Source organism: Melospiza melodia, chromosome 6 (assembly GCF_035770615.1).
Source record: "Melospiza melodia melodia isolate bMelMel2 chromosome 6, bMelMel2.pri, whole genome shotgun sequence".
NCBI lineage: Eukaryota > Metazoa > Chordata > Aves > Passeriformes > Passerellidae > Melospiza > Melospiza melodia.
Window position 1 is genome coordinate 36,828,148 of NC_086199.1, and position 71,673 is coordinate 36,899,820.

Genomic DNA, 71,673 nt, shown 5'->3' on the forward strand with positions numbered 1-71,673 from the left:
TGCCACCTCAGGTCTGGGAACCATCCTGCGTAACGTGGATTCTAAGGAGCCAGCCGGCCACTCCCAGCCACAGGCGCCCAAACACAAACAACGGCGCTTTTCCCTGGAAAACAAAACTCGCCTGCCAAATTTTGACGGCAGATTGCAGGAGCCACTTGGTACTATCAAATCAGCCCAACTTGGGACTGGTGCCACCATGGGTCTGGTCACCATCCTGCCTATCGTAGCGTTTCAGGAGCCAGCCGGTCACTCCCAGCCATAGGCCCCCAGACAAAAACCTCGGCCCGTTTCCCTGGCATACAAAAGTAAGCTGCCCTGCTTCTGGATGGCAGATTGCAGGAACCACTTGGTACTATCAAACCAGCAAAACTTGGCACTGGTGCCACCTTGGGTCTGGATACCATGCTGCGTATCGTGGATTCTAAGGAGCCAGCCGGCCACTCCCAGCCACAGGCCCCCAAACACAAACAACGGCGCTTTTCCCTGGAAAACAAAACTCTCCTGCCAACTTTTTGATGGGAGATTGCAGGAGCCACTTGGTTTTATCAAATCAGACCAACTTGGCACTGGTGCCACCATGGGTCTGGTCACCATCCTGCCTATCGTAGCTTTTCAGGAGCCAGCCGGTCACTCCTAGCCATAGGCCCCCAGACACAAACCTCGGCCCGTTTCCCTGACAAACAAAAGTAAGTTATCCCGCTTCTGGATGGCAGATTGCCGGAGCCGCTTGGTACTATCAAACCAGCCCGACTTGGCACTGGTGCCACCATGGGTCTGGTCACCATCCTGCCTATCGTGGATTCTAATTAGCCATCTGTCCACTCCCAGCCACAGGCCCCCAAACAAAAACAACGGCGCTTTTCCCTGGAAAACAAAACTCGTCTGCCAACTTTTTGATGGCAGATTGCCAGAGCCACTTGGTACTATCAAACCAGCCCAACTTGGCACTGGTGCCACCTTGGGTCTGGGAACCATGCTGCGTATCGTGGATTCTAAGGAGCCAGCCGGCCACTCCCAGCCACAGGCCCCCAAACACAAACCATAGCGCTTTTCCCTGGAAAACAAAATTCGCCGGCCAAATTATTGATGGCAGATTGCAGGAGCCACTTGGTACTATCAAATCAGCCCAACTTGGAACTGGTGCCACCATGGGTCTGGTCACCATCCTGCTTATCGTAGCTTTTCAGGAGCCAGCCGGTCACTCCCAGCCATAGGCGCCCAGACACAATGCTCTGCCCTTTTCCCTGGCAAACCAAAGTAAGCTGCCCCGCTTCTGGATGGCAGATTGCAGGAACCACTTGGTACTATAAAACCAGCCCGACTTGGCACTGGTGCCACCTCTGGTCTGGGAACCATGCTGCGTATCGTGGATTCTAAGCAGCCAGCCGGCCACTCCCAGCCACAGGCCCCCAAACAAAAACAACGGCGCTTTTCCCTGGAAAACAAAACTCGTCTGCCAACTTTTTGATGGCAGATTGCAGGAGCCACTTGGTACTATCAAACCAGCCCAACTTGGCACTGGTGCCACCATGGGTCTGGTCACCATCCTGCCTATCGTAGCTTTTCAGGACCTAGACGGTCACTCGCAGCCATAGGCCCCCAGACACAAAGCTCGGCCCGTTTCCCTGGCAAACAAAAGTAAGCTGTCCCGCTTCTGGATGGCAGATTGCAGGATCCACTAGGTATTATCAAACCAGCCCGACTTGGCACTGGTGCCACCTTGGGTCTGGGAACCATCCTGCGTATCGTGGATTCTAAGGAGCCAGCCGGTCACTCCCAGCCACAGGCCCCCAAACACAAACCACAGCGCTTTTCCCTGGAAAACAAAACCCGCCTGCCGACATTTTGATGGCAGATTGCAGGAGCCACTTGCTACTATCAAATCAGCCCAACTTGGCACTGGTGCCACCATGGGTCTGGTCACCATCCTGCCTATCGTAGCTTTTCAGGAGCCAGCCGGTCACTCCCAGCCAGAGGCCCCCAGACACAAAGCTCGGCCCGTTTCCCTGGCAAACAAAAGTAAGCTGCCCCGCTTCTGCATGGCAGATTGCAGGAGCTATTTAGTACTATCAAACCAGCCCGACTTGGCACTGGTGCCACCTCAGGTCTGGGAACCATCCTGCGTAACGTGGATTCTAAGGAGCCAGCCGGCCACTCCCAGCCACAGGCGCCCAAACACAAACAACGGCGCTTTTCCCTGGAAAACAAAACTCGCCTGCCAAATTTTGACGGCAGATTGCAGGAGCCACTTGGTACTATCAAATCAGCCCAACTTGGGACTGGTGCCACCATGGGTCTGGTCACCATCCTGCCTATCGTAGCTTTTCAGGACCTAGCAGGTCACTCCCAGCCATAGGCCCCCAGACACAAACCTCGGCCCGTTTCCCTGGCATACAAAAGTAAGCTGCCATGCTTCTGGATGGCAGATTGCAGGAACCACTTGGTACTATCAAACCAGCAAAACTTGGCACTGGTGCCACCTTGGGTCTGGATACCATGCTGCGTATCGTGGATTCTAAGGAGCCAGCCGGCCACTCCCAGCCACAGGCCCCCAAACACAAACAACGGCGCTTTTCCCTGGAAAACAAAACTCTCCTGCCAACTTTTTGATGGGAGATTGCAGGAGCCACTTGGTTTTATCAAATCAGACCAACTTGGCACTGGTGCCACCATGGGTCTGGTCACCATCCTGCCTATCGTAGCTTTTCAGGAGCCAGCCGGTCACTCCCAGCCATAGGCCCCCAGACACAAACCTCGGCCCGTTTCCCTGGCAAACAAAAGTAAGCTGCCCCGCTTCTGGATGGCAGATTGCAGGAGCCACTTGGTACTATCAAACCAGCCCAACTTGGCACTGGTGCCACCTTGGGTCTGGGAACCATCCTGCGTATCGTGGATTCTAAGGAGCCAGCCGGTCACTCCCAGCCACAGGCCCCCAAACACAAACCACAGCGCTTTTCCCTGGAAAACAAAACCCGCCTGCCGACATTTTGATGGCAGATTGCAGGAGCCACTTGCTACTATCAAATCAGCCCAACTTGGCACTGGTGCCACCATGGGTCTGGTCACCATCCTGCCTATCGTAGCTTTTCAGGAGCCAGCCGGTCACTCCCAGCCAGAGGCCCCCAGACACAAAGCTCGGCCCGTTTCCCTGGCAAACAAAAGTAAGCTGCCCCGCTTCTGCATGGCAGATTGCAGGAGCTATTTAGTACTATCAAACCAGCCCGACTTGGCACTGGTGCCACCGCAGGTCTGGGAACCATCCTGCGTAACGTGGATTCTAAGGAGCCAGCCGGCCACTCCCAGCCACAGGCGCCCAAACACAAACAACGGCGCTTTTCCCTGGAAAACAAAACTCGCCTGCCAAATTTTGACGGCAGATTGCAGGAGCCACTTGGTACTATCAAATCAGCCCAACTTGGGACTGGTGCCACCATGGGTCTGGTCACCATCCTGCCTATCGTAGCTTTTCAGGAGCCAGCCGGTCACTCCCAGCCATAGGCCCCCAGACAAAAACCTCGGCCCGTTTCCCTGGCATACAAAAGTAAGCTGCCATGCTTCTGGATGGCAGATTGCAGGAACCACTTGGTACTATCAAACCAGCAAAACTTGGCACTGGTGCCACCTTGGGTCTGGATACCATGCTGCGTATCGTGGATTCTAAGGAGCCAGCCGGCCACTCCCAGCCACAGGCCCCCAAACACAAACAACGGCGCTTTTCCCTGGAAAACAAAACTCTCCTGCCAACTTTTTGATGGGAGATTGCAGGAGCCACTTGGTTTTATCAAATCAGACCAACTTGGCACTGGTGCCACCATGGGTCTGGTCACCATCCTGCCTATCGTAGCTTTTCAGGAGCCAGCCGGTCACTCCCAGCCATAGGCCCCCAGACACAAACCTCGGCCCGTTTCCCTGACAAACAAAAGTAAGTTATCCCGCTTCTGGATGGCAGATTGCCGGAGCCACTTGGTACTATCAAACCAGCCCGACTTGGCACTGGTGCCACCATGGGTCTGGTCACCATCCTGCCTATCGTGGATTCTAATTAGCCATCTGTCCACTCCCAGCCACAGGCCCCCAAACAAAAACAACGGCGCTTTTCCCTGGAAAACAAAACTCGTCTGCCAACTTTTTGATGGCAGATTGCCAGAGCCACTTGGTACTATCAAACCAGCCCAACTTGGCACTGGTGCCACCTTGGGTCTGGGAACCATGCTGCGTATCGTGGATTATAAGGAGCCAGCCGGCCACTCCCAGCCACAGGCCCCCAAACACAAACCATAGCGCTTTTCCCTGGAAAACAAAATTCGCCGGCCAAATTATTGATGGCAGATTGCAGGAGCCACTTGGTACTATCAAATCAGCCCAACTTGGCACTGGTGCCACCATGGGTCTGGTCACCATCCTGCTTATCGTAGCTTTTCAGGAGCCAGCCGGTTACTCCCAGCCATAGGCGCCCAGACACAATGCTCTGCCCTTTTCCCTGGCAAACCAAAGTAAGCTGCCCCGCTTCTGGATGGCAGATTGCAGGAACCACTTGGTACTATAAAACCAGCCCGACTTGGCACTGGTGCCACCTCTGGTCTGGGAACCATGCTGCGTATCGTGGATTCTAAGGAGCCAGCCGGCCACTCCCAGCCACAGGCCCCCAAACAAAAACAACGGCGCTTTTCCCTGGAAAACAAAACTCGCCTGCCAAATTTTTGATGGCAGATTGCAGGAGCCACTTGGTACTATCAAACCAGCCCAACTTGACACTGGTGCCACCATGGGTCTGGTCACCATCATGCCTATCTTAGCTTTTCAGGAGCCAGCCGGTCACTCCCAGCCATAGGCCCCCAGACACAAACCTCGGCCCGTTTCCCTGGCAAACAAAAGTAAGCTGCCCCGCTTCTGGATGGCAGATTGCAGGAGCCACTTGGTACTATCAAACCAGCCCAACTTGGCACTGGTGCCACCTTGGGTCTGGGAACCATCCTGCGTATCGTGGATTCTAAGGAGCCAGCCGGTCACTCCCAGCCACAGGCCCCCAAACACAAACCACAGCGCTTTTCCCTGGAAAACAAACCCGCCTGCTGACATTTTGATGGCAGATTGCAGGAGCCACTTGCTGCTATCAAATCAGCCCAACTTGGCACTGGTGCCACCATGGGTCTGGTCACCATCCTGCCTATCGTAGCTTTTCAGGAGCCAGCCGGTCACTCCCAGTCATAGGCCCCCAGACACAAAGCTCGGCCCGTTTCCCTGGCAAACAAAAGTAAGCTGCCCCGCTTCTGGATGGCAGATTGTAGGACGCACTTGGTACTATCAAACCAGCCCGACTTGGCACTGGTGCCACCTCTGGTCTGGGAACTATGGTGCGTATCGTGGATTCTAAGGAGCCAGCCGGCCACTCCCAGCCATAGGCACCCAAACACAAACAACGGCGCTTTTCCCTGGAAAACAAAACTCGCCTGCCAACTTTTTGATGGCAGATTGCAGGAGCCACTTGGTACTATCAAACCAGCTCAACTTGGCACTGGTGCCACCATGGGTCTGGTCACCATCCTGCCTATCGTAGCTTTTCAGGAGCCAGCCGGTCACTCCCAGTCATAGGCCCCCAGACACAAAGCTCGGCCCGTTTCCCTGGCAAACAAAAGTAAGCTGCCCCGCTTCTGCATGGCAGATTGCAGGAGCTATTTAGTACTATCAAACCAGCCCGACTTGGCACTGGTGCCACCTCAGGTCTGGGAACCATCCTGCGTAACGTGGATTCTAAGGAGCCAGCCGGCCACTCCCAGCCACAGGCGCCCAAACACAAACAACGGCGCTTTTCCCTGGAAAACAAAACTCGCCTGCCAAATTTTGACGGCAGATTGCAGGAGCCACTTGGTACTATCAAATCAGCCCAACTTGGGACTGGTGCCACCATGGGTCTGGTCACCATCCTGCCTATCGTAGCTTTTCAGGAGCCAGCCGGTCACTCCCAGCCATAGGCCCCCAGACACAAACCTCGGCCCGTTTCCCTGGCATACAAAAGTAAGCTGCCATGCTTCTGGATGGCAGATTGCAGGAACCACTTGGTACTATCAAACCAGCAAAACTTGGCACTGGTGCCACCTTGGGTCTGGATACCATGCTGCGTATCGTGGATTCTAAGGAGCCAGCCGGCCACTCCCAGCCACAGGCCCCCAAACACAAACAACGGCGCTTTTCCCTGGAAAACAAAACTCTCCTGCCAACTTTTTGATGGGAGATTGCAGGAGCCACTTGGTTTTATCAAATCAGACCAACTTGGCACTGGTGCCACCATGGGTCTGGTCACCATCCTGCCTATCGTAGCTTTTCAGGAGCCAGCCGGTCACTCCCAGCCATAGGCCCCCAGACACAAACCTCGGCCCGTTTCCCTGGCAAACAAAAGTAAGCTGCCCCGCTTCTGGATGGCAGATTGCAGGAGCCACTTGGTACTATCAAACCAGCCCAACTTGGCACTGGTGCCACCTTGGGTCTGGGAACCATCCTGCGTATCGTGGATTCTAAGGAGCCAGCCGGTCACTCCCAGCCACAGGCCCCCAAACACAAACCACAGCGCTTTTCCCTGGAAAACAAAACCCGCCTGCCGACATTTTGATGGCAGATTGCAGGAGCCACTTGCTACTATCAAATCAGCCCAACTTGGCACTGGTGCCACCATGGGTCTGGTCACCATCCTGCCTATCGTAGCTTTTCAGGAGCCAGCCGGTCACTCCCAGCCAGAGGCCCCCAGACACAAACCTCGGCCCGTTTCCCTGGCAAACAAAAGTAAGCTGCCCCGCTTCTGCATGGCAGATTGCAGGAGCTATTTAGTACTATCAAACCAGCCCGACTTGGCACTGGTGCCACCGCAGGTCTGGGAACCATCCTGCGTAACGTGGATTCTAAGGAGCCAGCCGGCCACTCCCAGCCACAGGCGCCCAAACACAAACAACGGCGCTTTTCCCTGGAAAACAAAACTCGCCTGCCAAATTTTGACGGCAGATTGCAGGAGCCACTTGGTACTATCAAATCAGCCCAACTTGGGACTGGTGCCACCATGGGTCTGGTCACCATCCTGCCTATCGTAGCTTTTCAGGAGCCAGCCGGTCACTCCCAGCCATAGGCCCCCAGACAAAAACCTCGGCCCGTTTCCCTGGCATACAAAAGTAAGCTGCCATGCTTCTGGATGGCAGATTGCAGGAACCACTTGGTACTATCAAACCAGCAAAACTTGGCACTGGTGCCACCTTGGGTCTGGATACCATGCTGCGTATCGTGGATTCTAAGGAGCCAGCCGGCCACTCCCAGCCACAGGCCCCCAAACACAAACAACGGCGCTTTTCCCTGGAAAACAAAACTCTCCTGCCAACTTTTTGATGGGAGATTGCAGGAGCCACTTGGTTTTATCAAATCAGACCAACTTGGCACTGGTGCCACCATGGGTCTGGTCACCATCCTGCCTATCGTAGCTTTTCAGGAGCCAGCCGGTCACTCCCAGCCATAGGCCCCCAGACACAAACCTCGGCCCGTTTCCCTGACAAACAAAAGTAAGTTATCCCGCTTCTGGATGGCAGATTGCCGGAGCCACTTGGTACTATCAAACCAGCCCGACTTGGCACTGGTGCCACCATGGGTCTGGTCACCATCCTGCCTATCGTGGATTCTAATTAGCCATCTGTCCACTCCCAGCCACAGGCCCCCAAACAAAAACAACGGCGCTTTTCCCTGGAAAACAAAACTCGTCTGCCAACTTTTTGATGGCAGATTGCCAGAGCCACTTGGTACTATCAAACCAGCCCAACTTGGCACTGGTGCCACCTTGGGTCTGGGAACCATGCTGCGTATCGTGGATTATAAGGAGCCAGCCGGCCACTCCCAGCCACAGGCCCCCAAACACAAACCATAGCGCTTTTCCCTGGAAAACAAAATTCGCCGGCCAAATTATTGATGGCAGATTGCAGGAGCCACTTGGTACTATCAAATCAGCCCAACTTGGCACTGGTGCCACCATGGGTCTGGTCACCATCCTGCTTATCGTAGCTTTTCAGGAGCCAGCCGGTTACTCCCAGCCATAGGCGCCCAGACACAATGCTCTGCCCTTTTCCCTGGCAAACCAAAGTAAGCTGCCCCGCTTCTGGATGGCAGATTGCAGGAACCACTTGGTACTATAAAACCAGCCCGACTTGGCACTGGTGCCACCTCTGGTCTGGGAACCATGCTGCGTATCGTGGATTCTAAGGAGCCAGCCGGCCACTCCCAGCCACAGGCCCCCAAACAAAAACAACGGCGCTTTTCCCTGGAAAACAAAACTCGCCTGCCAAATTTTTGATGGCAGATTGCAGGAGCCACTTGGTACTATCAAACCAGCCCAACTTGACACTGGTGCCACCATGGGTCTGGTCACCATCATGCCTATCTTAGCTTTTCAGGAGCCAGCCGGTCACTCCCAGCCATAGGCCCCCAGACACAAACCTCGGCCCGTTTCCCTGGCAAACAAAAGTAAGCTGCCCCGCTTCTGGATGGCAGATTGCAGGAGCCACTTGGTACTATCAAACCAGCCCAACTTGGCACTGGTGCCACCTTGGGTCTGGGAACCATCCTGCGTATCGTGGATTCTAAGGAGCCAGCCGGTCACTCCCAGCCACAGGCCCCCAAACACAAACCACAGCGCTTTTCCCTGGAAAACAAACCCGCCTGCCGACATTTTGATGGCAGATTGCAGGAGCCACTTGCTGCTATCAAATCAGCCCAACTTGGCACTGGTGCCACCATGGGTCTGGTCACCATCCTGCCTATCGTAGCTTTTCAGGAGCCAGCCGGTCACTCCCAGTCATAGGCCCCCAGACACAAAGCTCGGCCCGTTTCCCTGGCAAACAAAAGTAAGCTGCCCCGCTTCTGGATGGCAGATTGTAGGACGCACTTGGTACTATCAAACCAGCCCGACTTGGCACTGGTGCCACCTCTGGTCTGGGAACTATGGTGCGTATCGTGGATTCTAAGGAGCCAGCCGGCCACTCCCAGCCATAGGCACCCAAACACAAACAACGGCGCTTTTCCCTGGAAAACAAAACTCGCCTGCCAACTTTTTGATGGCAGATTGCAGGAGCCACTTGGTACTATCAAACCAGCTCAACTTGGCACTGGTGCCACCATGGGTCTGGTCACCATCCTGCCTATCGTAGCTTTTCAGGAGCCAGCCGGTCACTCCCAGTCATAGGCCCCCAGACACAAAGCTCGGCCCGTTTCCCTGGCAAACAAAAGTAAGCTGCCCCGCTTCTGCATGGCAGATTGCAGGAGCTATTTAGTACTATCAAACCAGCCCGACTTGGCACTGGTGCCACCATGGGTCTGGTCACCATCCTGCCTATCGTAGCTTTTCAGGAGCCAGCCGGTCACTCCCAGCCATAGGCCCCCAGACACAAACCTCGGCCCGTTTCCCTGGCAAACAAAAGTAAGTTATCCCGCTTCTGGATGGCAGATTGCAGGAGCCACTTTTCACCATCAAACCAGCCCAACTTGGCACTGGTGCCACCTCTGGTCTGGGAACCATCCTGCGTATCGTGGATTCTAAGGAGCCAGCCGGCCACTCCCTGCCACAGGCCCCCAAACACAAACAAAGGCGCTTTTCCCTGGATAACAAAACTCGCCTGCCAACTTTTTGATGGCAGATTGCAGGAGCCACTTGGTACTATCAAACCAGCCCAACTTGGCACTGGTGCCACCATGGGTCTGGTCACCATCCTGCCTATCGTAGCTTTTCAGGAGCCAGCCGGTCACTCCCAGCCATAGGCCCTGAGACACAAACCTCGGCCCGTATCCCTGGCAAACAAAAGTAAGCTGCCCCGCTTCTGGATGGCAGATTGCAGGAGCCACTTGGTACTATCAAACCAGCCCAACTTGGCACTGGTGCCACCTCTGGTCTGGGAACCATGCCGCGTATCGTGGATTCTAAGGAGCCAGCCGGCCACTCCCAGCCACAGGCCCCCAAACAGAAACAACGGCGCTTTTCCCTGGAAAACAAAACTCGCCTGCCAACTTTTTCATGGCAGATTGCAGGAGCCACTTGGTACTATCAAACCAGCCCGACTTGGCACTGGTGCCACCATGGGTCTGGTCACCATCCTGCCTATCGTGGATTCTAATTAGCCATCTGTCCACTCCCAGCCACAGGCCCCCAAACAAAATCAACGGCGCTTTTCCCTGGAAAACAAAACTCGTCTGCCAACTTTTTGATGGCAGATTGCCAGAGCCACTTGGTACTATCAAACCAGCCCAACTTGGCACTGGTGCCACCTTGGGTCTGGGAACCATGCTGCGTATCGTGGATTATAAGGAGCCAGCCGGCCACTCCCAGCCACAGGCCCCCAAACACAAACCACAGCGCTTTTCCCTGGAAAACAAAACCCGCCTGCCGACATTTTGATGGCAGATTGCAGGAGCCACTTGCTACTATCAAATCAGCCCAACTTGGCACTGGTGCCACCATGGGTCTGGTCACCATCCTGCTTATCGTAGCTTTTCAGGAGCCAGCCGGTCACTCCCAGCCATAGGCGCCCAGACACAATGCTCTGCCCTTTTCCCTGGCAAACCAAAGTAAGCTGCCCCGCTTCTGGATGGCAGATTGCAGGAACCACTTGGTACTATAAAACCAGCCCGACTTGGCACTGGTGCCACCTCTGGTCTGGGAACCATGCTGCGTATCGTGGATTCTAAGGAGCCAGCCGGCCACTCCCAGCCACAGGCCCCCAAACAAAAACAACGGCGCTTTTCCCTGGAAAACAAAACTCGCCTGCCAAATTTTTGATGGCAGATTGCAGGAGCCACTTGGTACTATCAAACCAGCCCAACTTGACACTGGTGCCACCATGGGTCTGGTCACCATCCTGCCTATCTTAGCTTTTCAGGAGCCAGCCGGTCACTCCCAGCCATAGGCCCCCAGACACAAAGCTCGGCCCGTTTCCCTGGCAAACAAAAGTAAGCTGCCCCGCTTCTGGATGGCAGATTGCAGGAGCCACTTGGTACTATCAAACCAGCCCAACTTGGCACTGGTGCCACCTTGGGTCTGGGAACCATCCTGCGTATCGTGGATTCTAAGGAGCCAGCCGGTCACTCCCAGCCACAGGCCCCCAAACACAAACCACAGCGCTTTTCCCTGGAAAACAAACCCGCCTGCCGACATTTTGATGGCAGATTGCAGGAGCCACTTGCTGCTATCAAATCAGCCCAACTTGGCACTGGTGCCACCATGGGTCTGGTCACCATCCTGCCTATCGTAGCTTTTCAGGAGCCAGCCGGTCACTCCCAGTCATAGGCCCCCAGACACAAAGCTCGGCCCGTTTCCCTGGCAAACAAAAGTAAGCTGCCCCGCTTCTGGATGGCAGATTGTAGGACGCACTTGGTACTATCAAACCAGCCCGACTTGGCACTGGTGCCACCTCTGGTCTGGGAACTATGGTGCGTATCGTGGATTCTAAGGAGCCAGCCGGCCACTCCCAGCCATAGGCACCCAAACACAAACAACGGCGCTTTTCCCTGGAAAACAAAACTCGCCTGCCAACCTTTTGATGGCAGATTGCAGGAGCCACTTGGTACTATCAAACCAGCTCAACTTGGCACTGGTGCCACCATGGGTCTGCTCACCATCCTGCCTATCGTAGATTTTCAGGAGCCAGACGGTCACTCGCAGCCATAGGCCCCCAGACAAAAACCTCGGCCCGTTTCCCTGGCAAACAAAAGTAAGCTGCCCCGCTTCTGCATGGCAGATTGCAGGAGCTATTTAGTACTATCTAACCAGCCCGACTTGGCACTGGTGCCACCATGGGTCTGGTCACCATCCTGCCTATCGTAGCTTTTCAGGAGCCAGCCGGTCACTCCCAGCCATAGGCCCCCAGACAAAAACCTCGGCCCGTTTCCCTGCAAACAAAAGTAAGTTATCCCGCTTCTGGATGGCAGATTGCAGGAGCCACTTTTCACCATCAAACCAGCCCGACTTGGCACTGGTGCCACCTCTGGTCTGGGAACCATCCTGCGTATCGTGGATTCTAAGGAGCCAGCCGGCCACTCCCTGCCACAGGCCCCCAAACACAAACAACGGCGCTTTTCCCTGGATAACAAACTCGCCTGCCAACTTTTTGATGGCAGATTGCAGGAGCCACTTGGTACTATCAAACCAGCCACACTTGGCACTGGTGCCACCATGGGTCTGGTCACCATCCTGCCTATCGTAGCTTTTCAGGAGCCAGGCGGTCACTCCCAGCCATAGGCCCTGAGACACAAACCTCGGCCCGTATCCCTGGCAAACAAAAGTAAGCTGCCCCGCTTCTGGATGGCAGATTGCAGGAACCACTTGGTACTATCAAACCAGCCCAACTTGGCACTGGTGCCACCTCTGGTCTGGGAACCATGCCGCGTATCGTGGATTCTAAGGAGCCAGCCGGCCACTCCCAGCCACAGGCCCCCAAACAGAAACAACGGCGCTTTTCCCTGGAAAACAAAACTCGCCTGCCAACTTTTTCATGGCAGATTGCAGGAGCCACTTGGTACTATCAAATCAGCCCAACTTGGCACTGGTGCCACCATGGGTCTGGTCACCATCCTGCCTATCGTAGCTTTTCAGGAGCCAGCCGGTCACTCCCAGCCATAGGCCCCCAGACACAAACCTCGGCCCGTTTCCCTGGCAAACAAAAGTAAGCTGCCCCGCTTCTGGATGGCAGATTGTAGGACGCACTTGGTACTATCAAACCAGCCCGACTTGGCACTGGTGCCACCTCTGGTCTGGGAACTATGGTGCGTATCGTGGATTCTAAGGAGCCAGCCGGCCACTCCCAGCCATAGGCACCCAAACACAAACAACGGCGCTTTTCCCTGGAAAACAAAACTCGCCTGCCAACCTTTTGATGGCAGATTGCAGGAGCCACTTGGTACTATCAAACCAGCTCAACTTGGCACTGGTGCCACCATGGGTCTGCTCACCATCCTGCCTATCGTAGATTTTCAGGAGCCAGACGGTCACTCGCAGCCATAGGCCCCCAGACAAAAACCTCGGCCCGTTTCCCTGGCAAACAAAAGTAAGCTGCCCCGCTTCTGCATGGCAGATTGCAGGAGCTATTTAGTACTATCTAACCAGCCCGACTTGGCACTGGTGCCACCATGGGTCTGGTCACCATCCTGCCTATCGTAGCTTTTCAGGAGCCAGCCGGTCACTCCCAGCCATAGGCCCCCAGACAAAAACCTCGGCCCGTTTCCCTGCAAACAAAAGTAAGTTATCCCGCTTCTGGATGGCAGATTGCAGGAGCCACTTTTCACCATCAAACCAGCCCGACTTGGCACTGGTGCCACCTCTGGTCTGGGAACCATCCTGCGTATCGTGGATTCTAAGGAGCCAGCCGGCCACTCCCTGCCACAGGCCCCCAAACACAAACAACGGCGCTTTTCCCTGGATAACAAACTCGCCTGCCAACTTTTTGATGGCAGATTGCAGGAGCCACTTGGTACTATCAAACCAGCCACACTTGGCACTGGTGCCACCATGGGTCTGGTCACCATCCTGCCTATCGTAGCTTTTCAGGAGCCAGGCGGTCACTCCCAGCCATAGGCCCTGAGACACAAACCTCGGCCCGTATCCCTGGCAAACAAAAGTAAGCTGCCCCGCTTCTGGATGGCAGATTGCAGGAACCACTTGGTACTATCAAACCAGCCCAACTTGGCACTGGTGCCACCTCTGGTCTGGGAACCATGCCGCGTATCGTGGATTCTAAGGAGCCAGCCGGCCACTCCCAGCCACAGGCCCCCAAACAGAAACAACGGCGCTTTTCCCTGGAAAACAAAACTCGCCTGCCAACTTTTTCATGGCAGATTGCAGGAGCCACTTGGTACTATCAAATCAGCCCAACTTGGCACTGGTGCCACCATGGGTCTGGTCACCATCCTGCCTATCGTAGCTTTTCAGGAGCCAGCCGGTCACTCCCAGCCATAGGCCCCCAGACACAAACCTCGGCCCGTTTCCCTGGCAAACAAAAGTAAGCTACCCCGCTTCTGGATGGCAGATTGCAGGAGCCACTTTGCACCATCAAACTAGCCCAACTTGGCACTGGTGCCACCTCTGGTCTGGGAACCATGCTGCGTATCGTGGATTCTAAGGAGCCATCCGTCCACTCCCAGACACAGGCCCCCAAACACAAACAACGGCGCTTTTCCCTGGAAAACAAAACTCGCCTGCCAACTTTTTGATGGCAGATTGCAGGAGCCACTTGGTACTATCAAACCAGCCCAACTTGGCACTGGTGCCACCATGGGTCTGGTCACCATCCTGCCTATCGTAGCTTTTCAGGAGCCAGCCGGTCACTCGCAGCCATAAACCCCCAGACACAAACCTCGGCCCGTTTCCCTGGCAAACAAAAGTAAGCTGCCCCGCTTCTGGATGGCAGATTGCAGGACGCACTTAGTAGTATCAAACCAGCCCGAGTTGGCACTGGTGCCACCTCTGGTCTGGGAACCATCCTGCGTATCGTGGATTCCTAGCAGCCAGCCGGCCACTCCCAGCCACAGGCCCCCAAACACAAACAACGGCGCTTTTCCCTGGAAAACAAAACTCGCCTGCCAACATTTTGATGGCAGATTGCAGGAGCCACTTGCTACTATCAAATCAGCCCAACTTGGCACTAGTGCCACCATGCGTTTGGTCACCATCCTGCCTATCGTAGCTTTTCAGGAGCCAGACGGTCACTCCCAGCTATAGGCCCCCAGACAAAAACCTCGGCCCGTTTCCCTGGCATACAAAAGTAAGCTGCCCCGCTTCTGGATGGCAGATTGTAGGACGCACTTGGTACTATCAAACCAGCCCGACTTGGCACTGGTGCCACCTCAGGTCTGGGAACCATCCTGCGTATCGTTCATTCTAAGGAGCCAGCCGGCCACTCCAGCCACAGGCCCCCAGACACAAACAACGGCGCTTTTCCCTGGAAAACAAAACTCGCCTGCCAACTTTTAGATGGCACATTGCAGGAGCCACTTGGTACTGTCAAATCAGCCCAACTTGGCACTGGTGCCACCATGGGTCTGGTCACCATCCTGCCTATCGTAGCTTTTCAGGACCTAGCAGGTCACTCCCAGCCATAGGCGCCCAGACACAAAGCTCGGCCCGTTTCCCTGGCAAACAAAAGTAAGCTGCCCCGCTTCTGGATGGCAGATTTCCGGAGCCACTTGGTACTATCAAACCAGCCCGACTTGGCACTGGTGCCACCTCTGGTCTGGGAACCATGCTGCGTATCGTGGATTCTAAGGAGCCATCCGTCCACTCCCAGCCACAGGCCCCCAAACACAAACAACGGCGCTTTTCCCTGGAAAACAAAACTCGCCTGCCAACATTTTCATGGCAGATTGCAGGAGCCACTTGCTACTATCAAATCAGCCCATCTTGGCACTGGTGCCACCATGGGTCTGGTCACCATCCTGCCTATCGTAGGTGTTCAGGCGCCTGCCGGTCACTCCCAGCCATAGGCCCCCAGAGAAAAACCTCGGCCCGTTTCCCTGGCAAACAAAAGTAAGCTGCCCCGCTTCTGGATGGCAGATTGCAGGAGCCACTTTGCACCATCAAACCAGCCCAACTTGGCACTGGTGCCACCTCTGGTCTGGGAACCATGCTGTGTATCGTGGATTCCAATTAGCAAGCCGGCCACTCCCAGCCACAGGCCTCCAAACACAAACAACGGCGCTTTTCCCTGGAAAACAAAACTCGCCTGCCTACTTTTTGATGGCAGATTGCAGGAGCCACTTGGTACTATCAAACCAGCCCAACTTGGCACTGGTGCCACCATGGGTCTGGTCACCATCCTGCCTATCGTAGCTTTTCAGGACCTAGACGGTCACTCCCAGCCATAGGCCCCGTGACACAAAGCTCGGCCCGTTTCCCTGGCAAACAAAAGTAAGCTGTCCCGCTTCTGGATGGCAGATTGCAGGATCCACTAGGTATTATCAAACCAGCCCGACTTGGCACTGGTGCCACCTCTGGTCTGGGAACCATCCTGCGTATCGTGGATTCTAAGCAGCCAGCCGGCCACTCCCAGCCACAGGCCCCCAAACACAAACAACGGCGCTTTTCCCTGGAAAACAAAACTCGCCTGCCAACATTTTGATGGCAGATTGCAGGAGCCACTTGGTACTATCAAACCAGCCCAACTTGGCACTGGTGCCACCATGGGTCTGGTCACCATCCTGCCTATCGTAGCTTTTCAGGAGCCAGCCGGTCACTCCAAGCCATAGGCCCCCAGACAAAAACCTCGGCCCGTTTCCCTGGCAAACAAAAGTAAGCTACCCCGCTTCTGGATGGCACATTGCAGGAGCCACTTTGCACCATCAAAGCAGCCCGACTTGGCACTGGTGCCACCTCTGGTCTGGGAACCATCCTGCGTATCGTGGATTCTAATTAGCCATCCGTCCACTCCCAGCCACAGGCCCCCAAACAAAAACAACGGCGCTTTTCCCTGGAAAACAAAACTCGCCTGCCAAATTTTGATGGCAGATTGCCGGAGCCACTGGGTACTATCAAACCAGCCCAACTTGACACTGGTGCCACCATGGGTCTGGTCACCATCCTGCCTATCGTAGCTTTTCAGGAGCCAGCCGGTCACTCCCAGCCATAGGCTCCCAGACAAAAAGCTCGGACCGTTTCCCTGGCAAACAAAAGTAAGTTATTCCGCTACTGGATGGCAGATTGCAGGAGCCACTTTTCACCATCAAACCAGCCCGACTTGGCACTGGTGCCACCTCTGGTCTGGGAACCATGCTGCGTATCGTGGATTCTAAGGAGCCAGCCGGCCACTCCCAGCCACAGGCCCCCAAACACAAACAACGGCGCATTTCCCTGGATAACAAACTCGCCTGCCGACTTTTTGATGGCAGATTGCAGGAGCCACTTGGTACTATCAAACCAGCCGAACTTGGCACTGGTGCCACCATGGGTCTGGTCAACATCCTGCCTATCGTAGCTTTTCAGGAGCCAGCCGGTCACTCCCAGCCATAGGCCCCGAGACACAAACCTCGGCCCGTTTCCCTGGCAAACAAAAGTAAGCTACCCCGCTTCTGGATGGCAGATTGCAGGAGCCACTTGGTACTATCAAACCAGCCCAACTTGGCACTGGTGCCACCTTGGGTCTGGGAACCATCCTGCGTATCGTGGATTCTAAGGAGCCAGCCGGTCACTCCCAGCCACAGGCCCCCAAACACAAACCACAGCGCTTTTCCCTGGAAAACAAAACCCGCCTGCCGACATTTTGATGGCAGATTGCAGGAGCCACTTGCTACTATCAAATCAGCCCAACTTGGCACTGGTGCCACCATGGGTCTGGTCACCATCCTGCCTATCGTAGCTTTTCAGGAGCCAGCCGGTCACTCCCAGCCATAGGCCCCCAGACACAAAGCTCGGCCCGTTTCCCTGGCAAACAAAAGTAAGCTGCCCCGCTTCTGGATGGCAGATTGTAGGACGCACTTGGTACTATCAAACCAGCCCGACTTGGCACTGGTGCCACCTCTGGTCTGGGAACCATGGTGCGTATCGTGAATTCTAAGGAGCCAGCCGGCCACTCCCAGCCATAGGCACCCAAACACAAACAACGGCGCTTTTCCCTGGAAAACAAAACTCGCCTGCCAACTTTTTGATGGCAGATTGCAGGAGCCACTTGGTACTATCAAACCAGCTCAACTTGGCACTGGTGCCACCATGGGTCTGCTCACCATCCTGCCTATCGTAGCTTTTCAGGAGCCAGACGGTCACTCGCAGCCATAGGCCCCCAGACACAAACCTCGGCCCGTTTCCCTGGCAAACAAAAGTAAGCTGCCCCGCTTCTGCATGGCAGATTATAGGAGCTATTTAGTACTATCCAACGAGCCCGACTTGGCACTGGTGCCACCTCAGGTCTGGGAACCATGGTGCGTATCGTGGATTCTAAGGAGCCAGCTGGCCACTCCCAGCCACAGGCCCCCAAACACAAACAACGGCGCTTTTCCCTGGAAAACAAAACTCTCCTGCCAACTTTTTGATGGGAGATTGCAGGAGCCACTTGGTTTTATCAAACCAGCCCAACTTGGCACTGGTGCCACCATGGGTCTGGTCACCATCCTGCCTATCGTAGCTTTTCAGGAGCCAGCCGGTCACTCCCAGCCATAGGCCCCCAGACACAAACCTCGGCCCGTTTCCCTGACAAACAAAAGTAAGTTATCCCGCTTCTGGATGGCAGATTGCCGGAGCCACTTGGTACTATCAAACCAGCCCGACTTGGCACTGGTGCCACCATGGGTCTGGTCACCATCCTGCCTCTCGTGGATTCTAATTAGCCATCCGTCCACTCCCAGCCACAGGCCCCCAAACAAAAACAACGGCGCTTTTCCCTGGAAAACAAAACTCGTCTGCCAACTTTTTGATGGCAGATTGCCAGAGCCACTTGGTACTATCAAACCAGCCCAACTTGGCACTGGTGCCACCTTGGGTCTGGGAACCATGCTGCGTATCGTGGATTATAAGGAGCCAGCCGGCCACTCCCAGCCACAGGCCCCCAAACAAAAACCACAGCGCTTTTCCCTGGAAAACAAAATTCGCCGGCCAACTTTTTGATGGCAGATTGCAGGAGCCACTTGGTACTATCAAACCAGCCCAACTTGGCACTGGTGCCACCATGGGTCTGGTCACCATCCTGCTTATCGTAGCTTTTCAGGAGCCAGCCGGTCACTCCCAGCCATAGGCGCCCAGACACAATGCTCTGCCCTTTTCCCTGGCAAACCAAAGTAAGCTGCCCCGCTTCTGGATGGCAGATTGCAGGAACCACTTGGTACTATAAAACCAGCCCGACTTGGCACTGGTGCCACCTCTGGTCTGGGAACCATTCTGCGTATCGTGGATTCTAAGGAGCCAGCCGGCCACTCCCAGCCACAGGCCCCCAAACAAAAACAACGGCGCTTTTCCCTGGAAAACAAAACTCGCCTGCCAAATTTTTGATGGCAGATTGCAGGAGCCACTTGGTACTATCAAACCAGCCCAACTTGACACTGGTGCCACCATGGGTCTGGTCACCATCCTGCCTATCTTAGCTTTTCAGGAGCCAGCCGGTCACTCCCAGCCATAGGCCCCCAGACACAAAGCTCGGCCCGTTTCCCTGGCAAACAAAAGTAAGCTGCCCCGCTTCTGGATGGCAGATTGCAGGAGCCACTTTGTACTATCAAACCAGCCCAACTTGGCACTGGTGCCACCTTGGGTCTGGGAACCATGCTGCGTATCGTGGATTCTAAGGAGCCAGCCGGTCACTCCCAGCCACAGGCCCCCAAACACAAACCACAGCGCTTTTCCCTGGAAAACAAACCCGCCTGCCGACATTTTGATGGCAGATTGCAGGAGCCACTTGCTGCTATCAAATCAGCCCAACTTGGCACTGGTGCCACCATGGGTCTGGTCACCATCCTGCCTATCGTAGCTTTTCAGGAGCCAGCCGGTCACTCCCAGTCATAGGCCCCCAGACACAAAGCTCGGCCCGTTTCCCTGGCAAACAAAAGTAAGCTGCCCCGCTTCTGGATGGCAGATTGTAGGACGCACTTGGTACTATCAAACCAGCCCGACTTGGCACTGGTGCCACCTCTGGTCTGGGAACTATGGTGCGTATCGTGGATTCTAAGGAGCCAGCCGGCCACTCCCAGCCATAGGCACCCAAACACAAACAACGGCGCTTTTCCCTGGAAAACAAAACTCGCCTGCCAACTTTTTGATGGCAGATTGCAGGAGCCACTTGGTACTATCAAACCAGCTCAACTTGGCACTGGTGCCACCATGGGTCTGCTCACCATCCTGCCTATCGTAGCTTTTCAGGAGCCAGCCGGTCACTCCCAGCCATAGGCGCCCAGACACAATGCTCTGCCCTTTTCCCTGGCAAACCAAAGTAAGCTGCCCCGCTTCTGGATGGCAGATTGCAGGAACCACTTGGTACTATAAAACCAGCCCAACTTGGCACTGGTGCCACCTCTGGTCTGGGAACCATGCTGCGTATCGTGGATTCTAAGGAGCCAGCCGGCCACTCCCAGCCACAGGCCCCCAAACAAAAACAACGGCGCTTTTCCCTGGAAAACAAAACTCGCCTGCCAAATTTTTGATGGCAGATTGCAGGAGCCACTTGGTACTATCAAACCAGCCCAACTTGACACTGGTGCCACCATGGGTCTGGTCACCATCCTGCCTATCTTAGCTTTTCAGGAGCCAGCCGGTCACTCCCAGCCATAGGCCCCCAGACACAAAGCTCGGCCCGTTTCCCTGGCAAACAAAAGTAAGCTGCCCCGCTTCTGGATGGCAGATTGCAGGAGCCACTTGGTACTATCAAACCAGCCCAACTTGGCACTGGTGCCACCTTGGGTCTGGGAACCATCCTGCGTATCGTGGATTCTAAGGAGCCAGCCGGTCACTCCCAGCCACAGGCCCCCAAACACAAACCACAGCGCTTTTCCCTGGAAAACAAACCCGCCTGCCGACATTTTGATGGCAGATTGCAGGAGCCACTTGCTGCTATCAAATCAGCCCAACTTGGCACTGGTGCCACCATGGGTCTGGTCACCATCCTGCCTATCGTAGCTTTTCAGGAGCCAGCCGGTCACTCCCAGCCATAGGCCCCCAGACACAAAGCTCGGCCCGTTTCCCTGGCAAACAAAAGTAAGCTGCCCCGCTTCTGGATGGCAGATTGTAGGACGCACTTGGTACTATCAAACCAGCCCGACTTGGCACTGGTGCCACCTCTGGTCTGGGAACTATGGTGCGTATCGTGGATTCTAAGGAGCCAGCCGGCCACTCCCAGCCATAGGCACCCAAACACAAACAACGGCGCTTTTCCCTGGAAAACAAAACTCGCCTGCCAACATTTTGATGGCAGATTGCAGGAGCCACTTGGTACTATCAAACCAGCTCAACTTGGCACTGGTGCCACCATGGGTCTGCTCACCATCCTGCCTATCGTAGCTTTTCAGGAGCCAGACGGTCACTCGCAGCCATAGGCCCCCAGACAAAAACCTCGGCCCGTTTCCCTGGCAAACAAAAGTAAGCTGCCCCGCTTCTGCATGGCAGATTGCAGGAGCTATTTAGTACTATCAAACCAGCCCGACTTGGCACTGGTGCCACCTCAGGTCTGGGAACCATCCTGCGTATCGTGGATTCTAAGGAGCCAGCCGGCCACTCCCAGCCACAGGCCCCCAAACACAAACAACGGCGCTTTTCCCTGGAAAACAAAACTCGCCTGCCAAATTTTGACGGCAGATTGCAGGAGCCACTTGGTACTATCAAATCAGCCCAACTTGGGACTGGTGCCACCATGGGTCTGGTCACCATCCTGCCTATCGTAGCTTTTCAGGAGCCAGCCGGTCACTCCCAGCCATAGGCCCCCAGACAAAAACCTCGGCCCGTTTCCCTGGCAAACAAAAGTAAGCTGCCCTGCTTCTGGATGGCAGATTGCAGGAACCACTTGGTACTATCAAACCAGCAAAACTTGGCACTGGTGCCACCTTGGGTCTGGATACCATGCTGCGTATCGTGGATTCTAAGGAGCCAGCCGGCCACTCCCAGCCACAGGCCCCCAAACACAAACAACGGCGCTTTTCCCTGGAAAACAAAACTCTCCTGCCAATTTTTGATGGGAGATTGCAGGAGCCACTTGGTTTTATCAAATCAGACCAACTTGGCACTGGTGCCACCATGGGTCTGGTCACCATCCTGCCTATCGTAGCTTTTCAGGAGCCAGCCGGTCACTCCCAGCCATAGGCCCCCAGACACAAACCTCGGCCCGTTTCCCTGACAAACAAAAGTAAGTTATCCCGCTTCTGGATGGCAGATTCCAGGAGCCACTTGGTACTATCAAACCAGCCCGACTTGGCACTGGTGCCACCATGGGTCTGGTCACCATCCTGCGTATCGTGGATTCTAATTAGCCATCCGTCCACTCCCAGCCACAGGCCCCCAAACAAAAACAACGGCGCTTTTCCCTGGAAAACAAAACTCGTCTGCCAACTTTTTGATGGCAGATTGCCAGAGCCACTTGGTACTATCAAACCAGCCCAACTTGGCACTGGTGCCACCTTGGGTCTGGGAACCATGCTGCGTATCGTGGATTATAAGGATCCAGCCGGCCACTCCCAGCCACAGGCCCCCAAACACAAACCACAGCGCTTTTCCCTGGAAAACAAAATTCGCCTGCCAACTTTTTGATAGCAGATTGCAGGAGCCACTTGGTACTATCAAATCAGCCCAACTTGGCACTGGTGCCACCATGGGTCTGGTCACCATCCTGCTTATCGTAGCTTTTCAGGAGCCAGCCGGTCACTCCCAGCCATAGGCGCCCAGACACAATGCTCTGCCCTTTTCCCTGGCAAACCAAAGTAAGCTGCCCCGCTTCTGGATGGCAGATTGCAGGAACCACTTTTCACCATCAAATAGCCCGACTTGGAACTGGAGCCACCTCTGGTCTGGGAACCATTCTGCGTATCGTGGATTCTAAGGAGCCAGCCGGCCACTCCCAGCCACAGGCCCCCAAACACAAGCAACGGCTCTTTTCCCTGGAAAACAAAACTCGCCTGACAACTTTTTGATGGCAGATTGCAGGAGCCACTTGCTACTATCAAATCAGCCCAACTTGGCACTGGTGCCACCATGGGTCTGGTCACCATCCTGCCTATCGTAGCTTTTCAGGAGCCAGCCGGTCACTCCCAGCCATAGGCTCCCAGACAAAAACCTCGGCCCGTTTCCCTGGCAAACAAAAGTAAGCTGCCCCGCTTCTGGATGGCAGATTGCAGGAACCACTTGGTACTATAAAACCAGCCCGACTTGGCACTGGTGCCACCTCTGGTCTGGGAACCATGCAGCGTATCGTGGATTCTAAGGAGCCAGCCGGCCACTCCCAGCCAAAGGCCCCCAAACACAAACAACGGCGCTTTTCCCTGGAAAACAAAACTCGCCTGCCAACTTTTTGATGGCAGATTGCAGGAGCCACTTGGTACTATCAAACCAGCCCAACTTGGCACTGGTGCCACCATGGGTCTGGTCACCATCCTGCCTATCGTAGCTTTTCAGGAGCCAGCCGGTCACTCCCAGCCATAGGCCCCCAGACACAAAGCTCGGCCCGTTTCCCTGGCAAACAAAAGTAAGCTGCCCCGCTTCTGGATGGCAGATTGTAGGACGCACTTGGTACTATCAAACCAGCCCGACTTGGCACTGGTGCCACCTCTGGTCTGGGAACTATGGTGCGTATCGTGGATTCTAAGGAGCCAGCCGGCCACTCCCAGCCATAGGCACCCAAACACAAACAACGGCGCTTTTCCCTGGAAAACAAAACTCGCCTGCCAACATTTTGATGGCAGATTGCAGGAGCCACTTGGTACTATCAAACCAGCTCAACTTGGCACTGGTGCCACCATGGGTCTGCTCACCATCCTGCCTATCGTAGCTTTTCAGGAGCCAGACGGTCACTCGCAGCCATAGGCCCCCAGACAAAAACCTCGGCCCGTTTCCCTGGCAAACAAAAGTAAGCTGCCCCGCTTCTGCATGGCAGATTGCAGGAGCTATTTAGTACTATCAAACCAGCCCGACTTGGCACTGGTGCCACCTCAGGTCTGGGAACCATCCTGCGTATCGTGGATTCTAAGGAGCCAGCCGGCCACTCCCAGCCACAGGCCCCCAAACACAAACAACGGCGCTTTTCCCTGGAAAACAAAACTCGCCTGCCAAATTTTGACGGCAGATTGCAGGAGCCACTTGGTACTATCAAATCAGCCCAACTTGGGACTGGTGCCACCATGGGTCTGGTCACCATCCTGCCTATCGTAGCTTTTCAGGAGCCAGCCGGTCACTCCCAGCCATAGGCCCCCAGACAAAAACCTCGGCCCGTTTCCCTGGCAAACAAAAGTAAGCTGCCCTGCTTCTGGATGGCAGATTGCAGGAACCACTTGGTACTATCAAACCAGCAAAACTTGGCACTGGTGCCACCTTGGGTCTGGATACCATGCTGCGTATCGTGGATTCTAAGGAGCCAGCCGGCCACTCCCAGCCACAGGCCCCCAAACACAAACAACGGCGCTTTTCCCTGGAAAACAAAACTCTCCTGCCAATTTTTGATGGGAGATTGCAGGAGCCACTTGGTTTTATCAAATCAGACCAACTTGGCACTGGTGCCACCATGGGTCTGGTCACCATCCTGCCTATCGTAGCTTTTCAGGAGCCAGCCGGTCACTCCCAGCCATAGGCCCCCAGACACAAACCTCGGCCCGTTTCCCTGACAAACAAAAGTAAGTTATCCCGCTTCTGGATGGCAGATTCCAGGAGCCACTTGGTACTATCAAACCAGCCCGACTTGGCACTGGTGCCACCATGGGTCTGGTCACCATCCTGCGTATCGTGGATTCTAATTAGCCATCCGTCCACTCCCAGCCACAGGCCCCCAAACAAAAACAACGGCGCTTTTCCCTGGAAAACAAAACTCGTCTGCCAACTTTTTGATGGCAGATTGCCAGAGCCACTTGGTACTATCAAACCAGCCCAACTTGGCACTGGTGCCACCTTGGGTCTGGGAACCATGCTGCGTATCGTGGATTATAAGGATCCAGCCGGCCACTCCCAGCCACAGGCCCCCAAACACAAACCACAGCGCTTTTCCCTGGAAAACAAAATTCGCCGGCCAACTTTTTGATAGCAGATTGCAGGAGCCACTTGGTACTATCAAATCAGCCCAACTTGGCACTGGTGCCACCATGGGTCTGGTCACCATCCTGCTTATCGTAGCTTTTCAGGAGCCAGCCGGTCACTCCCAGCCATAGGCGCCCAGACACAATGCTCTGCCCTTTTCCCTGGCAAACCAAAGTAAGCTGCCCCGCTTCTGGATGGCAGATTGCAGGAACCACTTTTCACCATCAAATAGCCCGACTTGGAACTGGAGCCACCTCTGGTCTGGGAACCATTCTGCGTATCGTGGATTCTAAGGAGCCAGCCGGCCACTCCCAGCCACAGGCCCCCAAACACAAGCAACGGCTCTTTTCCCTGGAAAACAAAACTCGCCTGACAACTTTTTGATGGCAGATTGCAGGAGCCACTTGCTACTATCAAATCAGCCCAACTTGGCACTGGTGCCACCATGGGTCTGGTCACCATCCTGCCTATCGTAGCTTTTCAGGAGCCAGCCGGTCACTCCCAGCCATAGGCTCCCAGACAAAAACCTCGGCCCGTTTCCCTGGCAAACAAAAGTAAGCTGCCCCGCTTCTGGATGGCAGATTGCAGGAACCACTTGGTACTATAAAACCAGCCCGACTTGGCACTGGTGCCACCTCTGGTCTGGGAACCATGCAGCGTATCGTGGATTCTAAGGAGCCAGCCGGCCACTCCCAGCCAAAGGCCCCCAAACACAAACAACGGCGCTTTTCCCTGGAAAACAAAACTCGCCTGCCAACTTTTTGATGGCAGATTGCAGGAGCCACTTGGTACTATCAAACCAGCCCAACTTGGCACTGGTGCCACCATGGGTCTGGTCACCATCCTGCCTACCTTAGCTTTTCAGGACCTAGCCGGTCACTCCCAGCCATAGGCCCCCAGACACAAATCTCGACCCGTTCCCCTGGCAAACAAAAGCAAGCTGTCCCGCTTCTGGATGGCAGATTGTAGGACGCACTCGGTACTATCAAACCAGCCCGACTTGGCACTGGTGCCACCTCTGGTCTGGGAACCATCCTGCGTATCGTGGATTCTAAGGAGCCAGCCGGCCACTCCCAGACATAGGCACCCAAACACAAACAACGGCGCTTTTCCCTGGAAAACAAAACTCGCCTGCCAACATTTTGATGGCAGATTGCAGGAGCCACTTGGTGCTATCAAACCAGCCCAACTTGGCACTTGTGCCACCATGGGTCTGCTCACCATTCTGCCTATCGTAGCTTTTCAGGAGCCAGCCGCTCACTCCCAGCCATAGGCCCCCAGACAAAAAGCTCGGCCCGTTTCCCTGGCAAACAAAAGTAAGCTGCCCCGCTTCTGGATGGCAGATTGCAGGACGCATTTGGTACTATCAAACCAGCCCGACTTGGCACTGGTGCCACCTCAGGTCTGGGAACCATCCTGCGTATCGTGGATTCTAAGGAGCCAGCCGGCCACTCCCAGCCACAGGCCCCCAAACACAAACAACGGCGCTTTTCCCTGGAAAACAAAACTCGCCTGCCGACATTTTGATGGCAGATTGCAGGAGCCACTTGGTATTATCAAACCAGCCCAACTTGGCACTGGTGCCACCATGGGTCTGGTCACCATCCTGCCTATCGTAGCTTTTCAGGAGCCAGCCGGTCACTCCCAGCCATAGGCCCCGAGACACAAAGCTCGGCCCTTTTCCCTGGCAAACAAAAGTAAGCTGCCCCGCTTCTGGATGGCAGATTGCAGGAGCCACTTTGCACCATCATACTAGCCCGACTTGGCACTGGTGCCACCTTGGGTCTGGGAACCATCCTGCGTATCGTGGATTCTAAGGAGCCAGCCGGCCACTCCCAGCCACAGGCCCCCAAACACAAACAACGGCGCTTTTCCCTGGAAAACAAAACTCGCCTGCCAAATTTTGACGGCAGATTGCAGGAGCCACTTGGTACTATCAAATCAGCCCAACTTGGGACTGGTGCCAGCATGGGTCTGGTCACCATCCTGCCTATCGTAGCTTTTCAGGAGCCAGCCGGTCACTCCCAGCCATAGGCCCCCAGACAAAAACCTCGGACCGTTTCCCTGGCAAACAAAAGTAAGCTGCCCTGCTTCTGGATGGCAGATTGCAGGAACCACTTTGTAATATCAAACCAGCAAAACTTGGCACTGGTGCCACCTTGGGTCTGGATACCATGCTGCGTATCGTGGATTCTAAGGAGCCAGCCGGCCACTCCCAGCCACAGGCCCCCAAACACAAACAACGGCGCTTTTCCCTGGAAAACAAAACTCTCCTGCCAACTTTCTGATGGCAGATTGCAGGAGCCACTTGGTTTTATCAAATCACCCCAACTTGGCACTGGTGCCACCATGGGTCTGGTCACCATCCTGCCTATCGTAGCTTTTCAGGAGCCAGCCGGTCACTCCAAGCCATAGGCCCCCAGACAAAAATCTCGGCCCGTTTCCCTGGCAAACAAAAGTAAGCTACCCCGCTTCTGGATGGCAGATTGCAGGAGCCACTTTGCACCATCAAACTAGCCCGTCTTGGCACTGGTGCCCCTCTGGTCTGGGAACCATCCTGCGTATCGTGGATTTTAAGGAGCCAGTCGGCCACTCCCAGCCATACGCCTCCAAACACAAACAACGGTCCGTTTCCCTGGCAAAGAAAAGTAAGCTGCCCCGCTTCTGGATGTCAGATTGCAGGAACCACTTGTTGCCAAGTTGGGGTGGTTTGATAGTACCAAGTGGCTCCTGCAATCTTCCATCAAAAAGTTGGCAAGCGAGTTTTGTTTTCCAGGGAAATGCGCCGTTGTTTGTGTTTGGGGGCCTGTGGCTGGGAGTGGCCAGCTGTCTCCTTAGAATCCACGATACGCAGGATGGTTCCCAGACCAGAGGTGGCACCAGTGCCAAGTCGGGCTGGTTTGATGGTGCAAAGTGACTCCTGCAATCTGCCATCCAGAAGCGGGGTAGCTTACTTTTGTTTGCCAGGGAAACGGGCAGAGCTTTGTGTCTGGGGGCCTATGGCTGGGAGTGACCGGCTGCCTCCTGAAAAGCTACGATAGGCAGGATGGTGACCAGACCCATGGTGGCACCAGTGCCAAGTTGGGCTGGTTTGATAGTACCAAGTGGCTCCTGCAATCTGCCATCAAAAAGTTGGCAGGTGAGTTTTGTTTTCCAGGGAAAAGCGCCGTTGTTTGTGTTTGGGGGCCTGTGGCTGGGAGTGGCCAGCTGGCTCCTTAGAATCCACGATACGCAGGATGGTTCCCAGACCAGAGGTGGCACCAGTGCCAAGTCGGGCTGGTTTGATGGTGAAAAGTGGCTCCTGCAATCTGCCATCCAGAAGCGGGGTAGCTTACTTTTGTTTGCCAGGGAAACGGGCCGAAATATTTGTCTAGGGGCCTCTGGCTGGGGGTGACTGGGTGGCACCTGAAAAGCTACGATAGGCAGGATGGTGACCAGACCCATGGTGGCACCAGTGCCAAGTTGGGCTGATTTGATAAAACCAAGTGGCTCCTGCAATCTGCCATCAAATGTTTGGCAGGCGAGTTTTGTTTTCCAGGGAAAAGCACCGTTGTGTGTGTTTTGGGGCCTGTGGCTGGGAGTGGCCAGCTGGCTCCTTAGAATCCACGATACGCAGGATGGTTCCCAGACCCAAGGTGGCACCAGTGCCAAGTCGGGCTGGTTTGATAGTACCAAGTGGTTCCTGCAATCTGCCATCCAGAAGCGGGGCAGCTGAATTTTGTTTGCCAGAGAAAAAGGCTGTTGTTTGTGTTTCGGGGCCTGTGGCTGGCAGTGGCCGGCTGGCTCCTGAAAATCCATGATACGCAGCATGGTTCCCAGACCCAAGGTGGCACCAGTGCCAAGTAGGGCTGGTTTCATAGTACCCAGTGGCTCCTGCAATCTCCCATCAGGAAGAGGGGCAGTTGAGTTTTGTTTTCCAGAGAAAAGGGCCGTGGTTTGTGTTTGGGGCCTATGGCTGAGAGTGACCGGCTGGCCCCTGAAAATCCACGACAGGAAGGATGGTTCCCAGATCCAAGGTGGCAGCAGTGCCATGTTGTGCTGGTGTGATAGTCCCAAGTGGCTCCTGCAATCTGCCATCCAGAAGCGGGGCAGCTGAATTTTGTTTGCCAGAGAAAAATGCTGTGGTTTGTGTTTGGGGGCCTGTGGCTGGGAGTGGCCGGCTGGCTCCTGAAAATCCATGATACGCAGCATGGTTCCCAGACCCAAGGTGGCACCAGTGCCAAGTGGGGCTGGTTTCACAGTGTCAAGTGCCTCCTGCAATCTCCCATCCAGAAGCGGGGCAGCTGAGTTTTGTTTGCCTGTGAAACGGGCCGTTGTTTTTGATTGGGGTCTGTGGCCGAGAGTGTTCGGCTGGCTCCTGACAACCTACAATATGCAGGATTTTTCCCAGACCCAAGGTGGCACCAGTGCCAAGTCGGGCTGGTTTGATAGTACCAAGTGGCTCCTGCAATCTGCCATCCAGAAGCGGTGCAGTTGAGTGTTGTTTGCCAGAGAAAAGGGCCGTGGGTTGTGTTTGGGGGCATATGGCTGGGAGTGGCCGGCTGTCTCATTAAAAAGATCGATACGCAGGATGGTTCCCAGACCCAAGGTGGCACCAGTGCCAAGTAGGGCTGTTTTTATAGTACCAAGTGCGTCCTGCAATTTGCCATCCAGAAGAGGGGCAGTTGAGTTTTGTTTGCCAGAGAATAGCGCCGTTGTTTGTGTTTGGGGGCTTGTGGCTGGGAGTGGCCGACTGGCGCCTTAGAATCTGTGTTACGCAGCATGGTTCCCAGACCAGAGGTGGCACCAGTGCCAAGTTGGGCTGGTTTGATAGTACCAAGTGGCTCCTGCAATCTGCCATCCAGAAGCGGGGCAGCTTACTTTTGTTTGCCAGTTAAACGGGCCGAGGTTTGTGACTTGGGACCTATGGCTGGGAGTGGCCGGCTGGCTCCTTTGAACCCACGATACGCAGGATGGTTCCCAGACCAGAGGTGGCACCAGTGCCAAGTCGGGCTGGTTTGATACTACCAAGTGCGTCCTGCAATCTGCCATCCAGAAGCGGGGCAGCTGATTTTTGTTTGCCAGAGAAAAATTCCGTGGATTGTTTTTGGGGGCATATTGCTGGGAGTGGCCGGCTGGCTCCTTAAAATGCTCGATACGCATGATGGTTCCCAGGCCCAAGGTGTCACCACTACCAAGTCGGCCTGCGGTTTTAGTATCAAGTTCATCCTGCAATTTGCCATCCAGAAGAGGGGCAGTTGAGTTTTGTTTGCCAGAGAAACGGGCCGAGGTTTCTGTTTGGGGACATATGGCTGAGAGTGGCCGGCTGGCCCCTGAATATCCACGATACACAGCATGGTTCCCAGATCCAAGGTGGCACCAGTGCCAAGTTGGGCTGGTTTGATAGTACCAAGTGTCTCCTGCAATCTGCCATCCAGAAGCGGGGCAGCTTACTTTTGTTTGCCAGAGAAATAGGCCTAGGTTTTTGTCTGGGGGCCTGTGGCTAGGAGTGGCCGGCTGGCTCCTAAGAATCCACGATACGCAGGATGTTTCCCAGACCCAAGGTGGCACCAGTGCCAAGTCGGGCTGGTTTGATAGTACCAAGTGGCTCCTGCAAACTCCATCAAAATGTTGGCAGACGTGTTTTGTTTTCCAGGGAACAGCGCCGTTGATTTTGTTTGGGGGCCTGTGGCTGGGAGTGGCCGGCTGGCTCCTTAGAATCCACGATACGCAGGATGGTTCCCAGACCCAAGGTGGCACCAGTGCCAAGTCGGGCTGGTTTGATTACACCAAGTGGCTCCTGCAATCTGCCATCCAGAAGTGAGGCAGCTAAGTTTTGTTTGCCAGAAAAAAGGGCCGTGGTTTTTGTTGGGGGCCTGTGGCTGGGAGTAGCCGGCTGGCTCCTTAAAATCCACGATAGGCTGGATGGTTCCCAGACCCAAGGTGGCACCAGTGCCAAGTCGGGCTGGTTTGATAGTACCAAGTGGCTCCTGCAATCTGCCATCCAGAAGCGGTGCAGTTGAGTTTTGTTTGCCAGAGAAAAGGGCCGTGGGTTGTGTTTGGGGGCATATGGCTGGGAGTGGCCGGCTGTCTCATTAAAAAGATCGATACGCAGGATGGTTCCCAGACCCAAGGTGGCACCAGTGCCAAGTAGGGCTGTTTTTATAGTACCAAGTGCGACCTGCAATTTGCCATCCAGAAGAGGGGCAGTGGAGTTTTGTTTGCCAGAGAATAGCGCCGTTGTTTGTGTTTGGGGGCTTGTGACTGGGAGTGGCCGACTGGCGCCTTAGAATCTGTCTTACGCAGCATGGTTCCCAGACCAGAGGTGGCACCAGTGCCAAGTTGGGCTGGTTTGATAGTACCAAGTGGCTCCTGCAATCTGCCATCCAGAAGCGGGGCAGCTTACTTTTGTTTGCCAGGTAAACGGGCCGAGGTTTGTGACTGGGGACGTATGGCTGGGAGTGACCGGCTGGCTCCTGGAAAGCTACAATAGGCAGGATGGTGACCAGACCCATGGTGGCACCAGTGCCAAGTTGGGCTGGTTTGATAGTACCAAGTGGCTCCTGCAATCTGCCATCAAAAAGTTGGCAGGCGAGTTTTGTTTTCCAGGGAAAAGCGCCGTTGTTTGTATTTGGGGGCCTGTGGCTGGGAGTGGCCGGCTGGCTCCTTTGAACCCACAATACGCAGGATGGTTCCCAGACCCAAGGTGGCACCAGTGCCAAGTCGTTCTGGTTTGATACTACCAAGTGCGTCCTGCAATCTGCCATCCAGAAGCGGGGCAGCTTAATTTTGTTTGCCAGGGAAACGGGCCGTGGGTTTTGTTTGGGGGCCTATGGCTGAGAGTGGCCGGCTGGCTCCTGAAAATCCACGCTAGGCAGCATGGTTCCCAGATTCAAGGTGGCACCAATGCCAAGTCGGGCTGGTTTGATGGTGCAAAGTGGCTCCTGCAATCTGCCATCCAGAAGCGGGGCAGCTGATTTTTGTTTGCCAGAGAAAAATTCCGTGGATTGTTTTTGGGGGCATATTGCTGGGAGTGGCCGGCTGGCTCCTTAAAATGCTCGATACGCATGATGGTTCCCAGGTCCAAGGTGTCACCACTACCAAGTCGGCCTGCGGTTTTAGTATCAAGTTCATCCTGCAATTTGCCATCCAGAAGAGGGGCAGTTGAGTTTTGTTTGCCAGAGAACAGGGCCGAGGTTTCTGTTTGGGGACATATGGCTGAGAGTGGCCGGCTGGCCCCTGAATATCCACGATACACAGCATGGTTCCCAGATCCAAGGTGGCACCAGTGCCAAGTTGGGCTGGTTTGATAGTACCAAGTGTCTCCTGCAATCTGCCATCCAGAAGCGGGGCAGCTTACTTTTGTTTGCCAGAGAAATAGGCCTAGGTTTTTGTCTGGGGGCCTGTGGCTAGGAGTGGCCGGCTGGCTCCTAAGAATCCACGATACGCAGGATGTTTCCCAGACCCAAGGTGGCACCAGTGCCAAGTCGGGCTGGTTTGATAGTACCAAGTGGCTCCTGCAAACTCCATCAAAAAGTTGGCAGGCGTGTTTTGTTTTCCAGGGAACAGCGCCGTTGATTTTGTTTGGGGGCCTGTGGCTGGGAGTGGCCGGCTGGCTCCTTAGAATCCACGATACGCAGGATGGTTCCCAGACCCAAGGTGGCACCAGTGCCAAGTCGGGCTGGTTTGATTACACCAAGTGGCTCCTGCAATCTGCCATCCAGAAGTGAGGCAGCTAAGTTTTGTTTGCCAGAAAAAAGGGCCGTGGTTTTTGTTGGGGGCCTGTGGCTGGGACTGGCCGGCTGGCTCCTTAGAATCCACCATACGCAGGATGGTTCCCAGACCCAAGGTGGCACCAGTGCCAAGTCGGGCTGGTTTGATAGTACCAAGTGGCTCCTGCAAACTGCCATCCAGAAGCGGGGCAGCTGAGTTTTGTTTGCCAGGGAAATGGGCCGTTGTTTGTGTTTGGGGGCCTGTGGCTGGGAGTGTTCGGCTGGTTCCTGAATATGTACGATACGCAGGATTGTTCCCAGACCCAAGGTGGCACCAGTGCCAAGTCGGGCTGGTTTGATGGTGCAAAGTGGCTCCTGCAATCTGCCATCCAGACGCGGGGCAGCGGATTTTTGTTTCCATGAGAAATGGTCCGTGGTTTGTTTTTGGGGGTATATGGCTGGGCCTGGCCGGCTGGCTCCTTAAAAAGCTCGATATGCAGGATGGTTCCCTGACACAAGGTGGCACCACTGCCACGTCGGGCGGTTTTCGTAGTACAAAGTGCGTCCTAAAATTTGCCATCCAGAAGAGGGGCAGTTGAGTTTTGTTTGCCAGAGAAAAGGTCCGTGGTTTGTTTTTGGGGGCATATGGCTGAGAGTGGCTGGCTGGCCCCTGAAAATCCACGATACACAGGATGGTTCCCAGATCCAAGGTGGCACCTGTGCCAAGTCGGGCTGATTTGATAGTACTAAGTAGCTCCTGCAATCTGCCATCCAGAAGCGGGGCAGCTTACTTTTGTTTGCCAGGGAAACGGGCCGAGGTTTGTGTTTGGGGGCCTATGGCTGAGAGTGACCGGCTGGCTCCTGAAAAGCTACAATAGGCAGGATGGTGACCAGACCCATGGTGGCACCAGTGCCAAGTTGGGCTGGTTTGATAGTACCAAGTGGTTCCTGCAATCTGCCATCCAGAAGCAGGGCAGCTGAGTTTTGTTTGCCAGAGAAAAGGGCCTTGGTTTGTGTTTGGGGGCATATGGCTGGGTGTGGCCAGCTGGCTCCTTAAAATGCACGATATGCAACATGGCTCCCAGACCCAAGGTGGCACCAGTGCCAAGTTGGGCTGGTTTGATAGTACCAAGTGGCTCCTGCAATCTTCCATGATCACGTGGAGAAATACTTTCTGGTTTCAGCCTCATGCTCTTTCTTCTCTCCCTCAACTTCTCTATCACCTCTCATCTGGTTCACATGCGCTGTCTTCAAGGTCCACAGGCTACTTTTCACAGAATCTTCTGGCCTGATGAAGTAAGAATGATGAATAGAACAGAGCTGGGATCTATTTTCCAGTTTGGATAAAATGCATTCTGCACACAAATCCAAGGAGAACGGGCTGCCCCGATGCCCAGAAAATCTTTCACTCCTGCTAGTGTTCTACGTCAACCGCAACTTAGTCTGAAAGAAAAGCTTTTTCTCTGAGAGCATCTGAGAGGTTTGCATGAAGCACTGATATCTGACATATGCAATTTTGAATAGGAGAGGAAAAAGAAAATGGCAAGGAGTTTTTAATTTTAGTGGTTTCAATTTTAATTTCCGTGCACTTTTCAAAACTTGTCAGCTCAAATGCCCATCAACATCTTTTAGTCATCTGTAAGTCAGTATTCATATAAAATGTGCTTCAAATCCAAAGAATTTCAAATTTGCACTCCAAGCTTCTATGCCTAGATTTATGATTTCCTACACATATTAGATGAAAGGAAGGCCTTTTTTACTGTGGGAGTGCTGGAACACTGGAACAGGTTGCCCAGAGAAGTTGTGGGTGTCCCATCCCTGAAAGTATTCAAGGTCACCTTGGACGGGGCTTGGAGCAGCAACAAAGGAGAAGCTTGATGGTAGAGAAACAAAGTCGGACTATAGAAGAAACTCGGATTGAAGTATAGGATCAAGTTTTCTCTCAGCTCTTGGGGTAAATTCAAAGTTGTACAAAATGACATTTATCTGTGCTATTCACTACTGTAACAGAAAGTTTCATGAAAACTGTACAGAAGATAGTAAATTTTAAAAGAGATAAGAATTACAGCATAAAATCCATGGGATAGGTTACAACATGAGACACTCTCTAAGAGAAAATCTCTTTGTTTCAGCACTTCATCGGGGTAAGATTTCATGAAGTGCCAAAGAAGGCGGCAAAATATCATTCGGGACATTATTTACTGGAATTCAGCCTGGCCATTAGTAGGAACTGCCTTTGAACATATCATGTAGATATACCACACACACTTTCCCTTCACTGAAAAATTACTGTTTACAACAAATAAGCAATTGACGATCAAAATTGATTGAAAGCATCTTAAACATGTCAAGTATTTCATTGTAGATGATCTGTGATCCAAATGCTTCTTCCACCTTCGAGAGGGACAGAAGAATTCTTCCATATCATGATGGTTTAAAATTGTATCAACCAATGTTTTCTGCTGAAAAGATATCATCTATTTTTTTCTATTTTTGGAAGAAAATATTCCTAGACATACAACAGGTGAGAACTAAGTAATTTTAAAGAAACAAATGAAATGAAAATATTCTGTAAATAGAATGAAATGAAAAGCTGTGTTTTAAATAGGAGCTAAATATTAAACAGAATTTTTGTACCAGGCATTTGAATTACTGCACCAGCTCTTTTGCCCATCAAGAGAGGCATTTAGCATTTCAGTCTTTTCCAAGGTGTTCATGATCTGCTATGCTGATCTCTGTGTGTGCCTAGGTGTGTGTGGAGGGGGGGGCATATGAAGGGGAGTGTGTATGTTTGCTTTACAATTGTTGTGGCAGATTCATGCCTCAGCTCCACATTTTGTTTTAAAAAGGTCACACCGAGTGGATATGAAGTTTACTATCAACAAGAGATCGATTCCCAAATCATCCATTTGACTCTCCCTTATAAATCATGTGCTTTGTTGCATATTTTATCAAATATACTTTCAAGCCAGATGGAGGAAGGAGGATGTGGGAATCCCTCCACCATCTTGCAACTTTTATGTAAGTAGGTTTTCAAGAAAATCATCATTTCTCTTTTAAATATGTCTGGAACAGGCATGATGGTAGTGTCAACCTGTTGGAGTTTTTGTTGCTGGAAGAAGTTGTACAAAAGGATTGGTTTTTACATTGACCAGTTACTGAATCAAGCGCAGGAATACATTGGAAATTTAGCTGGGGGTTCCTTTTCCCAGCAGACTACTTCTAGAACGAGCTTGTACACTGAAGCTGACTCTTTTGCTCTCTTTTTGTTTCTTTCCTATTTTCTTGGCTTCTTTGCCACTATCTAGACAATTTTGGAACTTTGTTCCCAACTAAAATGGTTTCAATAGTCTGATTGTGATCATACATTTTTACAAGGAATTTTTAAAATCTTTCCTCGAGTCCAGAAAGTCAAGGACTTAGATCTTTTTCTTCCCTTATCAATATTGCCATGAAATTGATAAATAAAGACCAACTCTTTATTTTTGTTTTTAACCCACGTAGATAATTCCCATCCATTAATCCATTTTGTGGACCAATAGCTGCCATTCTGATGGAAGCTGTCACTTCTTAACAATAGGCATTCTGTGACTATGTTGACTGCACTTTGGGTGAAGATCCTAACTGGTCTTAGATATACATAGGGAGAAATTTGCTCAGCCAGTGTCAGTCTTAAGCATGCGTATCAGAAGATCTTTCTAGAGCTGGGAATTTTCCCATGAAAGGGATTCAGTTAGGGAAGAGACACTTGTGCCAGAGTTTTACATTCTTCTTGAACACTGCTTAAGGAACTTAGATGCCATGTCCATTTGGATCTCTGTCTGCACAGAACTTTGTCATGCCAGTGCTTTGAAATGCATCTTGAAGAGAATTCACTAGCACAGAATGAAAGAGAGTGGAAGGGGTTGGTGGGGCTAACCAGGCCCAACCCCCCTGCCTAAACCAGGATACCTAGAGCCTCTTGCCCAGGATTCTATCTGGGTGTACTTTTAATGTCTTCAAAGATCCAGGCTCCACAATCTTTCTGGGCAGTCTGTGCCGTGGTTCAGTCACCCTGACAGTAAAGAAACATTTACTGATGTTCAAAGGCAATCTCCTGTATTTCAGTGTGTGCCCACTGCCTCTTGTCTTTTCCCTCAGCATCACTGAAAAGACACTGATTCCCTCCCCTTTGCACTATTGCTTCCATATGTATGTGTGATGCCATGTAGAGGTATGTCAAAAACCTCCCTGAAGCCCAGGCAGATAATATTCCCTTCATCTACCAGTCAAGTTGATTCATCAGAGGAGTTTAAAGTGATGTTCAGCATGAAATTCCCCTGAAAAATCATGCTAACTACATTATTTGGTCATCTGTCATGTGCCTGGCAAGGATTTCCAGGAAGAGCTGCTTCATCAACTTCCTGGGGATAAAAAAGAGGCTGGCTGGTTTGTACTATGGCGAGTCCTCTTAATTGCCTTTTTTGAAGATGGGTGTCATTTGCTAACATCCACCCTTTAGCTCCTCTTCTCATCTACACCTCGGCAAAAAGCTTTTCCACTATGTCTGGCTAGGAAAAACTGTGCCAGCACAGAAAACATCTCCCATCGTGTTCTAGAAGTTGCACGGATGTCTGCCAAGTGTTTGGCAGGAAGAAAAGAAAAGTTGTCCAGAACAGCTTCCAATCGAATGTTCCTGTGATTGGAAAAGTCAGGAGAGTGCAAAGGTACTGTTTTCTATCAGTTGGCAAGGTGCGCACACAATCCCAGTGTTGTACAGCTTGCTTCTTCACCTTCCCGAAGCTGCCGCTCTCGCCGGCTGCCGGAGCCCAAGAAGCGGCTTCTTCGCGCAAAGACGATTGTGCCGCTCACAGTGCTCTCCTTAGCGCAGCTTCTGCCGAAAGACGCCCGGCAGCGGCTCTTACCTCCGGAGAGCATCCTACCTTCGTCTTTCGCGTCTTTTGTAGTCTACATCTTAGCAAAACGCTTCTCCACTATGTCTGGCTAGGAAAAATTGTGCCAGCACAGAAAACATCTCCCATCGTGTTCTAGAAGTTGCACGGATGTCTGCCAAGTGTTTGGCAGGAAGAAAAGAAAAGTTGTCCAGAACAGCTTCCAATCGAATGTTCCTGTGATTGGAAAAGTCAGGAGAGTGCAAAGGTACTGTTTTCTATCAGTTGGCAAGGTGCGCACACAATCCCAGTGTTGTACAGCTTGCTTCTTCACCTTCCCGAAGCTGCCGCTCTCGCCGGCTGCCGGAGCCCAAGAAGCGGCTTCTTCGCGCAAAGACGATTGTGCCGCTCACAGTGCTCTCCTTAGCGCGGCTTCTGCCGAAAGACGCCCGGCAGCGGCTCTTACCTCCGGAGAGCATCCTACCTTCGTCTTTCGCGTCTTTTGTAGTCTACATCTTAGCAAAACGCTTTTCCACTATGTCTGGCTAGGAAAAACTGTGCCAGCACAGAAAACATCTCCCATCGTGTTCTAGAAGTTGCACGGATGTCTGCCAAGTGTTTGGCAGGAAGAAAAGAAAAGTTGTCCAAAACAGCTTCCAATCGAATGTTCCTGTGATTGGAAAAGTCAGGAGAGTGCAAAGGTACTGTTTTCTATCAGTTGGCAAGGTGCGCACACAATCCCAGTGTTGTACAGCTTGCTTCTTCACCTTCCCGAAGCTGCCGCTCTCGCCGGCTGCCGGAGCCCAAGAAGCGGCTTCTTCGCGCAAAGACGATTGTGCCGCTCACAGTGCTCTCCTTAGCGCGGCTTCTGCCGAAAGACGCCCGGCAGCGGCTCTTACCTCCGGAGAGCATCCTACCCTCGTCTTTCGCGTCTTTTGTAGTCTACATCTTAGCAAAACGCTTTTCCACTATGTCTGGCTAGGAAAAACTGTGCCAGCACAGAAAACATCTCCCATCGTGTTCTAGAAGTTGCACGGATGTCTGCCAAGTGTTTGGCAGGAAGAAAAGAAAAGTTGTCCAAAACAGCTTCCAATCGAATGTTCCTGTGATTGGAAAAGTCAGGAGAGTGCAAAGGTACTGTTTTCTATCAGTTGGCAAGGTGCGCACACAATCCCAGTGTTGTACAGCTTGCTTCTTCACCTTCCCGAAGCTGCCGCTCTCGCCGGCTGCCGGAGCCCAAGAAGCGGCTTCTTCGCGCAAAGACGATTGTGCCGCTCACAGTGCTCTCCTTAGCGCAGCTTCTGCCGAAAGACGCCCGGCAGCGGCTCTTACCTCCGGAGAGCATCCTACCTTCGTCTTTAGCTCCTCTTCTCATCTACACCTCAGCAAAACGCTTTTCCACTATGTCTGGCTAGGAAAAACTGTGCCAGCACAGAAAACATCTCCCATCGTGTTCTGCCACTCTCAGGAGGTAAGAGCCGCTGCCGGGCGTCTTTCGGCAGAAGCCGCGCTAAGGGGAGCACTGTGAGCGGCACAATCGTCTTTGCGCGAAGAAGCCGATTCTTCGGTTCCGGGAGCCGGCGAGAGCGGCAGCTTCGGGAAGGTGAAGAAGCAAGCTGTACAACACTGGGATTGTGTGCGCACCTTGCCAACTGATAGAAAACAGTACCTTTGCACTCTCCTGACTTTTCCAATCACAGGAACATTCGATTGGAAGCTGTTTTGGACAACTTTTCTTTTCTTCCTGCCAAACACTTGGCAGACATCCGTGCAACTTCTAGAACACGATGGGAGATGTTTTCTGTGCTGGCACAGTTTTTCCTAGCCAGACATAGTGGAAAAGCGTTTTGCTAAGATGTAGACTACAAAAGACGCGAAAGACGAAGGTAGGATGCTCTCCGGAGGTAAGAGCCGCTGCCGGGCGTCTTTCGGCAGAAGCCGCGCTAAGGAGAGCACTGTGAGCGGCACAATCGTCTTTGCGCGAAGAAGCCGCTTCTTGGGCTCCGGCAGCCGGCGAGAGCGGCAGCTTCGGGAAGGTGAAGAAGCAAGCTGTACAACACTGGGATTGTGTGCGCACCTTGCCAACTGATAGAAAACAGTACCTTTGCACTCTCCTGACTTTTCCAATCACAGGAACATTCGATTGGAAGCTGTTTTGGACAACTTTTCTTTTCTTCCTGCCAAACACTTGGCAGACATCCGTGCAACTTCTAGAACACGATGGGAGATGTTTTCTGTGCTGGCACAGTTTTTCCTAGCCAGACATAGTGGAAAAGCGTTTTGCTAAGATGTAGACTACAAAAGACGCGAAAGACGAAGGTAGGATGCTCTCCGGAGGTAAGAGCCGCTGCCGGGCGCCTTTCGGCAGAAGCCGCGCTAAGGAGAGCACTGTGAGCGGCACAATCGTCTTTGCGCGAAGAAGCCGCTTCTTCGGTTCCGGCAGCCGGCGAGAGCGGCAGCTTCGGGAAGGTGAAGAAGCAAGCTGTACAACACTGGGATTGTGTGCGCACCTTGCCAACTGATAGAAAACAGTACCTTTGCACTCTCCGGACTTTTCCAATCACAGGAACATTCGATTGGAAGCTGTTTTGGACAACTTTTCTTTTCTTCCTGCCAAACACTTGGCAGACATCCGTGCAACTTCTAGAACACGATGGGAGATGTTTTCTGTGCTGGCACAGTTTTTCCTAGCCAGACATAGTGGAAAAGCTTTTTGCCGAGGTGTAGACTACATAAGACGCGAAAGACGAAGGTAGGATGCTCTCCGGAGGTAAGAGCCGCTGCCGGGCGTCTTTCAGCAGAAGCCGCGCTAAGGAGAGCACTGTGAGCGGCACAATCGTCTTTGCGCGAAGAAGCCGCTTCTTGGGCTCCGGCAGCCGGCGAGAGCGGCAGCTTCGGGAAGGTGAAGAAGCAAGCTGTACAACACTGGGATTGTGTGCGCACCTTGCCAACTGATAGAAAACAGTACCTTTGCACTCTCCTGACTTTTCCAATCACAGGAACATTCGATTGGAAGCTGTTTTGGACAACTTTTCTTTTCTTCCTGCCAAACACTTGGCAGACATCTGTGCAACTTCTAGAACACGATGGGAGATGTTTTCTGTGCTGGCACAGTTTTTCCTAGCCAGACATAGTGGAAAAGCGTTTTGCTAAGATGTAGACTACAAAAGACGCGAAAGACGAAGGTAGGATGCTCTCCGGAGGTAAGAGCCGCTGCCGGGCGTCTTTCGGCAGAAGCTGCGCTAAGGAGAGCCCTGTGAGCGGCACAATCGTCTTTGCGCGAAGAAGCCGCTTCTTGGGCTCCGGCAGCCGGCGAGAGCGGCAGCTTCGGGAAGGTGAAGAAGCAAGCTGTACAACACTGGGATTGTGTGCGCACCTTGCCAACTGATAGAAAACAGTACCTTTGCACTCTCCTGACTTTTCCAATCACATGAACATTCGATTGGAAGCTGTTTTGGACAACTTTTCTTTTCTTCCTGCCAAACACTTGGCAGACATCCGTGCAACTTCTAGAACACGATGGGAGATGTTTTCTGTGCTGGCACAGTTTTTCCTAGCCAGACATAGTGGAAAAGCGTTTTGCCGAGGTGTAGATGAGAAGAGGAGCTAAAGACGAAGGTAGGATGCTCTCCGGAGGTAAGAGCCGCTGCCGGGCGTCTTTCGGCAGAAGCCGCGCTAAGGAGAGCACTGTGAGCGGCACAATCGTCTTTGCGCGAAGAAGCCGCTTCTTGGGCTCCGGCAGCCGGCGAGAGCGGCAGCTTCGGGAAGGTGAAGAAGCAAGCTGTACAACACTGGGATTGTGTGCGCACCTTGCCAACTGATAGAAAACAGTACCTTTGCACTCTCCTGACTTTTCCAATCACAGGAACATTCGATTGGAAGCTGTTTTGGACAACTTTTCTTTTCTTCCTGCCAAACACTTGGCAGACATCCGTGCAACTTCTAGAACACGATGGGAGATGTTTTCTGTGCTGGCACAGTTTTTCCTAGCCAGACATAGTGGAAAAGCTTTTTGCCGAGGTGTAGATGAGAAGAGGAGCTAAAGAGTGGATGTTAGCAAATGACACCCATCTTCAAAAAAGGCAATTAAGAGGACTCGCCATAGTACAAACCAGCCAGCCTCTTTTTTATCCCCAGGAAGTTGATGAAGCAGCTCTTCCTGGAAATCCTTGCCAGGCACATGACAGATGACCAAATAATGTAGTTAGCATGATTTTTCAGGGGAATTTCATGCTGAACATCACTTTAAACTCCTCTGATGAATCAACTTGACTGGTAGATGAAGGGAATATTATCTGCCTGGGCTTCAGGGAGGTTTTTGACATACCTCTACATGGCATCACACATACATATGGAAGCAATAGTGCAAAGGGGAGGGAATCAGTGTCTTTTCAGTGATGCTGAGGGAAAAGACAAGAGGCAGTGGGCACACACTGAAATACAGGAGATTGCCTTTGAACATCAGTAAATGTTTCTTTACTGTCAGGGTGACTGAACCACGGCACAGACTGCCCAGAAAGATTGTGGAGCCTGGATCTTTGAAGACATTAAAAGTACACCCAGATAGAATCCTGGGCAAGAGGCTCTAGGTATCCTGGTTTAGGCAGGGGGGTTGGGCCTGGTTAGCCCCACCAACCCCTTCCACTCTCTTTCATTCTGTGCTAGTGAATTCTCTTCAAGATGCATTTCAAAGCGCTGGCATGACAAAGTTCTGTGCAGACAGAGATCCAAATGGACATGGCATCTAAGTTCCTTAAGCAGTGTTCAAGAAGAATGTAAAACTCTGGCACAAGTGTCTCTTCCCTAACTGAATCCCTTTCATGGGAAAATTCCCAGCTCTAGAAAGATCTTCTGATACGCATGCTTAAGACTGACACTGGCTGAGCAAATTTCTCCCTATGTATATCTAAGACCAGTTAGGATCTTCACCCAAAGTGCAGTCAACATAGTCACAGAATGCCTATTGTTAAGAAGTGACAGCTTCCATCAGAATGGCAGCTATTGGTCCACAAAATGGATTAATGGATGGGAATTATCTACGTGGGTTAAAAACAAAAATAAAGAGTTGGTCTTTATTTATCAATTTCATGGCAATATTGATAAGGGAAGAAAAAGATCTAAGTCCTTGACTTTCTGGACTCGAGGAAAGATTTTAAAAATTCCTTGTAAAAATGTATGATCACAATCAGACTATTGAAACCATTTTAGTTGGGAACAAAGTTCCAAAATTGTCTAGATAGTGGCAAAGAAGCCAAGAAAATAGGAAAGAAACAAAAAGAGAGCAAAAGAGTCAGCTTCAGTGTACAAGCTCGTTCTAGAAGTAGTCTGCTGGGAAAAGGAACCCCCAGCTAAATTTCCAATGTATTCCTGCGCTTGATTCAGTAACTGGTCAATGTAAAAACCAATCCTTTTGTACAACTTCTTCCAGCAACAAAAACTCCAACAGGTTGACACTACCATCATGCCTGTTCCAGACATATTTAAAAGAGAAATGATGATTTTCTTGAAAACCTACTTACATAAAAGTTGCAAGATGGTGGAGGGATTCCCACATCCTCCTTCCTCCATCTGGCTTGAAAGTATATTTGATAAAATATGCAACAAAGCACATGATTTATAAGGGAGAGTCAAATGGATGATTTGGGAATCGATCTCTTGTTGATAGTAAACTTCATATCCACTCGGTGTGACCTTTTTAAAACAAAATGTGGAGCTGAGGCATGAATCTGCCACAACAATTGTAAAGCAAACATACACACTCCCCTTCATATGCCCCCCCCTCCACACACACCTAGGCACACACAGAGATCAGCATAGCAGATCATGAACACCTTGGAAAAGACTGAAATGCTAAATGCCTCTCTTGATGGGCAAAAGAGCTGGTGCAGTAATTCAAATGCCTGGTACAAAAATTCTGTTTAATATTTAGCTCCTATTTAAAACACAGCTTTTCATTTCATTCTATTTACAGAATATTTTCATTTCATTTGTTTCTTTAAAATTACTTAGTTCTCACCTGTTGTATGTCTAGGAATATTTTCTTCCAAAAATAGAAAAAAATAGATGATATCTTTTCAGCAGAAAACATTGGTTGATACAATTTTAAACCATCATGATATGGAAGAATTCTTCTGTCCCTCTCGAAGGTGGAAGAAGCATTTGGATCACAGATCATCTACAATGAAATACTTGACATGTTTAAGATGCTTTCAATCAATTTTGATCGTCAATTGCTTATTTGTTGTAAACAGTAATTTTTCAGTGAAGGGAAAGTGTGTGTGGTATATCTACATGATATGTTCAAAGGCAGTTCCTACTAATGGCCAGGCTGAATTCCAGTAAATAATGTCCCGAATGATATTTTGCCGCCTTCTTTGGCACTTCATGAAATCTTACCCCGATGAAGTGCTGAAACAAAGAGATTTTCTCTTAGAGAGTGTCTCATGTTGTAACCTATCCCATGGATTTTATGCTGTAATTCTTATCTCTTTTAAAATTTACTATCTTCTGTACAGTTTTCATGAAACTTTCTGTTACAGTAGTGAATAGCACAGATAAATGTCATTTTGTACAACTTTGAATTTACCCCAAGAGCTGAGAGAAAACTTGATCCTATACTTCAATCCGAGTTTCTTCTATAGTCCAACTTTGTTTCTCTACCATCAAGCTTCTCCTTTGTTGCTGCTCCAAGCCCCGTCCAAGGTGACCTTGAATACTTTCAGGGATGGGACACCCACAACTTCTCTGGGCAACCTGTTCCAGTGTTCCAGCACTCCCACAGTAAAAAAGGCCTTCCTTTCATCTAATATGTGTAGGAAATCATAAATCTAGGCATAGAAGCTTGGAGTGCAAATTTGAAATTCTTTGGATTTGAAGCACATTTTATATGAATACTGACTTACAGATGACTAAAAGATGTTGATGGGCATTTGAGCTGACAAGTTTTGAAAAAGTGCACGGAAATTAAAATTGAAACCACTAAAATTAAAAACTCCTTGCCATTTTCTTTTTCCTCTCCTATTCAAAATTGCATATGTCAGATATCAGTGCTTCACGCAAACCTCTCAGATGCTCTCAGAGAAAAAGCTTTTCTTTCAGACTAAGTTGCGGTTGACGTAGAACACTAGCAGGAGTGAAAGATTTTCTGGGCATCGGGGCAGCCCGTTCTCCTTGGATTTGTGTGCAGAATGCATTTTATCCAAACTGGAAAATAGATCCCAGCTCTGTTCTATTCATCATTCTTACTTCATCAGGCCAGAAGATTCTGTGAAAAGTAGCCTGTGGACCTTGAAGACAGCGCATGTGAACCAGATGAGAGGTGATAGAGAAGTTGAGGGAGAGAAGAAAGAGCATGAGGCTGAAACCAGAAAGTATTTCTCCACGTGATCATGGAAGATTGCAGGAGCCACTTGGTACTATCAAACCAGCCCAACTTGGCACTGGTGCCACCTTGGGTCTGGGAGCCATGTTGCATATCGTGCATTTTAAGGAGCCAGCTGGCCACACCCAGCCATATGCCCCCAAACACAAACCAAGGCCCTTTTCTCTGGCAAACAAAACTCAGCTGCCCTGCTTCTGGATGGCAGATTGCAGGAACCACTTGGTACTATCAAACCAGCCCAACTTGGCACTGGTGCCACCATGGGTCTGGTCATCATCCTGCCTATTGTAGCTTTTCAGGAGCCAGCCGGTCACTCTCAGCCATAGGCCCCCAAACACAAACCTCGGCCCGTTTACCTGGCAAACAAAAGTAAGCTGTCCCGCTTCTGGATGGCAGATTGCAGGAGCTACTTAGTACTATCAAATCAGCCCGACTTGGCACAGGTGCCACCTTGGATCTGGGAACCATCCTGTGTATCGTGGATTTTCAGGGGCCAGCCAGCCACTCTCAGCCATATGCCCCCAAAAACAAACCACGGACCTTTTCTCTGGCAAACAAAACTCAACTGCCCCTCTTCTGGATGGCAAATTTTAGGACGCACTTTGTACTACGAAAACCGCCCGACGTGGCACTGGTGCCACCTTGTGTCAGGGAACCATCCTGCATATCGAGCTTTTTAAGGAGCCAGCCGGCCAGGCCCAGCCATATACCCCCAAAAACAAACCACGGACCATTTCTCATGGAAACAAAAATCCGCTGCCCCGCGTCTGGATGGCAGATTGCAGGAGCCACTTTGCACCATCAAACCAGCCCGACTTGGCACTGGTGCCACCTTGGGTCTGGGAACCATCCTGCGTATCGTACATATTCAGGAACCAGCCGAACACTCCCAGCCACAGGCCCCCAAACACAAACAACGGCCCATTTCCCTGGCAAACAAAACTCAGCTGCCCCGCTTCTGGATGGCAGTTTGCAGGAGCCACTTGGGACTATCAAACCAGCCCGACTTGGCACTGGTGCCACCTTGGGTCTGGGAACCATCCTGCGTATGGTGGATTCTAAGGAGCCAGCCGGCCACTCCCAGACACAGGCCCCCAACAAAAACCACGGCCCTTTTTTCTGGCAAACAAAACTTAGCTGCCTCACTTCTGGATGGCAGATTGCAGGAGCCACTTGGTGTAATCAAACCAGCCCGACTTGGCACTGGTGCCACCTTGGGTCTGGGAACCATCCTGCGTATCGTGGATTCTAAGGAGCCAGCCGGCCACTCCCAGCCACAGGCCCCCAAACACAAACAACGGCGCTGTTCCCTGGAAAACAAAACACGCCTGCCAACTTTTTGATGGAGTTTGCAGGAGCCACTTGGTACTATCAAACCAGCCCGACTTGGCACTGGTGCCACCTTGGGTCTGGGAAACATCCTGCGTATCGTGGATTCTTAGGAGCCAGCCGGCCACTCCTAGCCCCAGGCCCCCAGACAAAAACCTAGGCCTATTTCTCTGGCAAACAAAAGTAAGCTGCCCCGCTTCTGGATGGCAGATTGCAGGAGACACTTGGTACTATCAAACCAGCCCAACTTGGCACTGGTGCCACCTTGGATCTGGGAACCATGCTGTGTATCGTGGATATTCAGGGGCCAGCCGGCCACTCTCAGCCATATGTCCCCAAACAGAAACCTCGGCCCGTTTCTCTGGCAAACAAAACTCAACTGCCCCTCTTCTGGATGGCAAATTGCAGGATGAACTTGATACTAAAACCGCAGGCCGACTTGGTAGTGGTGACACCTTGGACCTGGGAACCATCATGCGTATCGAGCATTTTAAGGAGCCAGCCGGCCACTCCCAGCAATATGCCCCCAAAAACAATCCACGGAATGTTTCTCTGGCAAACAAAAATCAGCTGCCCCGCTTCTGGATGGCAGATTGCAGGAGCCACTTTGCACCATCAAACCAGCCCGACTTGGCACTGGTGCCACCTTGCATCTGGGAACCATGCTGCCTAGCGTGGATTTTCAGGAGCCAGCCGGCCACCCTCAGCCATAGGCCCCCAAACAAAACCCACGGCCCGTTTCCCTGGCAAACAAAATTAAGCTGCCCCGCTTCTGGATGGCAGATTGCAGGACGCACTTGGTAGTATCAAACCAGCCCGACTTGGCACTGGTGCCACCTTGGGTCTGGGAACCATCCTGCGTATTGTGGGTTCAAAGGAGCCAGCCGGCCACTCCCAGCCACAGGCCCCCAAACACAAACAACGGCGCTTTTCCCTGGAAAACAAAACTCGCCTGACAACTTTTTGATGGCAGATTGCAGGAGCCACTTGGTACTATCAAACCAGCCCAACTTGGCACTGGTGCCACCATGGGTCTGGTCACCATCCTGCCTATCATAGCTTTTCAGGAGCCAGCCGGTCACTCCCAGCCATAGGTCCCCAGTCACAAACCTCGGCCCGTTTCCCTGGCAAACAAAAGTAAGCTGCCCCGCTTCTGGATGGCAGATTGCAGGAGCCACTTGGTACTATCAAACCAGCCCAACTTGGCACTGGTGCCACCTCTGGTCTGGGAACCATGCTGCGTAACACAGATTCTACGGCGCCAGTCGGCCACTCCCAGCCACAAGCTCCCAAACACAAACAACGGCGCTATTCTCTGGCAAACAAAACTCCACTGCCCCTCTTCTGGATGGCAAATTGCAGGACGCACTTGGTACTATAAAAACAGCCCGACTTGGCACTGGTGCCACCTTGGGTCTGGGAACCATCCTGCGTATCGATCTTTTTAATGAGACAGCCGGCCACTCCCAGCCATATGCCCCCAAACACAACCCACGGCCCTTTTCTCTGGCAAACAAAACTCAACTGCACCGCTTCTGGATGGCAGATTGCAGGAGCCACTTGGTACTATCAAACCAGCCCGACTTGGCACTGGTGCCACCTTGGGTCTGGGAACCATCCTGCGTATGGTGGATTCTAAGGAGCCAGCCGGCCACTCCCAGCCACAGGCCCCCAACAAAAACCACGGCCCTTTTTTCTGGCAAACAAAACTTAGCTGCCTCACTTCTGGATGGCAGATTGCAGGAGCCACTTGGTGTAATCAAACCAGCCCGACTTGGCACTGGTGCCACCTTGGGTCTGGGAACCATCCTGCGTATCGTGGATTCTAAGGAGCCAGCCGGCCACTCCCAGCCACAGGCCCCCAAACAAAATCAACGGCGCTGTTCCCTGGAAAACAAAACACGCCTGCCAACTTTTTGATGGAGTTTGCAGGAGCCACTTGGTACTATCAAACCAGCCCGACTTGGCACTGGTGCCACCTTGGGTCTGGGAAACATCCTGCGTATCGTGGATTCTAAGGAGCCAGCCGGCCACTCCTAGCCACAGGCCCCCAGACAAAAACCTAGGCCTATTTCTCTGGCAAACAAAAGTAAGCTGCCCCGCTTCTGGATGGCAGATTGCAGGAGACACTTGGGACTATCAAACCAGCCCAACTTGGCACTGGTGCCACCTTGGATCTGGGAACCATGCTGTGTATCGTGGATATTCAGGGGCCACCCGGCCACTCTCAGCCATATGTCCCCAAACAGAAACCTCGGCCCGTTTCTCTGGCAAACAAAACTCAACTGCCCCTCTTCTGGATGGCAAATTGCAGGATGAACTTGATACTAAAACCGCAGGCCGACTTGGTAGTGGTGACACCTTGGACCTGGGAACCATCATGCGTATCGAGCATTTTAAGGAGCCAGCCGGCCACTCCCAGCAATATGCCCCCAAAAACAATCCACGGAATTTTTCTCTGGCAAACAAAAATCAGCTGCCCCGCTTCTGGATGGCAGATTGCAGGAGCCACTTTGCACCATCAAACCAGCCCGACTTGGCACTGGTGCCACCTTGCATCTGGGAACCATGCTGCCTAGCGTGGATTTTCAGGAGCCAGCCGGCCACTCTCAGCCATAGGCCCCCATACAAAACGCACGGCCCGTTTCCCTGGCAAACAAAATTAAGCTGCCCCGCTTCTGGATGGCAGATTGCAGGACGCACTTGGTAGTATCAAACCAGCCCGACTTGGCACTGGTGCCACCTTGGGTCTGGGAACCATGCTGCGTATCATGGATTTTCAGGAGCCAGCCGTCCACTGCCAGCCACAGGCCCCGAAACACAAACAACAGCCTGTTTCTCTGGCAAACAAAATTCAGCTGCCCCGCTTCTGGATGGCAGATTGCAGGAACCACTTGGTACTAACAAACCAGCCCGACTTGGCACTGGTGCCACCTTGGGTCTGGGAACCATCCTGCGTATCGTGGATTCTAAGGAGCCAGCTGGCCACTCCCAGCCACAGGCCCCAAAACACACACAACGGTGCTTTTCCCTGGAAAACAAAACTCGCCTGCCAAACATTTGATGGCAGATTGCAGGAGCCACTTGGTACTATCAAACCAGCCCAACTTGGCACTGGTGCCACCATGGGTCTGGTCACCATCCTGCCTATCGTAGCTTTTCAGGTGCCAGCCAGCCACCCCCAGCCAGAGGCCCCTAGACAAATATTTCGGCCCGTTTCCCTGGCAAACAAAAGTAAGCTACCCCGCTTCTGGATGGCAGATTGCAGGAGCCACTTTGCACCATCAAACCAGCCCAACTTGGCACTGGTGCCACCTCTGGTCTGGGAACCATCCTGCGTATCGTGGGTTCTAAGGAGCCAGCTGGCCACTCCCAGCCACAGGCCCCCAAACACAAACAACGGCGCTTTTCCCTGGAAAACAAAACTCGCCTGCCAACTTTTTGATGGCAGATTGCCGGAGCCACTTGGTACTATCAAACCAGCCCAACTTGGCACTGGTGCCACCATGGGTCTGGTCACCATCCTGCCTATCGTAGCTTTTCAGGAGCCAGCCGGTCACTCCCAGCCATAGGCCCCCAAACACAAACCTCGGCCCGTTTCCCTGGCAAACAAAAGTAAGCTGCCCCGCTTCTGCATGGCAGATTGCAGGAGCTATTTAGTACTATCAAACCAGCCCGACTTGGCACTGGTGACACCTCTGGTCTGGGAACCATCCTGCCTATCGTGGATTTTCAGGGGCCAGCCGTCCACTCTCAGCCATATGCCCCCAAAAACAAACCACGGCCCTTTTCTCTGGCAAACAAAACTCAACTGCCCCTCTTCTGGATGGCAAATTTTAGGACGCACTTTGTACTACGAAAACCGCCCGACGTGGCACTGGTGCCACCTTGTGTCAGGGAACCATCCTGCATATCGAGCTTTTTAAGGAGCCAGCCGGCCACGCCCAGCCATATACCCCCAAAAACAAACCACGGACCATTTCTCATGGAAACAAAAATCCGCTGCCCCGCGTCTGGATGGCAGATTGCAGGAGCCACTTTGCACCATCAAACCAGCCCGACTTGGCACTGGTGCCACCTTGGGTCTGGGAACAATCCTGCATATCGTGGATTCTAAGGAGCCAGCCGGCCACTCCCAGCCACAGGCCCCCAAACACAAACAACGGCGCTTTTCCCTGGAAAACAAAACTCGCCTGCCAGCTTTTTGATGGCAGATTGCAGGAGCCACTTGGTACTATCAAATCATCCCAACTTGGCACTGGTGCCACTATGGGTCTGGGAACCATCCTGCCTATTGTAGCATTTCAGGAGCCAGCCGGTCACTCCCAGCCATAGTCCCCCAGACACAAACCTCGGACCGTTTCCCTGGCAAACAAAATTAAGCTGCCCCGATTCTGGATGGCAGATTGCAGGAGCCACTTGGTAGTGTCAAACCAGCCCGACTTGGCACTGGTGCCACCTTGGGTCTGGGAACCATCCTGCGTATCGTGGATTCTAAGCAGCCACCCGGCCACTCTGAGCCACAGGCGCCCAAACACAAACAACGGCGCTTTTCCCTGGAAAACAAAACTCGCCTGCCAACATTTTGATGGCAGATTGCAGGAGCCACTTGGTGCTATCAAACCAGCCCAACTTGGCACTGGTGCCACCATGGGTCTGGTCACCATCCTGCCTATCGTAGCTTTTCAGGAGCCAGCCGGTCACTCCCAGCCATAGACCCCCAAACACAAACCTCTGCCCGTTTCCCTGGAAAACAAAAGTAAGCTGCCCCGATTCTGGATGGCAGATTGCAGGAGCCACTTGGTACTATCAAATCAGCCCAACTTGGCACTGGTGCCACCATGGGTCTGGTAAACATCCTGCCTATCGTAGCTTTTCAGGAGCCAGACGGTCACTCCCTGCCATAGGCCCCCAGACACAAACCTCGGCCTGTTTCCCTGGCAAACAAAAGTAAACTGCCCCGCTTTTGGATGGCAGATTGCAGGATGCATTTGGTACAATCAAACCTGCCCGACTTGGCCCTCGTGCCACCTTGGCTCTGGGAACCATGCTGCGTAACATAGATTCTACGAGGACAGGCGGCCACTCCCAGCCACAGGCCTCTAAACAAAAACAACGGCGCTTTTCCCTGGAAAACAAAACTCGCCTGCCAAATTTTTGATGGCAGATTGCAGGAGCCACTTGGTACTATCAAACCAGCCCAACTTGGTACTGGTGCCACCATGGGTCTGGTCACCATCCTGCCTATCGTAGCTTTTCAGGAGCCAGCCGGTCACTCCCAGCCATAGGCCCCCAGACAAATATCTTGGCCCGTTTCCCTGGCAAACAAAAGTAAGCTGCCCCGCTTCTGGATGGCAGATTACAGCAGCCACATGGTACTATCAAACCAGGCCAACATGGCACTGGTGCCACCTTGGCTCTGGGAACCATCCTGCCTATCGTGGATTTTCAGGGGCCAGCCGGCCACTCTCAGCCATATGCCCCCAAACACATACCACGGCCCTTTGCTCTGGCAAACAAAACTCAACTGCCCCTCTTCTGGATGGCAAATTGCAGGACGCACTTGGTACTACGAAAACAGCCCGACTTGGCAGTGATGCCACCTTGGGTCAGGGAACAATCCTGCGTATCGATCTTTTTAAGGAGCCAGCCGGCCACGTCCAGCCATATACCCCCAAAAAAAAACCACGGAACTTTTCTCCAGCAAACAAAAATCCGCTGCCCCGCGTCTGAATGGCAGATTTCAGGAGCTATTTAGTATTATCAAACCAGCCCGACTTGGCACTGGTGCCACCATGAGTCTGGTAACCATCCTGCCTATCGTAGCTTTTCAGTAGCCAGCCGGTCACTCCCAGCCATAGGCCCCCAGACAAATACCTCGGCCCGTTTCCCTGGGAAACAAAAGTAAGCTGACCCGCTTCTGGATGGCAGATTGCAGGAGCCACTTGGTACTATCAAACCAGCCCAACTTGGCACTGGTGCCACCTTGGCTCTGGGAACCATCCTGCGTATCCTGGGTTCAAAGGAGGCAGCCGGCCACTCCCAGCCACAGGCCTCTAAACAAGAACAACGGCGCTTTTCCCTGGAAAACAAAACTCGCCTGACAACTTTTTGATGGCAGATTGCAGGAGCCACTTGGTACTATCAAACCAGCCCAACTTGGCACTGGTGCCACCATGGGTCTGGTCACCATCCTGCCTATCGTAGCTTTTCAGGAGCCAGCCGGTCACTCCCAGCCATAGGCCCCCAGACACAAACCTCTACCCGTTTCCCTGGGAAACAAAAGTAAGCTGACCCGCTTCTGGATGGCAGATTGCAGGAGCCACTTGGTACTATCAAACCAGCCCAACTTGGCACTGGTGCCACCTTGGCTCTGGGAACCATCCTGCGTATCCTGGGTTCAAAGGAGGCAGCCGGCCACTCCCAGCCACAGGCCTCTAAACAAGAACAACGGTGCTTTTCCCTGGAAAACAAAAGTCGCCTGACAACTTTTTGATGGCAGATTGCAGGAGCCACTTGGTACTATCAAACCAGCCCAACTTGGCACTGGTGCCACCATGGGTCTGGTCACCATCCTGCCTATCGTAGCTTTTCAGGAGCCAGCCGCTCACTCCCAGCCATAGGCCCCCAGACAAATATCTCGGCCCGTTTCCCTGGCAAACAAAAGTAAGCAGCCCCGCTTCTGGATGGCAGATTGCAGGAGCCACATGGTACTATCAAACCAGGCCAACATGGCACTGGTGCCACCTCTGGTCTGGGAACCATCCTGCGTATCGTGGATTCTAAGGAGCCAGCTGGCCACTCCCAGCCACAGGCCCCCAAACACAAACAACGGTGCTTTTCCCTGGAAAACAAAACTCACCTGCCAACTTTTTGATGGCAGATTGCAGGAGCCACTTGGTACTATCAAACCAGCCCAACTTGGCACTGGTGCCACCATGGGTCTGGTCACCATCCTGCCTATCGTAGCTTTTCAGGAGCCAGCCGGTCACTCCCAGCCATAGGCCCCCAGACACAAAGCTCTACCCGTTTCCCTGGCAAACAAAAGTAAGCTACCCCGCTTCTGGATGGCAGATTGCAGGAGTCACTTTGCACCATCAAACCAGCCCGACTTGGCACTGGTGCCACCTCTGGTCTGGGACCCATCCTGCGTATCGTGGATTCTAAGGAGACAGCTGGCCACTCCCAGCCACAGGACCCCAAACACAAACAACGGCGCTTTTCCCTGGAAAACAAAACTCGCTTGCCAACTTTTTGATGGCAGATTGCAGGAGCCACTTGGTACTATCAAACCACCCCAACTTGGCAACAAGTGGTTCCTGCAATCTGACATCCAGAAGCGGGGCAGCTTACTTTTGTTTGCCAGGGAAATGGACCGTTGTTTGTGTTTGGAGGCGTATGGCTGGGAGTGGCCGACTGGCTCCTTAAAATCCACGATACGCAGCATGGTTCCCAGACCAGAGGTGGCACCAGTGCCAAGTCGGGCTGGTTTGATAGTACAAAGTGGCTCCTGCAATCTGCCATCCAGAAGCGGGGCAGCTTACTTTTGTTTGCCAGGGAAACGGGCCGGGCTTTCTGTCTCGGGGCCTATGGCAGGGAGTGACCGCCTGGCTCCTGAAAAGCTACGATAGGCAGGATGGTGACCAGACCCATGGTGGCACCAGTGCCAAGTTGGGCTGGTTTGATAGTACCAAGTGGCTCCTGCAATCTGCCATCAAAAAGTTGGCAGACGAGTTTTGTTTTCCAGGGAAAAGCGCCGTTGTGTGTGTTTGGGGACCTGTGGTTGGGAGTGCCCGGCTGGCTCCTTAAAATCCACGATACGCAGCATGGTTCCCAGACAAGAGGTGCCACCAGTGCCAAGTTGTGCTGGTTTGATACTACCAAGTGGTTCCTGCAATCTGCCATCCAGAAGCGGGGCAGCTTACTTTTGTTTGCCACGGAAACGGGCCGTTGTTTGTGTTTGGGGGCCTGTGGCTGGGAGTGGCCGACTGGCTCCTTAGAATCCACGATACGCAGGATGGGTCCCAGACCAGAGGTGGCACCAGTGCCAAGTCGGGCTGGTTTGATAGTACCAAGTGGCTCCTGCAATCTGCCATCCAGAAGCGGGGCAGCTTACTTTTGTTTGCCAGGGAAACGGGCCGAGGTTTGTGACAGGGGACCTATGGCTGGGAGTGACCGGCTGGCTCCTGAAAAGTTACGATAGGCAGGATTGTGACCAGACCCATGGTGGCACCAGTGCCAAGTTGGGCTGGTTTGATAGTACCAAGTGGCTCCTGTAATCTGCCATAAAATAGTTGGTAGGCGAGTTTTGTTTTCCAGGGAAAAGCGCCGTTGTTTGTGTTTGGGGGCCTGTGGTAGGGAGTGGCCGGCTGGCTAATTAGAATCCACGATACGCAGGATGGTTCCCAGACCAGAGGTGGCACCAGTGCCAAGACGGGCTAGTTTGATGGTGCAAAGTGGCTCCTGCAATCTGCCATCCAGAAGCGGGGTAGCTTACTTTTGTTTGCCAGGGAAACGGGCCGAGCTTTTTGTCTGGGGGCCTATGGCGGGGAGTGACCGGCTGGCTCCTGAAAAGATAAGATAGGCAGGATGGTGACCAGACCCATGGTGGCACCAGTGCCAAGTTGGGCTGATTTGAAAAAACCAAGTGGCTCCTGCAATCTGCCATCAAAAAGTTGGCAGGAGAGTTTTGTTTTCCAGGGAAAAGCGCCGTTGTTTGTGTTTGGGGGCTTGTGGCTGGGAGTGGCCGGCTGGCTCCTTAGAATCCACGATACGCAGCATGGTATCCAGACCCAAGGTGGCACCAGTGCCAAGTTTCGCTGGTTTGATAGTACCAAGTGGTTCCTGCAATCTGCCATCCAGAAGCAGGGCAGCTTACTTTTGTTTGCCAGGGAAACGGGCCGAGGGTTTTGTCTGGGGGCCTATGGCTGGGAGTGACCGGCTGGCTCCTGAAAAGCTACGATAGGCAGGATGGTGACCAGACCCATGGTGGCACCAGTCCCAAGTTGGGCTGATTTGATAGTACCAAGTGGCTCCTGCAATCTGCCGTCAAAATTTGGCAGGCGAGTTTTTATTTTCCAGGGAATAGCGCCGTTGTTTGTGTTTGGGGGCCTGTGGCTGGGAGTGGCCGGCTGGCTCCTTAGAATCCACGATACGCAGCATGGTTCCCAGACCCAAGGTGGCACGAGGGCCAAGTCGGGCAGGTTTGATAGTACCAAGTGGTTCCTGCAATCTGCCATCCAGAAGCAGGGCAGCTTACTTTTGTTTGCCAGGGAAACGGGCCGAGGTTTTTGTCTGGGGGCCTATGGCTGGGAGTGACCGGCTGGCTCCTGAAAAGCTACGATAGGCAGGATGGTGACCAGACCGATGGTGGCACCAGTGCCAAGTCGGGCTGGTTTGATAATACTAAATAGCTCCTGCAATCTGCCATCCAGACGCGGGGCAGCGGATTTTTGCTTGCTGGAGAAAAGTTCCGTGGGTTTTTTTTGGGGTTATATGGCTGGACGTTGCCGGCTGACTCCTTAAAAACATCGATACGCAGGATGGTTCCCTGACCCAAGGTGGCATCACTGCCAAGTCGGGCTGTTTTCGTAGTACCAAGTGGCTCCTGCAATTTGCCATCCAGAAGAGGGGCAGTTGAGTTTTGTTTACCAGAGAAAAGGGCCGTGGTTTGTGTTTTGGGGCATATGGCTGAGAGTGGCCGGCTGGCGCCTGAAAATCCACGATAGGCAGGATGGTTCCCAGAGCCAAGGTGGCACCAGTGCCATGTTGGCCTGGTTTGATAGTACCATGTGGCTCCTGCAATCTGCCATCCAGAAGCGGGGCAGCTTACTTTTGTTTGCCAGGGAAACGGGCCGAGGTTTTTGTCTGGGGGCCTATGGCTGCGAGTGACCGTCTGGCTCCTGAAAAGCTACGATAGGCAGGATGGTGACCAGACCCATGGTGGCACCAGTGCCAAGTTGGGCTGGTTTGATAGTACCAAGTGGCTCCTGCAATCTGCCATCAAAAAGTTGGCAGGCGAGTTTTGTTTTCCAGGGTAACGCGCCGTTGTTTTTGTTTAGAGGCCTGTGGCTGGGAGTGTCCGCCTGTCCTCTTAGAATCTACGTTACGCAGCATGGTTCCCAGAGCCAAGGTGGCACCAGTGCCAAGTCGGGCTGGTTTGATAGTAGCAAGTGGTTCCTGCAATCTGCCATCCAGAAGAGGGGCAGCTTACTTTTGTTTGCCAGGGAAACGGGCCGAGGTATTTCTCTGGGGGCCTATGGCAGGGAGTGACCGGCCGGCTCCTGAAAAGCTAAGATAGGCAGGATGTTTACCAGACCCATGATGGCACCAGTGCCAAGTTGGGCTAATTTGATACTACCAAGTGGCTCCTGCAATCTGCCATCCAGAATCGGGGGTGCTTACTTTTGTTTTCCAGGGAAACGGGCCGACGTTTGTGTCTGGGGGTTTATGGCTGGGAGTGACCGGCTGGCTCCTGAAAAGCTACGATAGGCAGGATGGTGACCAGACCCATGGTGGCACCAGTGCCAAGTTGGGCTGGTTTGATAGTACCAAGTGGCTCCTGCAATCTGCCATCAAAATGTTGGCAGGCGAGTTTTGTTTTCCAGGGAAAAGCGCCGTTGTTTGTGTTTGGGCGCCTGTGGCACGGAGTGGCCGGGTGGCTGCTTAGAATCCACGATACGCAGGATGGTTCCCAGACCCAAGGTGGCACCAGTGCCAAGTCGGGCTGGTTTGACACTACCAAGTGGCTCCTGCAATCTGCCATCCAGAATCGGGGCAGCTTAATTTTGTTTGCCAGGGAAACGGTCCGAGGTTTGTGATGGGGGCCTATGGCTGGGAGTGACCGGCTGGCTCCTGAAATGGTACAATTGGCAGGATGGTTCCCAGACCCATAGTGGCACCAGTGCCAAGTTGGGATGATTTGATAGTACCAAGTGGCTCCTGCAATCTGCCATCAAAAAGCTGGCAGGCGAGTTTTGTTTTCCAGGGAAAAGCGCCGTTGTTTGTATTTGGGGCCAGTGGCTGGGAGTGGCCGCCTGGCGCCTTAGAATCTACGTTACGCAGCATGGTTCCCAGACCCAAAGTGGCACGAGTGTCAAGTTGGGCTGGTTTGATAGTACCAAGTGGCTCCTGCAATCTGCCATCCAGAAGCGGGGTAGCTTACTTTTGTTTGCCAGGGAAACGGGCAGAGCTTTCTGTCTGGGGGCCTATGGTTGGGAGTAACCGGCTGGCTCCTGAAAAGCTACGATAGGCAGGATGGTTCCCAGATCCAAGATGGCACCAGTGCCAAGTCGGGGTGGTTTGATGGTGCAACGTGGCTCCTGCAATCTGCCATCCTGACGCGGGGCAGCGGATTTTTGTTTCCAAGAGAAATGGTCCGTGGTTTGTTTTTGGGGCTATATGGCTGGGCGTGGCCTGCTGGCTCCTTAAAAAGCTACGATAGGCAGGATGGTTCCCTGACCCAAGGTGGCACCAGTGCCAAGTCGGGCAGTTTTCGTAGTACAAAGTGCGTCCTAAAATTTGCCATCCAGAAGAGGGGCAGTTGAGTTTTGTTTACCAGAGAAAAGGGCCGTGGTTTGTTTTTGGGGGCATATGGCTGATAGTGGCCGTCTGGCGCCTGAAAATCCACGATAGGCAGGATGGTTCCCAGACCAGAGGTGGCACCAGTGCCAAGTCGGGCTGGTTTGATAGTACTAAATAGCACCTGCAATCTGCCATGCAGAAGCGGGGCAGCTTACTTTTGTTTGCCAGGGAAACGGGCCGAGCTTTGTGTCTGGGGGCCTATGGCTGAGAGTGACCGCCTGGCTCCTGAAAAGCTACGATAGGCAGGATTGTTACCAGACCCATGGTGGCACCAGTGCCAAGTTGGGCTGGTTTGATAGTACCAAGTGGCTCCTGCAATCTGCCATCAAAAAGTTGTCAGGCGAGTTTTGTTTTCCAGGGAAAAGCGCCGTTGTTTGTGTTTGGGGGACTGTTGGTGGGAGTGGCCGGCTGGCTCCTTAGAACACACGATACGCAGGATGGTTCCCAGACCCAAGGTGGCACCAGTGCCACGTCGGGCTGGTTTGATGGTGAAAAGTGGCTCCTGCAATCTGCCATCCTGAAGCGGGGTAGCTTACTTTTGTGTGCCAGGGAAACGGGCCGAGGTTTATGACTGGGGGCCTAGGGCTAGGAGTGACCGGCTGGCTCCTGAAAAGCAACAATAGGCAGGATGGTTCCCAGACCCAAGGTGGCACCAGTGCCAAGTTGGGCTGGTTTGATGGTACCAACTGGCTCCTGCAATCTGCCATCTAAAAGTTGTCAGGCGAGTTTTGTTTTCCAGGGAAAAGCGACGTTGATTTTGTTTGGAGGCCTGTGGCTGGCAGTGGCTGCCTGTCGTCTTAGAATCCGGGTTAGGCAGCATGGTTCCCAGAGCCAAGGTGGCACCAGTGCCAAGTTGGGCTGGTTTGATGGTGCAAAGTGGCTCCTGCAATCTGCCATCCAGAAGTGCGGTAGCTTTCTTTTGTGTGCCAGGGAAACAGGCCGAGCTTTGTGTCTGGGGGCCTATGGCTGGGAGTGACCGGCTGGCTCCTGAAAAGCTACGATAGGCAGGATGGTGACCAGACCCATGGTGGCACCAGTGCCAAGTTGGGCTGGTTTGATAGTACCAAGTGGCTCCTGCAATCTGCCATCAAAAAGTTGGCAGGCGAGTTTTGTTTTCCAGGGAAAAGCGCCGTTGTGTGTGTTTTGGGGCCTGTGGCTGGGAGTGGCCAGCTGGCTCCTTAGAATCCACGATACGCAGGATTGTTCCCAGACCCAAGGTGGCACCAGTGCCAAGTCGGGCTGGTTTGTTAGTACCAAGTGGTTCCTGCAATCTGCCATCCAGAAGCGGGGCAGCTGAATTTTGTTTGCCAGAGAAAAAGGCTGTTGTTTGTGTTTCGGGGCCTGTGGCTGGCAGTGGACGGCTGGCTCCTGAAAATCCATGATACGCAGCATGGTTCCCAGACCCAAGGTGGCACCAGTGCCAAGTAGGGCTGGTTTCATAGTACCCAGTGGCTCCTGCAATCTGCCATCCAGAAGAGGGGCAGTTGAGTTTTGTTTTCCAGAGAAAAGGGCCGTGGTTTGTGTTTGGGGCCTATGGCTGAGAGTGACCGGCTGGCTCCTGAAAAGCTACGATAGGCAGGATGGTGACCAGACCCATGGTGGCACCAGTGCCAAGTCGGGCTGGTTTGATAATACTAAATAGCTCCTGCAATCTGCCATCCAGAAGCGGGGCAGCGGATTTTTGCTTGCTGGAGAAAAGTTCCGTGGGTTTTTTTTGGGGGTATATGGCTGGACGTTGCCGGCTGACTCCTTAAAAACATCGATACGCAGGATGGTTCCCTGACCCAAGGTGGCATCACTGCCAAGTCGGGCTGTTTTCGTAGTACCAAGTGCGTCCTGCAATTTGCCATCCAGAAGAGGGGCAGTTGAGTTTTGTTTACCAGAGAAAAGGGCCGTGGTTTGTGTTTGGGTGCATATGGCTGAGAGTGGCCGACTGGCACCTGAAAATCCACGATAGGCAGGATGGTTCCCAGAGCCAAGGTGGCACCAGTGCCATGTTGGCCTGGTTTGATAGTACCATGTGGCTCCTGCAATCTGCCATCCAGAAGCGGGGCAGCTTACATTTGTTTGCCAGGGAAACGGGCCGAGGTATTTGTCTGGGGGCCTATGGCTGGGAGTGACCGGCTGGCTCCTGAAAAGCTACGATAGGCAGGATGGTGACCAGACCCATGGTGGCACCAGTGCCAAGTTGGGCTGGTTTGATAGTACCAAGTGGCTCCTGCAATCTGCCATCCAGAAGCGGGGTAGCTTACTTTTGTTTGCCAGGGACACAGGCAGAGCTTTCTGTCTGGGGGCCTATGGTTGGGAGTAACCGGCTGGCTCCTGAAAAGCTACGATAGGCAGGATGGTTCCCAGATCCAAGATGGCACCAGTGCCAAGTCGGGGTGGTTTGATGGTGCAAAGTGGCTCCTGCAATCTGCCATCCTGACGCGGGGCAGCGGATTTTTGTTTCCAAGAGAAATGGTCCGTGGTTTGTTTTTGGGGCTATATGGCTGGGCGTGGCCTGCTGGCTCCTTAAAAAGCTACGATAGGCAGGATGGTTCCCTGACCCAAGGTGGCACCAGTGCCAAGTCGGGCGGTATTCGTAGTAAAAAGTGCGTCCTAAAATTTGCCATCCAGAAGAGGGGCAGTTGAGTTTTGTTTACCAGAGAAAAGGGCCGTGGTTTGTTTTTGGGGGCATATGGCTGATAGTGGCCGTCTGGCCCCTGAAAATCCACGATAGGCAGGATGGTTCCCAGACCAGAGGTGGCACCAGTGCCAAGTCGGTCTGGTTTGATAGTACTAAATAGCACCTGCAATCTGCCATGCAGAAGCGGGGCAGCTTACTTTTGTTTGCCAGGGAAACGGGCCGAGGTTTGTGTCTGGGGGCCTATGGCTGGGAGTGACCGCCTGGCTCCTGAAAAGCTACGATAGGCAGGATGGTGACCAGACCCATGGTGGCACCAGTGCCAAGTTGGGCTGGTTTGATAGTACCAAGTGGCTCCTGCAATCTGCCATCAAAAAGTTGGCAGGCCAGTTTTGTTTTCCAGGGAAAAGCGCCGTTGTTTGTGTTTGGGGGACTGTGGGTGGGAGTGGCCGGCTGGCTCCTTAGAACACACGATGCGCAGGATGGTTCCCAGACCCAAGGTGGCACCAGTGCCACGTCGGGCTAGTTTGATGGTGAAAAGTGGCTCCTGCAATCTGCCATCCTGAAGCGGGGTAGCTTACATTTGTGTGCCAGGGAAACGGGCCGAGGTTTATGACTGGGGGCCTAGGGCTAGAAGTGACCGGCTGGCTCCTGAAAAGCAACAATAGGCAGGATGGTTCCCAGACCCAAGGTGGCACCAGTGCCAAGTTGGGCTGGTTTGATGGTACCAACTGGCTCCTGCAATCTGCCATCTAAAAGTTGTCAGGCGAGTTTTGTTTTCCAGGGAAAAGCGCCGTTGATTTTGTTTGGAGGCCTGTGGCTGGCAGGGGCTGCCTGTCGTCTTAGAATCCGGGTTACGCAGCATGGTTCCCAGAGCCAAGGTGGCACCAGTGTCAAGTTGGGCTGGTTTGATAGTACCAAGTGGCTCCTGCAATCTGCCATCCAGAAGCGGGGCAGCTTACTTTTGTTTGCCAGGGAAACGGGCCGAGGTATTTGTCTGGGGACCTATGGCTGGGAGTGACCGGCTGGCTCCTGAAAAGCTACGATAGGCAGGATGGTTCCCTGACCCAAGGTGGCACCAGTGCCAAGTCGGGCGGTTTTCGTAGTACAAAGTGCGTCCTAAAATTTGCCATCCAGAAGAGGGGCAGTTGAGTTTTGTTTACCAGAGAAAAGGGCCGTGGTTTGTTTTTGGGGGCATATGGCTGATAGTGGCCGTCTGGCCCCTGAAAATCCACGATAGGCAGGATGGTTCCCAGACCAGAGGTGGCACCAGTGCCAAGTCAGGCTGGTTTGATAGTACTAAATAGCACCTGCAATCTGCCATGCAGAAGCGGGGCAGCTTACTTTTGTTTGCCAGGGAAACGGGCCGAGGTTTGTGTCTGGGGGCCTATGGCTGGGAGTGACCGGCTGGCTCCTGAAAAGCTACGATAGGCAGGATGGTGACCAGACCCATGGTGGCACCAGTGCCAAGTTGGGCTGGTTTGATAGTACCAAGTGGCTCCTGCAATCTGCCATCAAAAAGTTGGCAGGCCAGTTTTGTTTTCCAGGGAAAAGCGCCGTTGTTTGTGTTTGGGGGACTGTGGCTGGGAGTGGCCGGCTGGCTCCTTAGAACACACGATACGCAGGATGGTTCCCAGACCCAAGGTGGCACCAGTGCCACGTCGGGCTGGTTTGATAGCACCAAGTGGCTCCTGCAATCTGCCATACAGAAGCGGGGCAGCTTACTTTTGTTTTCCAGGGAAACGGACCGAGGTTTTTTTCTGGGGGCCTATGGCTGGGAGTGACCGGCTGGCTCCTGAAAAGCTACGATAGGCAGGATGGTGACCAGACCCATGGTGGCACCAGTGCCAAGTTGGGCTGGTTTGATAGTACCAAGTGGCTCCTGCAATCTGCCATCAAAAAGTTGGCAGGCGAGTTTTGTTTTCCAGGGAAAAGCGCCGTTGTGTGTATTTTGGGGCCTGTGGCTGGGAGTGGCCAGCTGGCTCCTTAGAATCCACGATACGCAGGATGGTTCCCAGACCCAAGGTGGCACCAGTGCCAAGTCGGGCTGGTTTGTTAGTACCAAGTGGTTCCTGCAATCTGCCATCCAGAAGCGGGGCAGCTGAATTTTGTTTGCCAGAGAAAAAGGCTGTTGTTTGTGTTTCGGGGCCTGTGGCTGGCAGTGGACGGCTGGCTCCTGAAAATCCATGATACGCAGCATGGTTCCCAGACCCAAGGTGGCACCAGTGCCAAGTAGGGCTAGTTTCATAGTACCCAGTGGCTCCTGCAATCTGCCATCCAGAAGAGGGGCAGTTGAGTTTTGTTTTCCAGAGAAAAGGGCCGTGGTTTGTGTTTGGGGCCTATGGCTGAGAGTGACCGGCTGGCCCCTGAAAATCCACGATAGGAAGGATGGTTCCCAGATCCAAGGTGGCAGCAGTGCCATGTTGTGCTGGTGTGATAGTCCCAAGTGGCTCCTGCAATCTGCCATCCAGAAGTGGGGCAGCTGAATTTTGTTTGCCAGAGAAAAAGGCTGTGGTTTTTGTTTGGGGGCCTATGGCTGGGAGTGGCCGGCTGGCTCCTGAAAATCCATGATACGCAGCATGGTTCCCAGACCCAAGGTGGCACCAGTGCCAAGTGGGGCTGGTTTCACAGTGTCAAGTGCCTCCTGCAATCTCCCATCCAGAAGCGGGGCAGCTGAGTTTTGTTTGCCTGTGAAACGGGCCGTTGTTTTTGATTGGGGTCTGTGGCCGAGAATGTTCAGCTGGCTCCTGACAATCCACAATACGCAGGATGGTTCCCAGACCCAAGGTCGCACCAGTGCCAAGTCTTGCTGGTTTGATAGTACCAAGTGGCTCCTGCAATCTGCCATCCAGAAGCGGTGCAGCTGAGTTTTGTTTGCCAGAGGAAAGGGCCGTGGGTTGTGTTTGGGGGCATATGGCTGGGAGTGGCCGGCTGTCTCATTAAAAAGATCGATACGCAGGATGGTTCCCAGACCCAAGGTGGCACCAGTGCCAAGTCGGGCTGTTTTTATAGTACCAAGTGCGTCCTGCAATTTGCCATCCAGAAGAGGGGCAGTTGAGTTTTGTTTGCCAGAGAAAAGCGCCGTTGTTTGTGTTTGGGGGCTTGTGGCTGGGAGTGGCCGACTGCAGCCTTAGAATCTGCGATACGCAGCATGGTTCCCAGACCCAAGGTGGCACCAGTAACAAGTTGGGCTGGTTTGATAGTACCAAGTGGCTCCTGCAATCTGCCATCCAGAAGCGGGGCAGCTTACTTTTGTTTGCCAGGGAAACGGGCCGAGGTTTGTGTTTGGGGGCCTATGGCTGGGAGTGACCGGCTGGCTCCTGGAAAGCTACAATAGGCAGGATGGTGACCAGACCCATGGTGGCACCAGTGCCAAGTTGGGCTGGTTTGATAGTACCAAGTTGCTCCTGCAATCTGCCATCAAAAAGTTGGCAGGCGAGTTTTGTTATCCAGGGAAAAGCGCCGTTGTTTGTGTTTGGGGGCCTGTGGCTGGGAGTGGCCGGCTGGCTCCTTAGAATCCACGATACGCAGGATGGTTCCCAGACCCAAGGTGGCACCAGTGCCAAGTCGGGCTGGTTTGATACTACCAAGTGGTTCCTGCAATCTGCCATCCAGAAGCAGGGCAGCTTACTTTTGTTTGCCAGGGAAACGGGCCGTGGGTTTTGTTTGGGGGCATATAGCTGAGAGTGGCCCGCTGGCCCCTGAAAATCCACGCTAGGCAGCATGGTTCCCAGATGCAAGGTGGCACCAGTGCCAAGTCGGGCTGGTTTGATGGGTCAAAGTGGCTCCTGCAATCTGCCATCCAGAAGCGGGGCAGCTGATTTTTGTTTGCCAGAGAAAAATTCCGTGGATTGTTTTTGGGGGCATATTGCTGGGAGTGGCCGGCTGGCTCCTTAAAATGCTCGATACGCATGATGGTTCCCAGGCCCAAGGTGTCACCACTACCAAGTCGGCCTGCGGTTTTAGTATCAAGTTCATCCTGCAATTTGCCATCCAGAAGAGGGGCAGTTGAGTTTTGTTTGCCAGAGAAACGGGCCGAGGTTTCTGTTTGGGGACATATGGCTGAGAGTGGCCAGCTGGCCCCTGAAAATCCACGATACACAACATGGTTCCCAGATCCAAGGTGGCACCAGTGCCAAGTTGGGCTGGTTTGATAGTCCCAAGTGTCTCCTGCAATCTGCCATCCAGAAGCGGGGCAGCTTACTTTTGTTTGCCAGAGAAATAGGCCTAGGATTTTGTTTGGGGGCCTGTGGCTAGGAGTGGCCTGCTGGCTCCTAAGAATCCACGATACGCAGGATGTTTACCAGACCCATGGTGGCACCAGTGCCAAGTTGGGCTGGTTTGATAGTACCAAGTGGCTCCTGCAAACTCCATCAAAAAGTTGGCAGGCGTGTTTTGTTTTCCAGGGAACAGCGCCGTTGATTTTGTTTGGGGGCCTGTGGCTGGGAGTGGCCGGCTGGCTCCTTAGAATCCACGATACGCAGGATGGTTCCCAGACCCAAGGTGACACCAGTGCCAAGTCGGGCTGGTTTGATTACACCAAGTGGCTCCTGCAATCTGCCATCCAGAAGTGAGGCAGCTAAGTTTTGTTTGCCAGAAAAAAGGGCCGTGGTTTTTGTTGGGGGCCTGTGGCTGGGAGTAGCCGGCTGGCTCCTTAAAATCCACGATAGGCAGGATGGTTCCCAGACCCAAGGTGGTACCAGTGCCAAGTCGGGCTGGTTTGATAGTACCAAGTGGCTCCTGCAATCTGCCATCCAGAAGCGGGGCAGCTTACTTTTGTTTGCCAGGGAAACGGGCCGAGCTTTGTGTCTCGGGGCCTATGGCAGGGAGTGACCGGCTGGCTCCTGAAAAGCTACGATAGGCAGGATGGTGACCAGACCCATGGTGGCACCAGTGCCAAGTTGGGCTGGTTTGATAGTACCAAGTGGCTCCTGCAATCTGCCATCAAAAAGTTGGCAGGCGAGTTTTGTTTTCCAGGGAAAAGCGCCGTTGTGTGTGTTTTGGGGCCTGTGGCTGGGAGTGGCCAGCTGGCTCCTTAGAATCCACGATACGCAGGATGGTTCCCAGACCCAAGGTGGCACCAGTGCCAAGTCGGGCTGGTTTGATAGCACCAAGTGGCTCCTGCAATCTGCCATCCAGAAGCGGGGCAGCTTACTTTTGTTTTCCAGGGAAACGGACCGAGGTTTTTTTCTGGGGGCCTATGGCTGGGAGTGACCGGCTGGCTCCTGAAAAGCTACGATAGGCAGGATGGTGACCAGACCCATGGTGGCACCAGTGCCAAGTTGGGCTGGTTTGATAGTACCAAGTGGCTCCTGCAATCTGCCATCAAAATGTTGGCAGGCGAGTTTTGTTTTCCAGGGAAAAGCGCCGTTGTGTGTATTTTGGGGCCTGTGGCTGGGAGTGGCCAGCTGGCTCCTTAGAATCCACGATACGCAGGATGGTTCCCAGACCCAAGGTGGCACCAGTGCCAAGTCGGGCTGGTTTGTTAGTACCAAGTGGTTCCTGCAATCTGCCATCCAGAAGCGGGGCAGCTGAATTTTGTTTGCCAGAGAAAAAGGCTGTTGTTTGTGTTTCGGGGCCTGTGGCTGGCAGTGGACGGCTGGCTCCTGAAAATCCATGATACGCAGCATGGTTCCCAGACCCAAGGTGGCACCAGTGCCAAGTAGGGCTGGTTTCATAGTACCCAGTGGCTCCTGCAATCTGCCATCCAGAAGAGGGGCAGTTGAGTTTTGTTTTCCAGAGAAAAGGGCCGTGGTTTGTGTTTGGGGCCTATGGCTGAGAGTGACCGGCTGGCCCCTGAAAATCCACGATAGGAAGGATGGTTCCCAGATCCAAGGTGGCACCAGTGCCATGTTGTGCTGGTGTGATAGTCCCAAGTGGCTCCTGCAATCTGCCATCCAGAAGCGGGGCAGCTGAATTTTGTTTGCCAGAGAAAAAGGCTGTGGTTTTTGTTTGGGGGCCTATGGCTGGGAGTGGCCGGCTGGCTCCTGAAAATCCATGATACGCAGCATGGTTCCCAGACCCAAGGTGGCACCAGTGCCAAGTGGGGCTGGTTTCACAGTGTCAAGTGCCTCCTGCAATCTCCCATCCAGAAGCGGGGCAGCTGAGTTTTGTTTGCCTGTGAAACGGGCCGTTGTTTTTGATTGGGGTCTGTGGCCGAGAGTGTCCAGCTGGCTCCTGACAATCCACAATACGCAGGATGGTTCCCAGACCCAAGGTGGCACCAGTGCCAAGTCGTGCTGGTTTGATAGTACCAAGTGCGTCCTGCAATTTGCCATCCAGAAGAGGGGCAGTTGAGTTTTGTTTGCCAGAGAAAAGCGCCGTTGTTTGTGTTTGGGGTCTTGTGGCTGGGAGTGGCCGACTGGCGCCTTAGAATCTGCGATACGCAGGATGGTTCCCAGACCCAAGGTGGCACCAGTGCCAAGTCGGGCTGGTTTGATAGTACCAAGTGGCTCCTGCAATCTGCCATCCAGAAGCGGGGCAGCTTACTTTTGTTTGCCAGGGAAACGGGCCGAGGTTTGTGACTGGGGGCCTATGGCTGGGAGTGACCGGCTGGCTCCTGGAAAGCTACAATAGGCAGGATGGTTACCAGACCCATGGTGGCACCAGTGCCAAGTTGGGCTGGTTTGATAGTACCAAGTTGCTCCTGCAATCTGCCATCAAAAAGTTGGCAGGCGAGTTTTGTTTTCCAGGGAAAAGCGCCGTTGTTTGTATTTGGGGGCCTGTGGCTGGGAGTGACCGGCTGGCTCCTTAGAATCCACGATACGCAGGATGGTTCCCAGACCCAAGGTGGCACCAGTGCCAAGTCGGGCTGGTTTGATACTACCAAGTGGTTCCTGCAATCTGCCATCCAGAAGCGGGGCAGCTTACTTTTGTTTGCCAGGGAAACGGGCCGTGGGTTTTGTTTGGGGGCATATAGCTGAGAGTGGCCGGCTGGCCCCTGAAAATCCACGCTAGGCAGCATGGTTCCAGGATGCAAGGTGGTACCAGTGCCAAGTCGGGCTGGTTTGATGGGTCAAAGTGGCTCCTGCAATCTGCCATCCAGAAGCGGGGCAGCTGATTTTTGTTTGCCAGAGAAAAATTCCGTGGATTGTTTTTGGGGGCATATTGCTGGGAGTGGCCGGCTGGCTCCTTAAAATGCTCGATACGCATGATGGTTCCCAGGCCCAAGGTGTCACCACTACCAAGTCGGCCTGCGGTTTTAGTATCAAGTTCATCTTGCAATTTGCCATCCAGAAGAGGGGCAGTTGAGTTTTGTTTGCCAGAGAAACGGGCCGAGGTTTCTGTTTGGGGGCATATGGCTGAGAGTGGCCGGCTGGCCCCTGAAAATCCACGATACACAGCATGGTTCCCAGATCCAAGGTGGCACCAGTGCCAAGTTGGGCTGGTTTGATAGTCCCAAGTGTCTCCTGCAATCTGCCATCCAGAAGCGGGGCAGCTTACTTTTGTTTGCCAGAGAAATAGGCCTAGGTTTTTGTTTGGGGGCCTGTGGCTAGGAGTGGCCGGCTGGCTCCTAAGAATCCACGATACGCAGGATGTTTACCAGACCCATGGTGGCACCAGTGCCAAGTTGGGCTGGTTTGATAGTACCAAGTGGCTCCTGCAAACTCCATCAAAAAGTTGGCAGGCGTGTTTTGTATTCCAGGGAACAGCGCCGTTGATTTTGTTTGGGGGCCTGTGGCTGGGAGTGGCCGGCTGGCTCCTTAGAATCCACGATACGCAGGATGGTTCCCAGACCCAAGGTGGCACCAGTGCCAAGTCGGGCTGGTTTGATTACACCAAGTGGCTCCTGCAATCTGCCATCCAGAAGTGAGGCAGCTAAGTTTTGTTTGCGAGAAAAAAGGGCCGTGGTTTTTGTTGGGGGCCTGTGGCTGGGAGTAGCCGGCTGGCTCCTTAAAATCCACGATAGGCAGGATGGTTCCCAGACCCAAGGTGGCACCAGTGCCAAGTCGGGCTGGTTTGATAGTACCAAGTGGCTCCTGCAATCTGCCATCCAGAAGCGGGGCAGCTGAGTTTTGTTTGCCAGAGAAAAAGGCTGTGGTTTTTGTTTGGGGGCCTGTGGCTGGCAGTGGCCGATTGGCTCCTGAAAATCCACGATACGCAGCATGGTTCCCAGACCCAAGGTGGCACCAGTACAAAGTGGGGCTCGTTTGACAGTGTCAAGTGCCTCCTGCAATCTCCCATCCAGAAGCGGGGCAGCTGAGTTTTTTTTGCCAGGGAAACGGACCTTTGTTTTTGATTGGGGTCTGTGGCCGAGAGTGGTCGGCTGTCTCCTGACAATCCACAATACGCAGGATGGTTCCCAGACCAAAGGTGGCACCAGTGCCAAGTCGGGCTGGTTTGATAGTACCAAGTGTCTCCTGCACTCTGCCATCCAGAAGCGGGGCAGCTGAGTTTTGTTTGCCAGAGAAAAGGGCCGTGGGTTGTGTTTGGGGGCATATGGCTGGGAGTGGCCACCTGGCTCCTTAAAATGCACGATACGCCGCATGGTAACCAGACGCAAGGTGGCACCAGTGCCAAGTCGGGCTGTTTTTGTAGTACCCAGTGGCTCCTGCAATTTGCCATCCAGAAGCGGGGCAGCTAAATTTTGTTTGCTAGAGAAAAGGGCTGTGGTTTGTGTTTGGGGGCCTATGGCCGAGAGTGGTAGGCTGGCCCCTGAAAATCAACGATAGGCAGGATGGTTCCCAGATACAAGGTGGCACCAGTGCCAAGTAAGGCTGGTTGTATGGTTCAAAGTGACTCCTGCAATCTGCCATCCAGAAGCGGGACAGCTGAGTTTTTTTTGCCAGAGAAAAGGTCCGTGGTTTCTTTTTGGGGCATACGGCTGGGAATTGCCGGCTGGCTCCTTAAAATGCTCGATACGCAGGATGGTTCCCAGAGCCAAGGTGGCACCACTGCCAAGTCGGGCTCTTTTTGTAGTACCAAGTGCGTCCTAAAATTTGCCATCCAGAAGAGGGGCAGTTGAGTTTTGTTTGCCAGAGAAAAGGGCCGAGGTTTGTGTTTGGGAGCATATGGCTGGGAATGACCGGCTGGCCCCTGAAAATCCACGATACGCCGGATGGTTCCCAGATCCAAGATGGTACCATTACCAAGTCGGGCTGCTTTGATAGTCCCAAGTGGCTCCTGCAAACTGCCATCCAGAAGCGGGGCAGCTGAGTTTTGTTTGCCAGGGAAATGGGCCGTTGTTTGTGTTTGGGGGCCTGTGGCTGGGAGTGTTCGGCTGGTTCCTGAATATGTACGATACGCAGGATTGTTCCCAGATCCAAGGTGGCAGCAGTGCCATGTTGTGCTGGTGTGATAGTCCCAAGTGGCTCCTGCAATCTGCCATCCAGAAGTGGGGCAGCTGATTTTTGTTTGCCAGAGAAAAGGTCCGTGGTTTGTGTTTGGGGGCATATGGCTGAGAGTGGCCGGCTGGCCCCTGAAAATCCACGATACACAGGATGGTTCCCAGATCCAAGGTGGCACCTGTGCCAAGTCGGGCTGATTTGATAGTACTAAGTAGCTCCTGCAATCTGCCATCCAGAAGCGGGGCAGCTTACTTTTGTTTGCCAGGGAAACGGGCCGAGGTTTCTGTTTGGGGGCCTATGGCTGGGAGTGACCGGCTGGCTCCTGAAAAGCTACAATAGGCAGGATGGTTCCCAGAGCCAAGGTGGCACCAGTGCCAAGTTGGGCTGGTTTGATAGTACCAAGTGGCTCCTGCAATCTGCCATCCAGAAGCAGGGCAGCTGAGTTTTGTTTGCCAGAGAAAAGGGCTTGGTTTGTGTTTGGGGGCATATGGCTGGGTGTGGCCAGCTGGCTCCTTAAAATGCACGATATGCAACATGGCTCCCAGACCCATAGTGGCACCAGTGCCAAGTCGGGCTGGTTTGATAGTACCAAGTGGCTCCTGCAATCTTCCATGATCACGTGGAGAAATACTTTCTGGTTTCAGCCATATGCTCTTTCTTCTCTCCCTCAACTTCTCTATCACCTCTCATCTGGTTCACATGCGCTGTCTTCAAGGTCCACAGGCTACTTTTCACAGAATCTTCTGGCCTGATGAAGTAAGAATGATGAATAGAACAGAGCTGGGATCTATTTTCCAGTTTGGATAAAATGCATTCTGCACACAAATCCAAGGAGAACGTGCTGCCCCAATGCCCAGAAAATCTTTCACTCCTGCTAGTGTTCTACGTCAACCGCAACTTAGTCTGAAAGAAAAGCTTTTTCTCTGAGAGCATCTGAGAGGTTTGCATGAAGCACTGATATCTGACATATGCAATTTTGAATAGGAGAGGAAAAAGAAAATGGCAAGGAGTTTTTAATTTTAGTGGTTTCAATTTTAATTTCCGTGCACTTTTTCAAAACTTGTCAGCTCAAATGCCCATCAACATCTTTTAGTCATCTGTAAGTCAGTATTCATATAAAATGTGCTTCAAATCCAAAGAATTTCAAATTTGCACTCCAAGCTTCTATGCCTAGATTTATGATTTCCTACACATATTAGATGAAAGGAAGGCCTTTTTTACTGTGGGAGTGCTGGAACACTGGAACAGGTTGCCCAGAGAAGTTGTGGGTGTCCCATCCCTGAAAGTATTCAAGGTCACCTTGGACGGGGCTTGGAGCAGCAACAAAGGAGAAGCTTGATGGTAGAGAAACAAAGTTGGACTATAGAAGAAACTCGGATTGAAGTATAGGATCAAGTTTTCTCTCAGCTCTTGGGGTAAATTCAAAGTTGTACAAAATGACATTTATCTGTGCTATTCACTACTGTAACAGAAAGTTTCATGAAAACTGTACAGAAGATAGTAAATTTTAAAAGAGATAAGAATTACAGCATAAAATCCATGGGATAGGTTACAACATGAGACACTCTCTAAGAGAAAATCTCTGTGTTTCAGCACTTCATCGGGGTAAGATTTCATGAAGTGCCAAAGAAGGCGGCAAAATATCATTCGGGACATTATTTACTGGAATTCAGCCTGGCCATTAGTAGGAACTGCCTTTGAACATATCATGTAGATATACCACACACGCTTTCCCTTCACTGAAAAATTACTTTTTACAACAAATAAGCAATTGACGATCAAAATTGATTGAAAGCATCTTAAACATGTCAAGTATTTCATTGTAGATGATCTGTGATCCAAATGCTTCTTCCACCTTCGAGAGGGACAGAAGAATTCTTCCATATCATGATGGTTTAAAATTGTATCAACCAATGTTTTCTGCTGAAAAGATATCATCTATTTTTTTCTATTTTTGGAAGAAAATATTCCTAGACATACAACAGGTGAGAACTAAGTAATTTTAAAGAAACAAATGAAATGAAAATATTCTGTAAATAGAATGAAATGAAAAGCTGTGTTTTAAATAGGAGCTAAATATTAAACAGAATTTTTGTACCAGGCATTTGAATTACTGCACCAGCTCTTTTGCCCATCAAGAGAGGCATTTAGCATTTCAGTCTTTTCCAAGGTGTTCATGATCTGCTATGCTGATCTCTGTGTGTGCCTAGGTGTGTGTGGAGG